This window comes from Mustelus asterias, assembly GCF_964213995.1.
Source record: "Mustelus asterias chromosome 26 unlocalized genomic scaffold, sMusAst1.hap1.1 SUPER_26_unloc_17, whole genome shotgun sequence".
NCBI classification, from domain to species: domain Eukaryota; kingdom Metazoa; phylum Chordata; class Chondrichthyes; order Carcharhiniformes; family Triakidae; genus Mustelus; species Mustelus asterias.
In genome coordinates, this window is record NW_027590084.1 from 182,667 (window position 1) to 254,755 (window position 72,089).

The following is a 72,089-nucleotide window of genomic DNA, read 5'->3' on the forward strand; positions in this document are numbered from 1 at the left end:
CTTAAATCCTGCTGATTTTAACAATCTCTGACACCGTCTGTCAAGCGGTCTGAGTACATCAGTCCCATGCCTCATCATTCGTTTCTAGGATTTTGGAGTTGCTAATTCCAGACAGAAAGTTATCCAGACAAACAATCCTCTGGAACTGGTGCTCGCAGACTTTGGAAATGACACAAGCTAATATAATACATATATATGTTTATTTTTATTGATATTATCCATAGTTGTAAAACCTCCGCATTTATTGTGAATACGTGTGAGGTTGTAAAGAAAAAATACGCCCACCCCGCGAGGACTGAGTTCGACGGAGATTAGTCTTTCCAGTGAAGAGAGTTTGCTGTGTGGTACTTACAGCATCCCAAGCCCTTTCTCTTCCCTTCCGCGATGATGGACGGCGATAGTTACTCACAGGTTGGTGAAGAAACAAGCTGCTGACACCTGCTTTCTCTCACTGTAGATCTCATTCGGGATTGTAGCAAAACAGATGAACTTTTGGGATTAATTTAGAAACTAGAATATTCTGATTTTAATTTATCTATAGGATGTTGGACATTTCAAAAACTTTCCTTAAAACGCCGATTTTTCATTTGTAAACCGGACGCTGCTTTCGATTCCCTCGCATCATCCCCTCTCTTACAAACTCCCTTTCACAGTGCTTATGCTTCTTAAAGTTCTCTCGTCTTGATTTCTCCTAATTGCCCAATTACTTTTTCTCCTTTCCCACTCCATTTTTGTTTTCCAAATTACTTTCTCTTTTCCGTTTGATATAAAATCAATGTAATTGAGTCATAGAGGTCTACAGCACAGGAAATGCCCTTCGGCCCATCTCTTCTAGGCTGGTCAAAAACAATCACCCAACTATTCTGAACCCATTCGCCAGCACTTGGCTCACAGCTTTATAAGCAATGGCATTTCAAGGCTACATATCAATACTTCTTAAAAGTAGCGAGGTTTTGCGCCACCACCACAGCGAGTACTGAGTCCCAGCTCCTGCTATGTGCAATGGACTTTCCTCACGTCCGTTCCAATCCTCCTGTCCCTTACCTTAAATCCATTGCCCCAGGTCATGTATTCACTCCACCAAGGGGAAAGGTTCCTTCCTGTCTAATCTGTCCATGTCACTCATAATTATTTACATCTCAACCATGCAACCCTCTGCTTCAACTGAAACAATACCATTCTACCAAATCTCACTCTCTCATGACGAATAATCCTCAGACAACGCAACACCTGGGTAAATTTCCTTTAAACCCTTTCCAATGCTATCACACCCATCAATAATGTGGATTCCAGAACTGCATACAATACTCTAGCTATGGCCTCGCCAAGGATTTATACAGTTCCAGTATAACAATCCTGCTCTTAAACTCTGTGCAACGGCTAATAAAAGAAAAACACATGCCGTTATGTTCACATCATCTACCTGCCCTGCAACCATAAATGACCTGTGTACACGCACACCGTGGTCCCTCTGATCTTTGGTAGTCACTGCCTTTCGTTCTCAGGTTCCTTGCCTTGCTTGTCCTGCCCAAGATCATCACCTGAGATGTCATGGAGCCCATCCGATGCACCTGCTGCGACTTGGAGTGCGCTTCCATCATTATTAAAAGCAGAGAAGCCTCAAAAAGACGAGCAAAGTCCACATGCAACCACACACATGCCAGGCGCCTCCCTTGGATTTAGGGACGCTTGAGGTGGCAGCTTTTGATTTTGCTGCCAGAAGTCTGCGATTTCAGAATCAACACTGGGCCACCAGGCGAATCTCCCAGCCAGCATTTTCATTTTTATACTCCCGGGCGGCCATTAAGTTGTTCCATTAATATTTGGCTTTGATCTCGGGTTACAACATTTTCCTGGGAACCCCAACGAATGATCCCATTCTCAACACTAAGCTGGGCTTCCTTAATAAGCTAGGGTTTCATTTCTTCGGAGGTTCCAAGCTGGAATTCAGTTTGTAATATTGTGTGCCTTATTTTGGATAAGGCTGGGTGCTTTTGAGTCGGGGCTTTAATCTGCTTTGCTGATTTTAGCAAGGTCTCCAAAAGGTTCAGTGTCATCACAACATCTTCGAGTGTTGCTAAAGGAGTCAGGCGTGTGACTCGAACTGTCCACATTCGCTGCCCTGATTCCATGGAGGTGTTCCAGAATCTATTCATAGTCAGTCAATATCAATGTGCAGCATTGTATCCGAGTGGTGGTGATTGGGGGATTTGCTTTGCCCTCTTTGATGAAGCGCAGTATGGGATGGGCAACTATTAACAAAATCAATAACAGTAGATGTAGTGCTGAAACTTATCCACACCAAATGTGGCCACCAAATCTCCCTTCTGAATTTGAAAGTGTCATCGCTCTGCATCCTGAAGGATCTGGGAGGTATACATGACGGGATTCTCCATCCCGTCTTGCCAGCAATGTGATAGCACTGCACGCACCCCGGACGGGGAAGAATCACGAGTTAAAATAAGGTCTTTCTCAGAGTCGGAATGAGCCATTGCATTAGTGAGAGTAATTGACGATTTACTATAGAAATATCCTTTCTGCGTCACTCCCGAGGAAAATCGGAAGCATTTGCATACTAGTGTATATAAGGGGGCATCATGGAAGCGACATTCAGAATAAATTTTCTGTTATAACAAATTGACTCCATAAGGATTTTAACTCTGTGGCGTTCCTAGGGGTTCGCGCTTCCTTGATGACTTTTTCTTCATCCACAGCTCATGTAATCACTTATCATCATGTCAAATGTGGAGAACGTCTTGCCACCTGTTATCTTGTTTACACATTTTGATCCAGGTCATGGGGTATTTATAGTGTTTGGAGACCCAGTTGACTGTCGGTTTATTGTCACCACACAGACAGATTGAATTTTCAGGCCGAAGAACAGGGACAATGGGCACAATCCATTCTGCACATTGCACAGGACTGATTGTACCAACCTTTCAAGATTTCGTAGTTCCGTTTCCACCTTCTCCAGGTTTGGCTCTGAAATAGCTATATGGAGCATTCGGGTTTACGTTGATCTTGGCCTTGGCCCCTTTTATAATTACCTCGATGTTCCTGAAACTAACTCCAGGGTATCTTCTGAAAACATTGTATCCCACTCCGAACCTGAAGACTTCCAGTTTAGCCGAATATGCTTGAGCAAGTCTTTCCCGATCCTGCTTGGTCCATGCCCCATACAACAGCGAGCTGAATGCTGTCTAAAAGTGACTGCAGCCACTGTGATTTGTTGGTTGAATTCTCATTGAGAAATATAATGTTGGATATCTTCCCGTACCTTGCAGTCAGAAAGTCCAGATCGCAATATCTCGCTGTGTTAACAGTAAATCTCCTCAGTTGGTTTTCCTGTGAATTATTTTCAGCGTGTTTCAACTTCATTTTCATTATTTCATAGGACGTGTGCGTGGCTGAAGGAGCCAGCATTTGGTGCCTAACAATGACCCTGATCTGAAAGACTGGCTTGGCCATTTCAGAGAGAGTTTGAGAGTCAACCAGTTTGACCAGTGTCCGGAATCGCATGAAAGCCTGCTTTGCAAAGTGGACAGGAATCAATCCATTAAATGCATTAATAAACTAGGTTGTTTTTTTTTGGACTCCAAAGATATGTTCATGGTCCGCATTACTGAGAATAACTTTCAGTTGAGGGTTGTATTCATTGGATTTAAATACACCAACCACGATGGATTTTAAATCACATCTGGGAGCCCCAGCCGAGATCTCTGGAAAGCTAATACACTGAAACTCCCGAAACAGTGCCGACTAACCAGTACCTGGTTAGCAGAGTTATAACCGAATATCCCACGTTCCAACTTTCCTGGACCTAGTGCAAAGAAGACTTTGAGCGCTTTCCCTCGAGGGAATATTGCTCCCTCCCTGTCGCAACAGTCGTCCACCGACCAATGTTGTTGAAAGTGATTCGCCGGTCAGTCTGCAATTGATGTTTGTGGGAGTCTATAATTTTAGTTGGAATACAATACGATATGAGCATATGTACGCGGGGGCAGGGGATCGGGGGCTGGATGGGGGGGTGTTTTTGCCGGGTTGGGGGGGGGGGGCGGTGGAGGGGGATAAGAATGTCATTCGCTATGTTTAGCGGATAGATCCCTCCATTTCATTTTTTCATTCCTGAATCTGTCTCTGTCCCTGTCCCTGTCATTGTCTGTCTCACCACGTGTCTGCCTAACCCTTTCTCTCTCACTCTCCTTCATCTATCTACCTATTCCATCTATCCCTTTTTCCCTGTCTCATGTTTCAGTTGTGCAGGATATTTAATTTTGTTTCAAAACGTTTGGGTTCATCGATTTTGCATATGTAACGATTTGTTTATAGAAATATAGAAACATAGAAAAACCTACAGCACAAAACAGGCCCTTCTGCCCCACAAGTTGTGCCGAACACATCCCTACCTTTTAGGCCTACCTATAACCCTCCATCCTGTTAAGTCCCATATACTCACCAGGAGTCTCTTCAAAGACCCGATTGAGTTTGCCTCCAGCACCACTGACGGCAGCCGATTGCACTCGCCCACCACCCTCTGTGTGAAAAACTTCCCCTTAACATTTCCCCTGTACCTACCACCCAGCACCTTAAACCTGTGTACTCTCATATCAGTCATTTCCACCCTGGGAAAAAACCTCTGAGAATCCACCCGATCAATGCCTCTCATCTTATATACCTCTATTACGTCTCTTCTCATCCTACGTCTCTCCAAGGAGAAAAGACCGAGCTCCCTCAGCCTATCCTCATAAGGCATGCCACTCAATCCAGTCAACATCCTTGTAAATTTCCTCTGCACCTTTTCAATCTTTTCCACATCCTTCCTGTAATGAGGCGACCAGAACTGAGCACAGTACTCCAAGTGGTGCCTGACGAGGGTCTTATAAAGCTGCATCATTATCCCCGGACTCCTAAACTCAATCCCTCGATTGATAAAGGCCAGCACACCATACGCCTTCTTAACCACCTCCTCCAACTGCGGGACCGATTTTAGAGTCCTATGGACCCGGACCCCAAGGTCCTTCTGATCCTCTACAGCACGAAGAGTCTTTCCCTTAATATTGTACTCCTTCAGCCCATTTGACCTGCCAAAATGGAACACTACGCACTTATCTGGGTTGCAGTCCATCTGCCACTTCTCCGCCTAGTCTTGCATCCTATCTATGTCCCTCTGTGACTTCTGACATCCCTCCAGACTATCCACAACCCCACCAACCTTCGTGTCGTCGGCAAACTTACCAACCCATCCCTCCACTTCCTCATCCAGGTCATTTATGAAAATGACAAACAGCAAGGGTCCCAGAACAGATCCCTGGGCACACCACTGGTGACCGACCTCCATTTAGAAAAAGACCCATCTATACCCACTCTCTGCCTCCTTTGGGCAAGCCAGTTCTGGATCCACAGGGCAGCGGCCCGTTGGATCCCATGCCCTCTCACTTTTCCTAGAAGCCTTGAATGGGGGACCTAATTGAACGCCTTGCTAAAATCCAGATCAGCCACATCTACCGCTTTCCCTTCGTCAATGTGTTTAGTCACATTTTCGAGGAACTCCACCAGGCTCGTCAGGCAGGATCTGCCTTTGACAAAGCCATGCTGAGTATTCTTGAGCATACTAAGCCTCTCTAAATGCTCATAAGTCCTGTTCCTCAGGATCTTCTCCATCAGCTTACCAACCACTGAGGTTAGACTCACCGGTCGGTATTTTCCTGGGCTATCCCTATTCCACTCCTTGAAAATAGGAACCACATCCGCAATCTATTTTTTTTCTCTAATTTTTTTAAGTATTGGCGGCCTTGCCGAGCGGCCGGGGGACAACCCCAACCGCCGCCATTTTGTGTCCATCACTTCTCGGTGATGGCGGCGCCCCTCATAATGGCCTCAAAACACCGTGTGAGGGGAAGATTGACTCCAAAATCGGAACAAGATAACATTTATACATTATAGTCAGTGACAACAATAAATAAACCCCCTCAATTTAAACATGGTTTTCCTCATGAAGATGCTCCGAGCCGACGTTCGCCCTGACTAACAGACGCCCACCCACCATTGTGATTGAAAGGCGAGCCGCCCAATCAGCTTGCCGCATGCCGCTTAATAACTGACGGTGGTTTATTTTATTTTTATTCTTCCATGCGTTCTGGCTGAGCCAGCATTCATTGTCCATGCCTGACAGTATTTTAGAGTCAACCAAATTGCTGTGGTTCTGGAGTCACGTGTAGCCAAGGCAGGTAATGATGGTAGATTTCGTTCCCTGTCGGGCATCAGTGAACCAGATGGGTTTTTATGAAAATCGATAATGGTTTCATGGTCATCAGCAGACTTTCAATTGCATATTTTTATTGAATTGAAATTTCTCCAGGTGCCATAGTGGGATTCGAACCTCGAGTCCCAGAAAATTACTCCGGCTCTCTGGATTATTAATCTGGCGACAATACCACGACGCCACAGCCTCACAATTGATCAATCGCAAAAAAAGGCTTAGATTTTCTCAGTGAGAGGTTGGTGCCAGGTATAAAATGTTGCAGGCAATTGCCTCAGATTTTAAGTTCACAATATGGAGACGTAAATTCGACTGAGACTAAGAAATCTGTTACCCATATCGAATTGGAAAAATGTATTATAATCTGACACTTAGTTCCCAGTAGATTAGACCTTTCTGTTCAGAGGACGCTGATGCACGTTTGAACTTCCATGCAAAAGATGATGTGACTCCCATGGTGGTTGAGGAAATGACATGGACCAAAGAGAAAGGTAGAAATCTGAAGCTAATGATTCCCTCAACTATCCTGTAGCTTTGAGTAGCAGAGATTTTTCAGCTGATGGAGGGTGGTAGGTGGGAGTCAGCAGAAGATGTCCTTCCCTGTCTTTGCACGAATGCCGTGAGAAATCATAATTTTTGGAGTCACTATTGGGGATTTCCCACCAGAATGCATCCAGAATGTGTGCCAGACAGCTGTCAGCTCTGCTGGATCTGCAATGCCAGTGGGACTGGACATAACAGGGATGGTGACGACGAATGACCCTGACACATTGCTCACGAGTCAGATTCAGCGTGCGATTGAATTGCAGGTAGAACATGCCAATGAAACCTTGACTTGTTCTGGCGTCTGCTCTCTCCCTGCTATTATCGTGACAAAACAAACCGAATGATAGTCGAGGTGCGGTTAAAATGTAACCCCATTGCAGCATGAACAGAATCAGATGTCGATTAGACTGGAAAAACACAGCAGATATCATTCCCCAAAGCACATTATTAAACCAACTGGATCTTTATCAGAATACACGTGTTTTGTATTCATAAACACCGATGGTAATTCTTGATAGCAAAAGAAAATCCACAAAGCAGAGTAAAATCTAACAGGTTTATTTGGAATCACGAGCTTTCGGAGCGCTGCTCCGTCATCAGGTGACTCACCTCATGAAAGAGCAGCGCTCCTGATGAAGGAGCAGCGCTCCGAAAGCTTGTGATTCCAAATAGACCTGTTGGACTTTAACCAGCTGTTGTGAAACTTCTTACCATGCCCACTCTAGTTCAACACCGGCATCTCCACATCACAGCTTTTTTATAAATAAGGGAAAGTATTCCCAGTCTCTAACATCCCAGATTGAATGTGGAGGCAGGGCTCTAGAATGAACACTGCACTATTCTGACCGATGTTTATTTTACCGAAAGAGAAGCTGCACTCAGTCTTGGACTAGTCGCTATCTCATTTAAAGAATAAACTAGATTTAGTACTTGGAGCTAAAGGGATCAAGGGATATGGGGGAATTGGGGAATTAGGATATTGAATTTGAAGATCAGCCATGATTATAAAGAATGGCGGAGCAGGCTCAAAGTGTGCAATGGCCTACTGTTGAGTCTAGTGTTTAAGTCACTATGGACACTGCAGATTCAGGTAGACATTCGAGGGATGTCCAATATCAACAATCGTGAGGTAAACCATTTTGTCCTTCTTCTGATACGGCTGCTGCCGTTGCATTTCTTGATATCACACGATCCGTCCATTACAACCGAGACCTAAAGGACGTCCAGTAAGATCTCAGTGACCAATATATCCATTCCTCCAGGTGAATCATCGAAGCTTTCGGCAGAACATCACTTACATTTGATCAATGATAGGCTTCTGAAATAGTGGATTCAGCCTCACTAGAGCAATTTCATTCGTTATCTGAAAAGGAAAGATATTGCGGGATCTGAGCAGAAGGTGGGCTAATGACACTGGGTGCATTTTTCATTCAGAGGCCTGAACACGCATAATAAGAATAAACTCATTCCGTGTCTTAAAAGTTGTGTGGTCCTGCGAATCTCTGATAGGAAGGAGGACCAATATCCGGCCAGACCAATAAGTGTTAAGAAGCATCTTAAAGGGGTATCGGGTGGCAGAGAGCGTTAGGAAAAAAAAACAGAGTTAGGCCTAAGCAGCTACTGACATTTCTGCAATGTTGAATGGATGATTCTCATGCATGCTCAAGAGGCCAGTTTTGGAGCAATGCAGATAAGTTATAGGATTTAAAGGAAGTTACAGACATATGGATGTCTATGGAGGACCAGTGTGTCTGTCTCTCCCTGTGTCTGTGTCTCTGTCTCTGTCTGTCTGTCTGCCTGTCTCTCTCTCTCTTTCTTTCCCCCCCCCCCCCCCCTCTCTCTCAGACTCACTTACATGACCTGATTTGTTTCCTCTGATGTGAGGAGAGAGAAGCACCCATCTTATCTGCGGCACGGTAGCACAGTGGTTAGCCATGCTGCTTCACAGCTCCAGAGTCCTGGGTTCAATTCCCGGCTTGGGTCACTGTCTGTGTAGAGTTTGCACATTCCCCTCGTGTCTACGTGGGCTTCCTCCGGGTGCTCCGGCTTCCTCCCACAGTCCGCACATGTGTGGGTTAGGTTGATTGGCCATGCTAAAATTGCCTCTTAGTGTCCTGCGATGCGTACGTTGGAGGGATTAGCGGGTAAATGTATGTATGGGGGTAGGGCCTGGGTGGGATTGTGATCGGTGCAGACTCGATGGGCGAAATGGCCTCTTTCTGCAATGTAGGGTTTCTATGATTATCTCGTCTCCCTCACTTAGCTGAGATTCCTCCCGGTATTTTTCAGGAAATCTCCTCTTCACCCTCCTCAAACTATTTGCATCTTCCGAATATTCAATGCCAGTGTTACTCACAATATCTCAATTGACACATACTCGATGAGAGATATCACATTGTAATAAGAAACGTGTTTTGGCATTCTAAGCCTCTTTTATTAAATCCACATTGGACATGAATTTAGCAATAATTTTCAGTTCTCCTACCACCTTCCTAAATGTTTATTGATGCATCAGCCGCTGTTGTCCTCCTTTAAAACAATGTCCTCATTGTTCCACAGGAGCAGGCTGAGGGTAAAGGAGATTGTGTCTGCATTTTATTTATTTTTCAGTTAAATTTAGCTTACAAATCGGAGGTTTTTTTCAAAACAGGAAGTAGGCCCAGGAGCAGCCTGGGGAAGGTTTAAAAAGGGCTAATTTAAAAAGGTGGTTTTTTTTCAAAACAGGAAGTAGGCCAGGAGCAGCCTGGGGAAGGTTTAAAAAGGGCTAATTTAAAAAGGAGGTTTTTTTTCAAAACAGGAAGTAGGCCCAGGAACAGCCTGGGGAAGGTTTAAAAAGGGCTAATTTAAAAAGGAGGTTTTTTTTCAAAACAGGAAGTAGGCCCAGGAGCAGCCTGGGGAGGTTTTTTTGGAGGGTTGAAAAGCAGGCCGCACTTTTGAGCGGGCAGCGTCTGGAGCGGGCAGTGGAGTGAGCAGGGAGCAGAGTGTGAGCTGTAAGGGCTTTGGCTCACAGGGCTTCGGCGAAGGCAAGGAAGGTTGTTTGTTTTTCTTCTGTTACACCCCCTTTTTTGTTTTATCTCCCAAAAACTAAAAAGGACATGGCTGGTATGAGTGGGAGGCCAGTATACTGCATTCGGTGTGGGATGTGGGAGTTCCTGGAGACAACTTGCCTCCCGGAAGTCCATATCTGTGCCAGATGCGTGGAACTGCAACTCCTGAAGGATCGTGTAAGGGAGCTGGAGCTGAGGCTCGATGAACTCAGTTTAGTTAGGGAAAATGAGAGATTAATAGATAAAAGTTATAGTCAGGTAGTGACACCAGTATCTCGGAAGGAAGACACGTGTGTCACAGTTAGGAGGGGTAAGAGTCAGAAGGGTGATGTGCCAGAAAGTACCCCAGTGGCAGTCTCCCATGAAAGAAACGGATGGGCAACCGATGGGAGAAGGGATGGGAGTGAGCAGTCTGTGGAGGGATCCCCTGTGGTTGTCCCCCTCCAAAATAGGTATATTGTTTTGGATTCTGTGGAGGGGGATGACCCTCCAGGGGTAAGCCACGAGGACCAGATCGCCTCCACGGAGACAGGCTCAGGGGTCCGGAAGGGAAAGAAGGTGTTTAGGAGAGCGATAGTTGTGGGGGCACGCAATGGTTAGAGGCACGGACAGGCGGTTCTGTGGGAGTGAATGAGAATCCACGATGGCAGTCTGCCTCCCTGGTGCCGGGGTACTGGATGTCTCCGAGAGGGTAGGAAGCATATTTAAAAAGGAAGGTAGTCAAACGGATGTGATTATACACATTGGTGAAAATGATGTAGGTAGGAAGAGCAGGGCGGGTCATTCGAGAGAAATTCAGGGAGTTGGGTGCTAGGCTAAAAAGTAAGGCCTCCAGGGTAGCAATCTCTGGACTGCTCCCGGTGTCTAGTGCAAGTGAGGCTCGGAACAGGGAGATTCTACAGTTGAACGCGTGGCTAAATGACTGGTCCAAGAGGGAGGGTTTTAAATTCATAGATAACTGGGAAATCTTCAAGTCAGGATGGCAACTGTACAGAAAGGATGGGTTACACCTTAACTGGAAAGGAGCAAATATCCTGGCTGGGAGTTTTGCGAGAGTGTTTCGGCAGGATTTAAACTAGTGTGGCAGGGGGGTGGGGATCAAAACAGTAGGTCAGTAAATACTGAGGCTGGGGTTGAGCTGGGGACCAGGGCAAGGCTCGCTAAGAAGAGGAGCACTCTGGAGGAGGATGACCTGAGTGGGCCTGGAGGTCTGGAGTGCATCTGCGTCAATGCGAGGAGCGTACCGGGTAAAACAGACGATCTTAGGGCCTTAATGCTTATTCGGAATTTGGATGTGGTTGCGGTGACGGAAACTTGGTTAAAAGAAGGACAGGACTGGCAGCTGAATATTCCGGGGTATAAGTGTTTTAGGCGAGACAGAGGAGGGGCTAAAAAAGGTGGGGGAGTAGCGATATTATTTAAGGAGCATATTACCGCGTTGCAGAGGGTAGACAACTTAGGGGGATCATGTACTGAGTCGCTGTGGGTGGAACTCAGAAACAGGAAGGGTGCAGTCACTATGCTGGGGGTGTACTACAGACCACCCAACAGCCCACGGGAAGTGGAGGAAAGGATATGTCAGGAGATTCTGGATAGGTGCAAAAAAAATAGGATTGTTGTAGTGGGGTACTTTAATTTCCCTGGCACAGACTGGAAAGTGCTTAGAGCTGGGGGTCCGGACGGGGAGGAATTTGCAAAATGCGTACTGGAAGGTTCTTTGGAACAGTATGTAGATAGCCCGACTAGAGAGGGGGCTATACTGGACCTAGTTCTGGGAAATGAGCCCGGTCAGGTCGGCAAAATTTCGGTAGGGGAACATGTGGCAAATAGTGACCACAACTCTATTAACATTAGGATAGTAATGGACAAGGATGAGTGCTGTCCTACGGGCAGGGTGCTAAATTGGGGGAAGGCTAACTATATCCGGATTAGGCAGGAATTGGTGAATGTTGATTGGGAGAGGATGTTCGAGGGTAAGTCCGCGTCTGGCATGTGGGAGTCTTTTAAGGAACTATTGATACGACTGCAGGATAGGCATGTGCCTGTAAAAAGGAAAGATAGGAACGGTAGGATTCGAGAGCCGTGGATAACCACGGAAATTGAGGATCTGATTAAAATGAAAAGGGAGGCTTACGTTACGTCCAGGCAACAGAAAACAGATGGAGCTCTGGAGGAATACAGAGAGTAGGAAAGAACTCAAACGGGGAGTTAGAAGGGCAAAAAGAGGTCACGAGATGTTCTTGACAGGCAGGATTAAGGAGAATCCTAAGGCATTCTATTCATACGTTAGGAACAAAAGAGTTGCCAGGGAGAAAATCGGACCTCTCCGGGACAAACGAGGGGAATTATGCTTAGAACCCAAGGGAATAGGGGAGATCCTAAATGAATACTTTGCATCAGTATTCACGAAGGAGAGGGGCGTGTTAACCGGGAGTGTCTCGGAGGGAGGTGTTGAACCGTTAGAGAAAATCTCCATTACAAGAGAGGAAGTGTTAGGTTTTTTAGGGAACATTAAAACTGACAAAGCCCCAGGGCCTGATGGCATCTATCCTCGACTGCTCAGGGAGACGAGAGATGAAATTGCTGGGCCTCTGATGGAAATCTTTGTCGCTTCTTTGGACACGGGTGAGGTCCCTGAGGATTGGAGGATAGCGAATGTGGTCCCGTTGTTTAAGAAGGGTAGCAGGGATAACCCAGGAAATTATAGGCCGGTGAGCTTGACGTCCGTGGTAGGGAAGTTGTTGGAGAGGATTCTTAGAGACAGGATGTATGTGCATTTAGAACGGAAAAATCTCATTAGCGACAGACAGCATGGTTTTGTACGATGGAGGTCGTGCCTTACAAATTTGTTGGAGTTTTTTGAGGAAGTGACAAAAACGGTTGATGAAGGAAGGGCCATGGATCTGGTCTATATGGATTTCAGTAAGGTATTTGACAAAGTCCCACATGGCAGGTTGGTTAAGAAGGTTAAGGCTCATGGGATACAAGGAGAAGTGGCTAGATGGGTGGAGAACTGGCTTGGCCATAGGAGACAGAGGGTAGTGGTCGAAGGGTCTTTTTCCGGCTGGAGGTCTGTGACTAGTGGTGTTCAGCAGGGCTCTGTACTGGGACCTCTGCTATTTGTGATATATATAAATGATTTGGAAGAAGGTGTAACTGGTGTAATCAGCAAGTTTGCGGATGACACAAAGATGGCTGGACTTGCGGATAGCGAAGAGCATTGTCGGGCAATACAGCAGGATATAGATAGGCTGGAAAATTGGGCGGAGAGGTGGCAGATGGTGTTTAATCCGGATGAATGTGAAGTGATGCATTTTGGAAGGAATAATGTAGGGAGGAGTTATACAATAAATGGCAGAGTCATCAGGAGTATAGAAACACAGAGGGACCTAGGTGTGCAAGTCCACGAATCCTTGAAGGTGGCAACACAGGTGGAGAAGAAGGCATGTGGTATGCTTGCCTTTACAGGACGGGGTATTGAGTAGAAAAGCTGGAGTCTGATGATGCAGCTGTATAGAACGCTGGTTAGTCCACATTTGGAGTACAGCGTCCAGTTCTGGTCGCCGCACTACCAGAAGGACGTGGAGGCATTAGAGAGAGTGCAGAGAAGGTTTACGAGGATGTTGCCTGGTATGGAGGGTCTTAGCTATGAGGAGAGATTGGGTAAACTGGGCTTGTTCTCCCTGGAAAGACGGAGAATGAGGGGAGATCTAATAGAGGTGTTCAAGATTATGAAGGGTATAGATAGGGTGAACAGTGGGAAGCTTTTTCCCAGGTCGGAGGTAACGATCACGAGGGGTCACGGGCTCAAGGTGAGAGGGGCGAAGTATAACTCAGATATCAGAGGGACGTTTTTTACACAGAGGGTGGTGGGGGCCTGGAATGCGCTGCCAAGTAGGGTGGTGGAGGCAGGCACGCTGACATCGTTTAAGACTTACCTGGATAATCACATGAGCAGCCTGGGAATGGAGGGATACAAACGATTGGTCTAGTTGGAACAAGGAGCGGCACAGGCTTGGAGGGCCGAAGGTCCTGTTTCCTGTGCTGTACTGTTCTTTGTCCTTTGTCCTTTATTGTCAAAATTATCCAGAGGATAGGGTTGAAGGAATTCCATTTAATTTCTTTGCACTTAGGGATGCACAAAATGACTCAACTTAATTCTATCCATTTGAATTAGGTTTTGGTCATGAGCTAAAATGACCATTGAAAATGATTCAGCAGCAATTAGTCAATCAACGTTCTGAGAGCACATTCTTGGGCTATGAACCATATTTTCGGGAAAGTTTGCAGAGAGCAGGAGAATTGGCTCGACACCATTTAAAAGTGGCACAGCATGTGATGAAACAGGAAGAGCATAATAAGTCAAAATTTTGTAGTTTTGTTAGTGTGGATAATGTTTGACAATTGCAACCAGTGGTCGGTGAAACGTTAAAAGCAATTTATAGTGGGCACTGTCAAATTGAAAGAAAATTGAGTGTGGTGAATTGTTTGATAAGAACGCCAGATGCATGGAAAAGTAACAGAGGGCGTCATGTGAATATGCTTAAAATATATTTTTATAGGGAAGGAAAGCAGTGGTCGGATTTTTCAATGATTACAACTAAGAGTGAATAATCAAATCGAAATGGATCGGAACTTTACATTCCTCGAATTACTGATCAATTACTGAGACTGAATAACTTGCCAGGCCAACTCAGGTGGCTTTTAAGCATCAACCACAAGAGCTGCTGCCTTTGCGTGGGGCACGCACACTATTCACGATTTCAGTTTCCATTCATGCACAGCTGCACAATGTGATCCTGCAGCACACTCACTGTATTGTTATCAATTCATGCACAGCTGCACAATGTGATCCTGCAGCACACTCACTGTATTGTCATCAATTCATTTTCTTAAAACGTGAACTGGAAAAAAAAGCAACAGAATTTGTAATTTCTACCTCATCGACAAAACGCCGCCCGATGATTCTATGATCGATTCCTGACTCTTCTCTTCCATTCTCAGCATTTCGAGGTGCACTCGAGTCATTGGTTTGTCGAACAATATCTCCAGGATGATCAACAATTCCCATGGCGCCTTTGATTATTTTCGCACGCGCATCATGTTTATTTTGAATGCCGTCTTAATTTAATCAATATCATCCCATTTGTTCAATCTTTCCTTGCGATGCCACCTTCATAATCTGTGCTCCTGAAATTCTATTTCTTTTTAAACGGGGAGAGGGAATCTCTTGTTAGGCAACAAAGTCAAGAAGCTGCCGTGCCCGATCGAAGTGCACTAGAATGCCAGTTGGACCACAATCTACGAAACATCCTGACAGATGTGCATTAATTGGGCTCCTGCTAAAAACAACAGGACTGACCATATGAACGTCGAATGCTCCGTTAGTCGCCCGACATCTTTATGAGGAACACATCTCTGAAGTCGTTTGAATGGTAATCAATATCACAAATATCTCAAGCCACGGCTTCACTATGTAATACTATTAAATGACTTACTGAAAACTATGGTGTTGATCCTAACTGGAATTAAGAAACAGTTTAGTGGTCACAGGTAGAAGCGCAAGTTAAGTGGATTAGCAATGATAAATTGTCCCTCAGTGTGAAAGAATGTGTAGGTTATATGGATTAACGGGGAACATGTATAAGGTTACTGGAAGATGTCAGGCAGGGAGCATGGGTAAGGTGCTCTGTCAGAGTTTCAGTGCAGGATGGATGGGCCAATTGACCTGCTTCCGCGTTGTCTCGATGATGTGACTATAATAGAGGAACCTGCATGGAGATGGAATTTAGGAACATTACAAGGATCCAGATTTCCTTCATTGGTCACAACGGTAATTCTGCACCCTATCATCACAATGAAAAGATTAACTTGTACTCATCTTTCACTTTCCATTTTCTAACAATTTCCTAAAGCCGATAGAGATGGATCACTTGTCCCTTTATTCCATTGTTCTGTCTGTACAAAACCCATACGTGCCTGTTGAGAGCAGTTTTCTGATCGACAACTTTTCTGATCTTCAATCCAAGGAGAAAGCAACTTGCATTTTGTGCGCTATTACCACTCACCGAGTTGCAAATAATCCTTTACTTCCTGCTAAAATCCAGCACTTACTCTCAGGGTCAAATGTGGTGACTTATTAATAAGTCATTTTCAGTACGTTTTCGCTTCTTTCACTGACAGTTAATTTAATGGTAAATGGAATCCTGTCTCAGAAAAGTGTGCTCTCCAGTTGCACCAGCCCCGACATCCTGGCCATGTCTGCTGCTGAACTATTATTCATCATCACGGCTATCATATTGTATTGGCTAAATAATTATAATTTTGCTAGACCCTATCTGAACATCGCACTCATATTGTAATGCCATTTTTCTGCAGCCACCGAGTACTTCCTCCGATTGACTGTCGTTTTTTCTTCGATCGATTTGAAGCTATATTGACAGAATGCGAAGTCAAAATATTGCACTTAGGAAACTGTGGCTGTGATTATAGCCAAAACATGCATTCTGCTCTGTTTGAAAAATGCCTCCTTCTAATTTGCAGTTGAACCCAGATAAATAATTGATAATTTACCGTGGTTCTTTGCTGTGAAACCAGTCTATGCTTCTCAGCCAGTCTGGGTGGTATTTGGCTGATTTGAGAGAATTGCAACACGGCTGTTGGATTTTCATCGATTGTATTGCTTAATGCTCTGACAGTGAGACCCATTTTAGGCACATTCGACTCTGTAAATGCCTAAGAGGTCAATGCAAGGTAGAACAATACAGTGACCCAGAGATAGATAGCATACGCCTGCTGCAACATTACACTGCGCCATATCAGGCAACTTCATCCAATAAGTTGCGATTGGTTATTGAGTTCTTAGATTATATTGTTACTGGAAAAATATGGTGAAGCGTCATGCTTCTGAGCATATCCTTCAAAGCTTCCCGTATATGTTGGCCAACTTACTTTGCTGCACAAATGCCTTCACTTATGGGGTGACTCAGTCCAAGTGCAGAGAGCAGATTAAGGATGGGGAGGGGGGGGGGGCGGGTAATATCCGATTCGTTAAATTAAATGAGTCATTAATAATGTCGGAGAAAAGAAATAGCACCGTGTGAAAGCTGGTCCCATCATTACCACTCGAAAGATTAATGTAAATTATTGATATCCATCTTTTTTATTACACCAGAAATATATAGGAGTTGACGATAACTTCCTGAACAATGTGTGCTCTTGTGGGCCAAGACAGTAATATGGAATTGATCCCGCTTGCTGGATAATAAGGGAATAAAAATACCTCCAGTTTCTCGACTCACAGATCTTCGCATGATCTCTGAAATCAACACCATTTCTTCCAAAATCCACACTGCTGCAGATTCTATGAAAATTATTCCATGGTTCCCATTGCATTCGATTTAACGCCAGCTTGATCTTTTATAATAGACTGCTCCAGGGTCCGTCCTCTTCCTCGTGTTATCTAACATTTTGAGAGGCTATTTCTCCTCAATTGTGTTGACATAATTTCATTTTAATTAGCACCACATTCCAAATATAATCAACATTAGTGCCTCTATACTTTCAACGGCCACATTTCCAAGTTCCCTTGGCACTGCCAAGAGTCGAATATACTGTTATCTGAACAGTTAGGTCTTCTATTCCAAGGACTTCTACGCTCTTTCTAACAGTGGTTTACACATTCTGGGAGGGTTCAAATTTTAACAAATACAACGTTTATGCTCTTTGTAACCCCATGTTGTACTGGCCCTGTTTACTTTTCGATGCAACCAAACTGAGTGACTTTTACTCCCTACCTGACGTTTGAAACAAGAGTGCAGAGTGAAGGTACGCTTTATCTAACACCACATTTGACTGGTCCTTGGAATGATCGGTGGGAGAATGTAATATCTCATCTATTACACAAACTCTGCATCACAAACAACAACACACAAACACAAAGGCACAGGCAGATATCAACTCGCTCACGACAAGATAACTGGCAATCCAGATTCGCTTGTGTAAAACATCACCATTATCTAAAATATCCTGTATTTGAGTTTTTTTGTTCCGGATTTGGGGATTATATGGGCTCAGAGCTTGATATTTTTCAAAGTACCACAACAGAGTTTGAAGCATAGTGTATTGCAGTGAGGCGAGCACGCCTCTGCGAGCTCTCAGCAGTGGCTTGGATTGGCTTGAAGGCTTATGGTATAAGCTGAAAGATGGAGAGGAAATGCCCACTGGCGCACATTCGATTCACAGACTTAAGCATCCAAGGCACTTCCACAGTAGGTTGTAAAGCAATGATCTCCAATTGCTACATAGAGAGGGAAGAGTGATGAATCGGGTGACAGGCAAAACAAGTGGCCCTTCCCTTAACATCTTGATAGAATTGTAACATAATTACTTCAATGTTGCGCAGTCAGGATTTTGAAACTGCTTCTACAACACAGTGCAGAGGTGATTACAAAACATCGACTGCTGAACCTAAATAAGCAGCTTTATCACCACCCGCTCAAGTGTTTCATGCCTGACCCGTCATTTAATGTAATCAAGGATGGTCAATATCTTACCTTTATCATTTCCCCATCTCCCTCTGTTCACCGATCTATCAAATGTTTGCGCAGTTCCACCTTAAATACTGCGAATGATCCGGTCTCCACTATATGTTGAGGCAGAGAATTCCAGAAATTCGCCAATCTCTGTGCGAAGAAATGTTTATGTTACTCAGTTTTAAATGACCAACCATTTATCTTGTCGTCATATCCCCTTGTTCGAGGTCTCCCACCATTGACGGTATCGCACCATCTACTCTGTCAATCACCCTCAGAATGTTATGTGATTGAATAATGTCACCCTTCACTCTTCCAATCTCCAAGGAATACAGGCACACTATTTATTCGCTCTTGAAAGGGAACAGTCTTATCCCAGGGAATAGCGTAGTTAATTCCATTAGCGTGCTTCCAATATGACTATCACTTTTAGTGTATGCGGACCAAAGCTGTATGCAGTGTTCCAGATGAGGTCTCATCAGCACCCTGTACAATTTCAACAATATCACTCTTTGTTTAATCTTCAACCATTTTCCAATGAAGGCCTAAATAACTCTTACCTTGCATTCTTAAATACTTTTTGGAACTGACTGCTCGTTCATTTTTGTAATTCATGCACTAGATTGCCAAGACACCTTTGCACATCACTCACCTGCAGCCCCTCTCCATTTTGATACCACTCTGCCTTTTGATTCCCCCTGCCAATATGCCAATATACATGACATTATCCCTCCCCACATTAAACTCCGTTTGCCAGAATTTCGCTCATCACTCGATCTATCTATATCCCGTTGCTGAATCACAATATCCTCATCGAAACCTAGATATGGACACAGACTGGTAAATGCTTCGGATGGAGTCGTATTCAACCTTGACATTGAGCTCTGAATATGAACATAGTTATGAATTTTTTTCTAAAATAATGTTGGTTAATAAAAGAATAAACTGCAAAGTATGCTTCATGGCTGAACAAGACTTCAAATCCTTTGACATGAATGTGGAGAAAGATATGTATAGATGTTCGGAGCAATAGGGCGAATGTATTGGCAAGGAAGGAAAGCAGCAAATCCAACTGTTAAATTATTCTATCTGCTTCAGAGACGAAGATAAAGAGTATGAAATATCCTCAGACTGTTTGGGACTAATGGGGGGCAGGCGTGGTGTTCCTGGGCGGCACGCTGTCTTTTCAGAAAACTGTCGTACAGAGGGAAATCCGGGGTTATCATAGCATTCCTGGATAAACATTGTATAGTAAGCAGTTTCAAGCAGCACTGAGTGTGGCTTAATTGTGCAGCGAGTGGTGCTCGCTGAACCTATCCTGTTTCAACCACTCAACAGCCATAGACATTAACATCTGCATCACTTGGAGTGAATGAGCTGAAGATGGGGCTGCCTCTGGGGAGAACAAGTTGTCTGAAAGTGAATACGATGTATTGTAGGATGCTGTTCGCCCCTGATTACATTCCAACTCTGTGTCTGTATCTCATTGTCAGGCTGATCGGTTTTCCATTCCTCAGGGCCAGAAATGATAATGGAACCGAATTTTGTGGAACGATCAGATTAGGTCTGACCATGGACATAATTTGAAATGTATTGATTAATTCCCTTCCATTTCACACCATTCCTGGCATGCCTCGGGACCCTGATCAACTTACCTTGCAAACTGTGTTTGCAATGATCATATTCAGTCGTTGATGTATATTTTGTGATTTAAATCTGCTAAATGTGTATGTTCATTTGAAACATGCAATTTAAATTTGGAAAGTGCATTTGTTGACTTGTAAATATTTTGTATTATAACGCGTTAGTGTTGTTGTCCAGTTCTTGTGATTAATAATTTTGAATTTAGCACATGAATTATCAGCGTTTTTATTGTCACTGTAAAATTGCTGTTGACAAAGGAAAAGCTAAAAAAATGAATTTTTAAAAATAAATTCCAAGAGGAACTTTCAGCTGAATCTAACAATTTAAATACGATTGTGACCCTGGTCCATATTCGTCCTTGGGCGCCTGTCGATGCGCAGTTTGCACATTCTTCCTGAGTCTGCACGGATTTCCCAGTGGTGGCCCGGTTTCATAGAATCTTAGAATCACTGCAGTACAGAAGGAGGCCATTCGGCCCATCATGTCTGCACTTACCGCAATCCGACCCAGGCTCTATCACCATAACGCCATGCATTTGCCCTAGCTAATCCCCCTGATCCGAAGGGGCAATTCAGCATCGACAATCCACATTACCCGCACATCTTTGGAGTGTGGGAGGAAACCGGAGCACCAGGAGAAAACCCATGCAAACACCGGGAGAATGTGTGAACTCCACACAGACAGTGACAGAAGCCGGAAATCGATTCCAAGTCCTGCTGCTGTGAGACCACTGTGCCGCCACATACTCCACATAGGTCATTGTATATTCAATTAATCAATGCAAATTCAATGTTAAATTTGAGAAACAGTTCAGTCGAGCGATTATTTACATTTATTTATTTAATCCTTAATGAACGTGGATGTCACTTCTAATATCAGCATTTGTTTCCCACCGTGATTCCTGCACAACTGAGTGGTTCACCAGGTCATTTCGGTGGAGTGTTCAGCGGAAACAAATCTCGCTGTCTGGAGTCACAAATACTTAATATGCGATGATGAGAACATGCGGCACTCATTTAAAAGCATCAGTGAACGAGATGTCATTTTGAAGCAACATTAAGGCTGCCACCATTACTGAGGCAAGCTAGACACTCTTGTTTGATGAACGTAAACGAGGCACCGTGGTGTACCTGAACTCACGTCCCCAATAAATAGAGCTAGATATCTGCAAAACTGACTCACTCACATTGTCACTCAACACAGTCTTCCACAGCTCACTATCGGATGAACAATCCTTCCGAGACTTGCATTGTGTCAGCGGGCATACAGAATGAGAACAGTGTATCCGTAACTGATTGCAGGTCATTCCAGTGTTCAGCTTGTGTATTCGTAACTAGAAACGCAACACGATTAAAGTATTTGCGCTCCGAGAGTGCAATGAGCCAGGTAAGACCTGAATGTTGAACAATGTTTGTCCAGTTCCGAATTTCCCATTAATCAATTGATCTTCTCAAACCTGCAGTGTTCAGCATTGATGCGTTTGTATTAATTGAATCAGTTATTTGGTCACTATGCAATCCAGATGCATCACCATGCTCACCTTTACTGTCATTACAAGTACCGATTCATGATTGACCACATTAATAAAACATAGTTTTGTACATTTTCTCTTTCATTCGGAGGAATTCATGTTATTCTTATTGTTTAATGAAAAAGCCATACTTTCCTTTTTGCCAGTGTTAAACTTTAATTTGTTCAATGCCTGGGTTACTTGATACGTACAGAAGGAAATTTTATGTTGCAAGTGTAATAATGCTAATTTTCAATGACAGGAATTAATGTTATTTAGCCTAGGACATAAATATTTTTGCTCTTCAGTATTTGGGTTGAGTTAGCAATATCAATTCTAAGCCATTCGCCCAAAAACATTTCTTGCGTGACCCAATTCGTTTTCCTGAATTTCCTCACGATCATAAATCTCAATCCACTAATGCAATCCATGTGTTTTCCAACATAATATGCTCTGACCGCAAAATAATCGAGTTTCCAGAGGGTGCCAAGGCTAAAACAAAAAATCAACTGAACAATATTTGAAGAGCTCATGAAATAACGGAAGAAGGGAATAATAGTAAAGAATTTTGCAGATTCTCTCTATGTAGTCCTCTATTATTCACATCAATCTGTGGACAGATTTCAGGCCCAAGAAGGTATCCCAGGAGCCTCAGCGGGCACAATTTTAAATTAAATGCCAAGTATGTGATAGTAAACAACAGGACCACTTGCATGCCAAATTGATATACTGCAGTTGTGAGACTTAACTGTGCAATTCGACAACTGACGCATGTTATCTTAGCTCTGCAAATCTGGCACATCAAATCGGGATTTCTGCTCGACACGCTGGAGGAGGATCCACAAATATCCCTATGCCCACCAATGGGGGAAATCAGCACATTGGTGCTGAAGGAAAGGCTGAATCATTTGCAAAAATGTTCAGCTAAACGTGCCATTGAATGACACTAACCCACATTTCCGCCCTCCTCCAAGAACTTTCCGCAATCATTTCCAATGTCTGCCACAATCATGAAGTTAAAGGTTTATTTATTTGTCACAAGTCTTACACTCACATTTCGATTAAGTTACTGTGACATTTCTGGAGTCGCCACAGTCTGGCACCTGTTCGGGACAATTCACCTAACCAGCACATCTTCCAGAACGTGGGAGGAAACCGGAGCACCCAGACGAAACCCACGCAGACACGGGGAGAACGAGCAGACTCCGCACAGACAGTAACCCAAGCAGGAAATCGAACCCGGGTCCCTGGTGCAGCAATGCTAACCACTATGCTACTGTGCCGCCCATTCGCTCAAAATCTTTAATTAATTAAAACAAACTTTCCCTGGCGTGTTTTCTTTCTCTTTTTCGCTACCTCAAGTCATCATTTTGTCAATCATTGCCTGAGACCTTTTCATAATCTTTCAGAAATATTACCTCGCCACCCGCCCCCGCTCCCCGCCCCCACCCTCAAGCTCCCAACTCCTTTTCCCTGAGAGGATCATACTTGTTGAAATTTTCATACTGAACTTCTGACCATTAAAATGAACTCCACATCAGCTCCAAATATTCAGAAATTGCGTGATTTTCCACATTCTAAAAGAATAAGAGGTAATTGAGTGGAGTTACTGGTTTCTCAAAGGAAACAGAACATGGTGTAACGATTCAAAAATTCGGTCAACTTCTGTGGAGACAGAGAAAGTCAGTTAACCTCGTGAGATTGACTCTTCTTCGGAGGTGAAAAAGAGTAAAAAATGCTTGGATTCTAAAGTAGGAGAGGGGTGCAGAAGGCAAAGCAGAACAAAAAAAATAAAACTGTGAAGGCTGGGTGACAAATTTACTGAAAATCTACTTTTATTCCACAAGCACGGCCTCAACTTGCATTTCTTTAGCCAAGTCAGCACACATATTTCTCACACATGTCCACATTTCAATCCTTGGACTGCTCAAATGCCATTGTGAAGCAAAACACAAACTTGAGTAATATTGATTCGGGTCCGGTTAAATACTTTGCAGCCTTGTGCATTTGACAATTTATTCAACTACTTCAGGTCCTAAACTCGCTGCTTCGTCTAAATTGTGTTTTTCTTTTAGCCAAAACTCGCACAGATTTGTTCCAAACTTCAGACAATGCCATCGCCACTAAAGTACGCACTGTTAAATAAAGTAAATGTGCTAGAGTAAAGCAAATTTCATGCAAATTCTGAGAATCTGAATATGATCGTAATTTAAGCACCGGTAATAGATTTCCAATTTTTCACTAAAACTTTCAAGGTCGCAATCGAGTGACTTGGCTGTTGCTGTGGGTGCGATCTTATGAAGGGAGATGAAGCAGACACAGAGAGGACGTTGGGTACGCTCTTTATAAATTAAACAAGCATAAGAACATATTTTGACGGTAGAAAAAGGATACACATGGATTGTTGGCAGGGTTTGAATAGTTTGAGGTATAAATCATAGAATCAAAGAATCAATACAGTGCAGAAAACTTTGTGGAAACAGAAACTCAAATCCTTGTGTGATTCATGAATACACACTATCATTTTTGTCATGAATTTGTGAATGGACATATCAGTGGAGGTTCTCAATGTTATATCCCCGGAAAATATATACTATGCAATTGTTAAATGAGCTTTTGAAAGTGAAATATAATGATAGTAACCCGTGGTCTCCAAGTGACTGAAGCCTTCATGTCCTGGGTTTTGATGTTCCTCAAATAAGCCGTATTGGCTGCCATGTAAAAATGCTGAAAAAATAATGTTTGTTTAATGTACTGTAATTGATGTAGCGAATTACACAACTATTTATCCCTCTGGAATTATTAATAGTGTATAAGTAACGGGACGTATTTTGAGAAAATGATTCCGTGTTCTGCCAGTGAGCAAACACACACAGAAGGGACATCAAATGGAGGAAGCAATAATTCTAAGGATTCGATATGTTTTTTACTATATCATCGCGGCTTTATGTATACCCGGTAAGCTGAAATTGTTTTCAGTCAGTGTTAAACTCTGTTTATACATCTTCACTTTATTCCATTGATAAGACATAAATCCTTCCTTCTGTGAGTTCGGTATAGATAATGCATTATTTTCCATCTCTCCGGCTGCAAATGTGAACTCTTCCAGTATTCTGTATTGACTTCACCAATGGCTGTTGTGTTCTCCGATCTGCACTGCATCCCGCTGCAGTAACATATCTGTTTTCAAATTCTCTGATCACGCAAATGCTGGAAATCTGAAATAAGATGAATAGTTAATGCAGGTTAAATTCAGCAAAACGAGGAGCATCTGACAGAGAAAAACGGTTATTCGCCAAAAAAATGCAATTGCTGCATTCATGCAGACATCCCGCAGACTGATCATTAATACATGAACATGCATTTATTTTATTGAGATAGTTGGAAGTTTACCTCTCCGATCCCCACGCAGATACGTGGAGAAGGTGCAAGCGTCACATAAACACTCACCGGACGTCAGATTTGAACCTTTGTCTTTGGCGCTGTGAGACAGCAGTGGTAACAATTGTGCTACCCAAATGTGACTTCATTCTGATATTTTCCTGACCCATTTTCTCTGATATTGTTTAGAACGTGATGCTTGACTGATTTCTTTTATTCGTGCATTAAATACGGCCGTCGCCTGTTGGGCCAGTAATTGATCGCCCATCGCTCAAGGCAATGCTGCAGATCAGATACAGGACACACCAAATAAGGACACCAAAGGTCCTTCCCTCTAATACATTCGTGAACCCGTTATAGAACATTACTAGGGTTCAAACTTACTCACCCAGAGCATTTTAGCTTTTACTTAGGGTCATCTGAGCCCGAAACTTCAGCTCTTTTCTCTCTTTGCAGATGCTGCAAGACCTGCTGAGTTTTACAGCATTTTCGCTTTTTGCCCTCAGAGCATCACCCTGGGTCTCTGGATTACTAGTCCATTGACAACAATACGATGCCACTGACTCCCCATGTAATGAGACATAATTGTCCGCAGTCCATTTTAACACACAATACTGTAGTGTGTTGATTTCGTTTATCAATTTTACAGCAGCATGATAGTTTGGAAGCAGTCAATGTTCAGTTACACTCTATTTTAGTCTGGTGTCGATGTGGACTTTGTTCACATCCGCTGTTGGATTAGTCCCTCTTGTAGCATTTTGTTGCATAACGTCATGAAGAAGGAAAAAAAAACATGATTGAAATATTCAGAAAATGTGGCTGGATCTGTGAAGATCCAGACAGAACGATTCAGCTCAAAGCCGTTTTCTTCAGAAATTCCAGAAGAGAGATTGATGGTGGACGTTGTGCAAGAGGAAGTAAGGAGGGCAGTAAAAATCGAACTGCGGGGGTGAAGGTAGGGGAGATTAAATGGCAACACGTTTTATGGTACAAAATACAAATGGAAGGGTAAAAGTTACAACAAATAAGTAAGGGATTTACCTAGTGTGGGTGTGAATCGCTGAAGAATGAAAGCCGTGTCGGAAGGCAGGAAAATAGAAAAAGGAAAAAAAAGCAGGCAAATCGGCATAAACAAAATTATGCAGGCATTGCGGCATAAACTATGGTTTGATATAGTTGACATGAATATTGAGTTCAGAGATCTATCAAGTTTGTAATATTAACATATGCTGCTCTACCGCAGCCTTGCACTCAGCCTCAATCGAACAAAGCTGTAGCCCATGAATAGCACACTAAGAAGTCTCACAACACCAGGTTAAAGTCCAACAGGTTTATTTGTTTGCACAAGCTTTCGGGGTCTCGCTCCTTCTTCAGGTGAGTGAAGCTGAAGGAGGAGCGAGACTCCGAAAGCTTGTGCTACCAAATAAACCGATTGCACTTCAACCTGGTGTTGTGAGACTTCATACTGTGCTTACCCCAGTCCAACGCCGGAATCTCCGCATCATGCCGATGGATAGTGACGTTAGTGTGACTGCCAGGTATAGAATTAACCGGCTGGTAACTGGAGATATGGGTCGGTCTTGATGAATTGGCGTGTTCTCAAAACAGTTGCACAATCTAGTCCTTACACCCCCAGAGTAAGGAGTATCAGATTTTGAGCAGCAAATATGATGTACTAACCTGCATAATGTAAACATAGAAATCTATTTGAACTGTGACATTGTTCCTGTCAGTTTGGCATTCGCCAACTGCTTCTGTCCTCTCCTTCGCTCAATACCAACAAATGACTCTGCATTTTTCCCGCAGCACTTACCAGGCTTCATCTAAAACGCAGCAGAAATACATACTATTTGAGTGTGCCACAAGGCAAACATGCTGTCCAAAATTGGAATCAAACACAAAATCTATTGATTATCTTCAGGAAACAATAGCGCGGTAATATCCTCGAATGCATGGCAGCCATTTGGCATACATCCAAATAAGTTGTAAATGTGTCTCTCCTCACAGCCTGAACTGGATCAGGAAGTTTGACCATATGTAACTTTCAGAACACCAAGTGAATGGGGGTATGAGAGTGGATATTACCGGCAATATGATAACTGTGGTGAGAACTAAGAATGAAATATGAGCCTACTGCAATACTCAGATAATGTCCAATTATGCAGAAATAATGAGACTACAATACGCGGAACAGAGTAGGGGAGCGCTGTTCTGTCTTTCCACGTTAATAAATCACAGCATTCAAAATCCGACTGTGGTGTTCATTCTACTATCGTGCTCTACACCATAAATTTTGGCTTAGTGTGGATCCAAATATTAACCTAATTTAGTCCTGAATGTATCAAATGACCCTGTCGCTACTGCTCCCTTGGGAAGAGAATTCTACACACTAATGGCACTCTGAGTGAATATACAATTGTGCATGCGTAGCACAAATGGGAAATAGCATACTTACAACTGAATGTCTATTATGTGGTATCCCACACTAGACCATAATACTATACGAAATAGGAACAGGTGCAGGCTGTTCGAACGCGAGAGCCGACTGCATCATGCATAGAACATAGAACAGTACAGCACAGAACAGGCCCTTCGGCCCACGATGTTGTGCCGAGCTTTATCTGAAACCAAGATCAAGCTATCCCACTCCCTATGATCCTGGTGTGCTCCATGTGCCTATCCAATAACCGCTTAAATGTTCCTAAAGTGTCTGACTCCACTATCACTGCAGGCAGTCCATTCCACACCCCAACCAGTCTCTGCGTAAAGAACCTACCTCTGATATCCTTCCTATATCTCCCACCACGAACTCTATAGTTATGCCCCCTTGTAATAGCTCCATCCACCCAAGTAAATAGTCTTGTGAACGTTCACTCTATCTATCCCCTTCGTTATTTTATAAACCTCTAGTAAGTCTCCCCACAGCCTCCTCCGCTCCAGAGAGAACAGCCCCAGCTCCCTCAACCTCTCCTCATAAGACCTATCCTCCAAACCAGGCAGCATCCTGGTAAATCTCCTCTGCACTCTTTCCAGCGCTTCCACATCCTTCTAATAGTGAGGTGACCAGAACTGCACACAATATTCCAAATGCAATTGGATCGTGGCTGATCCGACTCCACAGGTCCATTTTCCTACCTTTTACCGATTATCTTTGATTCCCTTTTTGATGAAAAGTCGATCTAACTCAGTCTTACGCACGGTCTCACAGTGGTTCGCACAGCTGCTCCACAGCACCAGGGACCCTGGTTCGATTCCCGGCTTGCGTCACCGTCTCTGTGGAGTTCTCCTCGTGACTGCATTGTTTCCGCCGGGTGCTCCGGTTTCCTCCCACATTCTGAAAGGCGTGCTGGTTAAGTGCATTGACCCGAACAGGCGCTGGACTGTGGAGAATTTCACAGTAACTTCATTCCAGTTTTAATGTAAGCCCTACTTGTAACTGATAAATAAATACACTTTGTAATCTTAAATTTACACAAGGGCTCTGCCCCTACTGCTGTCTGGGCAGAGAATTTTAAGGAATCACAATCCTCCAAGAGAAATAATTTATCATCCTCTCATTCTTAAATTGGTTCCCCTTTGTTCCGAAACAATGTCCTGTAGCATTAGACTCTCTCATGAGGTCGATCATCCTCTCAGCATCTACCCTGTCAAGCTCCTTAAAAATTCTGTATATTTGATTGAGATCACCTCTCATTCGTCTAAATTCCAACGAGCAGTGTCCCAACCTGTTTAACGTTTCCTCATAAGACACTCGCTCTCTGCAGTGAATCATTGTAGTTAACCTTACCATAACTGCCTGCATTAAAGTAACATATTTCCTTCAGTAAATGTAATATGGTGCAAGCATGCACTTTGCATTTGGACTGAAAAGCTCCCGCCAGAATATTTAATGTTTGCAACTGTTTCATCTCTCACAATTCAGAACTCTAATTTCTATAGTCCCCACATGTCGAACGTTGCCTTGTAAGTCAAAAGCTCGCGATTGCTATCACTGAGTCCTTCTAAAAATGCAAGTATTCCAAACCTTGGGTAAGAAGCGCAAAGCTCCACACAGAATTCTAGGGTGTGTCACAAAACTTATTTTCAACGCTGAACACGAGTTCCACAATTCTACACTCGGCCCCTTTGAAATGAAGGTTAACATTCTCCGTGTCTTCCTCCTAATGCCCTGGAACTGCACGTTAACATGTAACATTCGCATTGTCACTTCCAATTTCTTCCATGGCCATGCCCTCCAGTGCACCGTTAATTTAATACAACATCACGACTATCTTTCATATTTGCAGTCTTCCAAATCTCGGCGCTGGAGAATCCTTGATTTCTTATCTGCATTCTGTGCTCCGTTTGTTTCGCTGCCAAGACATCCAGATATCCAGCTATGGATATCTATCACTAAAGATCTCACCTTGCCGTCATGTAAGACATTTTACAAAGCATCTAAATGGAGAAGAGAAACGTGGCATCGAGTTATAGGCGTAAGTTGCAGAGATAATAGAGACCGCAATGTTGAAGCATGGATTCCAATAAAAATGGAGGAGCAATGCTGTCCTGCAGGTTGTCTGAAGTTTTCAAGGTGGGGGCTATTACAAACAGATAAAAGTGGTAAAATAAATATTGCATTTGAGCCAAAGGACATTGGCTTTACATTATTGAACTCAGTCTAAGTCCTGTAGCTCTTTTGTCTAACCTCTCTGAATTGTTCTTTATTTCAGCCAACTTAATCACGATGCTAACACTCCAAATCAGGGACTGCGGTCTGTGCAAGAGCACTACTATCTACCTGGTCGCCATGGTCACGGCAGACGTCCTGGTCCTCTCATTTCTTGTTCTGGTAAACCATATACTGGTTCCCCATTTCCCACAGGTGTTTTACCTTAACAGCGTAGCCTATGGCCTCAACTCCATCATGAGTGCCGCTGTGATTGACTGCTCAGTATGGCTAACCGTGTCCTTCACTTTTGACCGTTACGTGGCAATCTGCTGCCAGAAGTTCAGAGGAACTTACTGTACTCCGAAATCTGCAGCTCTGGTGGTTGTGGTGATTTATCTTGCGACATATTTGAGAAGCATCCCAAATTATTTCACAAATATACATTACTATGATCATAAAAACCTGCAAAACGAACAGAGAGACGGTCTCAGCATTGACTCTAAGCAGGCCTGGAGAGCATTTGACTGGATGAACATTATTTTAAATCCCTTAGTTCCTTACTTGGCTGTGGTGCTGCTCAACCTGTTGACAGTCAGGCACGTCCTGGCGGCCAGTCGTGTCCGGCGGGGATTCCGGGGAGATGGTCAGAGTTCTGCGGACCCCGAGATGCAGAATCGGAGGAAAGCCCTGGTGTTGCTCATTGCTGCCTCGGCGAGTTTCATCTTGTTGTGGATGCCGACAATCGGCCTCTTCCTTTTCTCACGGCTCACTGAAAGCTACAGTTTCTCCGACTTCAACCACCCTGTTGCTGTGATTCATGAAAGCGCTGACATGCTCAGTACACTGAACTGCTGTACCAGCACGTGTATGTACGCTCTAACCCAATCCAAATTCAGGGAAGAGCTAAGAAGGACGCTGCGATATGGGAAAAATCTAATTACTAAAACTACTGCTGCACGTGACTGAATATTCAGGCAATGGCGCGAATGTATCATCCCACAGACAAATTATAATTGATGCAACTAATTCACACCTATATTTGTTTCCAAACGATTTTTAAGTAGAAATTGTAGTCCATAGAACCATAGAAAATTACAGCTCAGAAACAGGCCTTTTGGCCCTTCTTGTCTGTGCCGAACCATTTTATGCCTAGTCCCACTGACCTGCACTTGGACCATATCCCTCCACACCCCTCTCATCCATGAACCCGTCCAAGTTTTTCTTAAATGTTAAATGTTTATCCTGAAGTTGTAAAATAGGAAAATAGATCAACACAATTGGTTTAAGCAGAAATTACAATTATAATTGTAATTTCACAGTGAAATAATTACAGTTTATATCTTATTGATATCGATCGAACGTTGAAGTACATTTATGGTCCTGCAATAAAATTGTGATAATTATTGGAGTCTGCAAGCTCATCAATTATTTTAGGACGTACAGTCATACAGAGCTTGTGGTAGTCGGCAGTATTTAGGTAACATGTGGGGACAGAAACGGATGTGCCACTTTCGGTGATGTAGAACGCCACTTCTCTGCTTTCACTTGTTTATTTTTCCGTCACAAGTGGAATGATTTCAGAATGCCAGTGCGCTGGGAATGCTGTACACCGGTGCTGCAGCTGCTATGTTGGATAATCTGTTTTGAATGTCGTCCTGTATAGAGTGTCCGTACTTATGGAAAGTGCCATTATGTTTGATGCGATCATTTGGATGAAAGATGAACAGTCGAGCTTCACTTGAGCACTCAGATGGATTTAAAACCCGAGTGTTAGTATGACTAATGTCCTAAATTACGGAAACGAAAACAGATTAAAGATTAATACATGTCTATTTGACACTATATCTCTTGATGACGTCAGGAGATGTTGAAAGCGCAAGATCAATACAGGTTATCACTTTAATATGAAAAGTGTTCAAATGTTAAGCAACATTGGAGAAAGTAGTTGGACTCATGGAATCTGCAGTGCAGAAGGAGGCCATTTGGCCCATTGAACTTGCACCGACAACTGTCCCACTCAGGTTCCATCCCCATAACCCCTCATATTTACATTCCTATTTCGCCTGACACAAAGGAGCAATTCATCATGGCCAATCAACCGAATCCGCACATTTTTGGACAGTGGGAGGACACCGGAGCACCCGGATGAAATCCTTGCAAGACACGGGGAGAATGTGCAAACTCCACACAGACAGTTACCCGAGGCTGGAATTCAACCCCGGTCCCTGGCGCTGTGAGGCCGTACTGCTAACCTCTGTGCCACTGTGCTGCCCGAAATACATATTTTATATTTTGCCTTCACAAGTTTATCAGATTAGATTTTCAATTGATAATTGTTGCTCAACAGCACTGGAATAACATAGCTCTCCCTTTATTGTCCCCACTTCGATCAAAGGTAATAGAAGAAAATCCTTATCTCTCGTTCTCTCTGGAAACGCTTCAGCAGGTGATGAATATTGCCTCCACTTCTATGTTTCCTTCTCTTACATTTGCAGCAGTGGCAGTTCGTTTTTTTCTGTTTTAATTGTAATTGGCTCGGAATAGTGATTAATTATTCTCTGTTCTCGACCGAAATTTCCCCGTATGCCAACTGTGACTCTTACTTTTCCTTCTCGTTTTTATTTCCTCTTAGCTCGGCTTTCTACAGTTTTTTATATCCCCGGTAAATATGCTTCCTGTCGCCGGGAGATCCCCCTTTATTCGGCCTTCTGCAACAAAATGCCGCCCCTGAGCTCACTTACTGCCCAATTTATCTGCAGGGCAACCGCTGTCGCCCTTATTCCCAAGTTTCTACACTCACATTTCGTTCTCGTTATTCAGAATTACACGACCCCCAGTTTTAGTTCCTGAAATATCCTATACAGACTGAAACTATATATTTCAGATACCATAGAATAAGAGCATCAGACAACACGAAAATTGTTATTAACGCTGTATATGCCAACTCGTTTGCTAACACATGCAGGTTAATGCTTTGCTAGATGCATCAGCACACAGTCTATTTTTTTCTCTCTCTCTCCGGAGCAAATGTGTTTATTGAGTCTTCGTTTGCAGCAGTCTGTGGTCCAAAAAATTAAGTTTCTGAAAGCATGAAATAGATCGGAAACCTCCCGCCACACGGTCAGAAAAACTGCAACAATTCAGCGGAGTAAATTATTTCCCAAGTGAATCAATAGCTTACTGCCTGACCATGTGAACTATACACTGAACTGCGGAGGGTTCCTATCTCAACAATGTAAAAGAAAATTAACAAATTGTTCCCTTTCACAGAAAATGTCCGAGCCGAGATTGAGAATCTCATTCTTCCACATCCCCATTGTGCATGTGAGCGATTAGTGCAGAGATTAAGGTGCATGCAATAGATTTGTGTGATGCAAAGAATGTCATCACTGGACTCGCTTTATTAGTTCTGGATCTGGCTCTTGCAAACTTGTCGTTTGGGGAATCATATTTGCATGTTTTCTCCATCAAGTTGCTGATAGCACACTTTGGAATAATAAAACTTGACACCACAATATACTGAACGTCAATATATATTTCAGGCTTTATGAACATTATTTTGAAATGCTGAGAGAAATGAAAATAATGTCACTTCATTAACTTGAAAAGTTGAAGCGAAAATTTAGCAAACATTACCAAGCGAAGGTTTCAGCATTTATGTGATCCTCCCAGTCTCAAGCTGTTCATTAACTCATCCTCAGTCACTGCGCGTTGGTTCTTGTGTATATCTTGGTGGAGAAAGTTGAGAGTAATGGAGAGTCGTGGGACTGAGAGTAAGGTACAGTCACTCTCCCTCACTCATTTCCTCAATGCTGCAGATGTACACCCACTCTCAGTGACACACAGGCCAACACTCAATGTTACAGAAACATACCGTCACTGCCATTGACTCTCACTGATTCTTACTGCTGCGCGCACAAAATCGCTCAATTTCACTTCAACTCAGTCACGCACTCAGTCACGCACACTCACTGACATCACACACAGGTACTCACTCTGATTGCCACACCACTCACTCTGTCTACCACACACACACACACACACACACACACAATGACTTCCACACACGGTCTCACTCACTGTGGCGCAGGAATTCACAAAAAACAACTCTCACTGCGCAAAAACTCTCACTGCCGCATCGTGGCCAGATCACCATGCCTGCACCCAACGAAACTTTTCTCTCTCTGGGTCCGCCATCACTTCACACATCCCAATTCTCCCGTGACTCACACATCCCAAGCCAGCTGTGACTTTCACATCCCAGGCCAGCTATGGCTTCACACATCCCAGCCTCTCCGCGACTTCCCCAGTTCCCGGTCCATCCCGATAGATCTCCCTTCGGTCCCGCATTAACTTCCTGAGGATCCGCACTGGCGATTTGACCACACCCCTCCACCAATACCGGAACAAATTCAATTGGACGCTGCCTCGGGCCTCAGGAAGTGCGGCCTGATCAAATCAAATCATTCCAGCCGCCAAGATTCTGCAGCTGCTTCAGGCTGCACAGACCTGTCACTCATTCCTCTCAAAACTAGAATCAAAAATAACTAACCTGGGACTGACTATGTGCTGCTGGTTCAATCATAGGCTTCGTCCTCCCTACATTGGCTGCTGATATGCTTTGCAGTGGGCCTAACTATAGCCAAGCAATGGAGAGACCAATGTGTTATTGGATGACAACATTTGGAATTTTAAAAAGCCTGCACATGAAGATTTCAACGGCTAAATTCGATGACGGGGTGACTCGGATCCAAATGTCTGCGGGCCGCAGTCTGCAGCAGTCAGGAGCAGCGGTTTCATTTCCTGTCATTTTTGCGGGCAACGCAAAGTTTTAACCAAATGGTAAGCAGCTGAAGAGCGGCATTATTTGAACACAAATATAAAGTGTGGCAACTCTGCTTTCAGCTATATGACAGAAAACATCGCCATCAAAATACCAAACATACCGCTATCTCAACGCCATGTTCTCTTTCCACGATGTGAGCATAGCTCGCAATGCCTTGAGAGCAGAATGAATGAACTAATTCAGTTGGATTTGTGAAATTAATTTTGCATGGCCACGTTTATGTGGGGCACTCCACTGGGCTCCAATAAATACTGGAGATAGAGTTCCAAATTTGCAGAGATGTGTAAACTATGCAAAACATATATATATATATATATAGTGACGAGTGTTAAAGCCCATTCATTTGCCAATCAGATGTGTTAGTTTTGGAATAAAGCACAGGGATTAGAAGGTTTTCCGAAATATTTTCAGGCTAATACTTCGATTTCCATGCTCGCTGTCCAACTGGACTGGGGACATTTCATGATCTGACGATGGGGCATCAGCTATAACAAGTGGACAAACTATTCACGCGGAGTACATCAGTAAAACAATTCTCGCATCACGTTTCGACAAATAGGTGACCTGGGAGGCGGTGGCGGAGCGGGATTCTCTCTGGATAATATTCCAGAGACCAAGGGTCAAAATCTCCAAATCAAGTTTCAATTCCAGGCGGATTGAAACATTTGCACTCAATAAAAATCTGAAATTATATCTCCAATAGTGAACGGTAAAACCTTTGTCGACTGTCGCAAATTCCCACCTGGTTCAGTCGGGTCTTTTAAGAAAGATAACCTTCTAGCCTGGACTACCCTGCGTCCAACTCAAATGCAGAGCAATCTGATTGATTCTTCAATAATCTGAGATCACCGAGCAAGCCATTCCGTTCAAAGACAACCAGGGCGGCACGGTAGCCCAGTGGTTAGCACTGCTGCTTCAGAGCTCCAGGGACCTGAGTTCGATTCCCGGCTTGGGTCACTGTCTGTGTGGAATTTGCACATTCTCTTCGTGTCTGCGTGGGTTTCCTCCGGGTGCTCCGGTTTCCTCCCTCAGTCCAAAGATGTGCGGGTTACGTTGATTGGCCATGCTAAAATTGCCCCTTACTGTCCTGAGATGCATAGGTTAGAGGGATTAGTGGTTAAAATATGTATGGATATGGGGGTAGGGCCTGGGTGGGATTGTCGGCGGTGCAGACTCGATGGGCCGAATGGCCTCTTTCTGTACTGTAGGGTTTCTATGATGACGTGTGGGCAAATCCCCCAAATGAATTAATGAAAACTAAATAATGCTGAAAAGCAACGAAAATTAAAATGAGAACCTGGAAAATATGTAAGCTGGGTCACTTATCAATAGGACTATATACTATAGAAAACAAGATGTACTGCACCAGTTAAAATCAATCTATTACTGGTCCAAACTGCAGTATAGTTTATAATCACACTTTACAAAGAGAGTGAAGGCATGACAGAAAGTGCAATCAAGGTGCAATGGAACTGCTTCCAGGCATTATGGACTTCAGTTCTGTTGATATCTTGTGGAAGTTGGGCAAATTCGACTTGGAGAATAAAAGATTATCATCCGAATTGTGTACTTTCCAGATTCTGAAAAGCTGAGTTGAGAAACCGTTACCGAATTATTTTCGGTCTTTTTTTTTTTGGAGTGATGGAGTTGTTACGAGGAGTGATGCTGCTCTGGAATCAATGCCGAAGTAACTACAGGGTCAGACTGTTCCGCCTTGGTTTTCCAGGATTTTTTTCATGTGGAGATGCCGGCGTTGGACTGGGGTAAAGTCGCTGAGCAGAGACTGATAGCCAAGTTCCGCACACATGAGGATGGCCTCGACCGAGATCTTGGGTTCATGTCACACTATCTGTAACTCCCACGACTTGCCTGGGGTTGCAAAATCTCACTAACCGTCCTGGCTGGAGACAATACACATCTTTTAAAACTGTGCTTAACCCTCTCTCAACTCACATTGTCCGTACGTTTAAGACTTGATTACCTGTAAATACTCACATTCCAAACATTATTTTGTAAATTGAGTTTGTGTCATTTTATGCCCTGTTTGTGAACAGAACTCCCACTTCCCCGACGAAGGAGCAGCGCTCCGAAAGCTAGTGGCTTTTGCTAACAAATAAACCTGTTGGACTTTAGCCTGGCGCTGTGAGACTTCTTACAGGACTTTTGTTTCCTGCAAAAAACAAACACAGCCCAACAGCACTCACCCATCCGATGTCCATGCCAACTCATGCCACATCTTGCAGTTATACCATGGCCTGTCATGTATTCCATGCGAACTGGTGAAACTCTATTCATCCCAATGCCCTTCATATAAAAACAAAACATCATTGTTGCTCTATTTAATTAATTGTGTTGGTGAGAAACGGACACTCTATAGCTGATATTCTGTGTATTGTCCCCATAGACTGGCATTGAGCTATTGTTTCATATCCAGGGATAGCTCATTCCTCGCACTTGAGAGAAATGTCAGACTGGATGGCAAGTGTTGACAGGCAAGTTCCACTTAGGAGGCAAGTATTTAACGCTACGTTCGCGTATTGAAATTACAATTAATGAACCAACTTGGCAGCTGGATAATGCAGGGTGAAAGAGGCACCTGAGAGGACGACGGCGAAGGTGAGGGAAGGAGAAGCAGCCACGAATAAAGAAAGCGAGGAAGGGAGGAGGTGGGGCAAGAAAACGTAGTTGGGGGAAATATAGAATCAGAACGGGGAAAGCAAGGATCTGAAAGAAACAAGGAAACAATGAGAGGGGATGTTATTAGAGAGATGTAAGTACCAGATATATATATCGGAAGTGAGAAAGCGAGATCGTATTTCCCAGAGCAGAGAAATACTTCGCAGTGAGAATTGAGAGTATTGTTCTAAACGGTCTGTGGAAAAGCTCAAAGGTAGAGGCTGTCCACATTCCTATGTGAAAATCGTTTGGTCTTGAGCTGTCTTCAATGCTTCCAGGCCAATCATCATCAAGAAGATAATGACTGGACAAAATGGCGATTCAGTGAGAGAGTATGGACAGCTGTACTGGCAGTTGGTGGGTCATATCTAGAGACTGGGGCTGCCAGAGACAATGAGACGGAGAGAGAAAGGGAGAGAGAGAGAGAGCGCGAGAGAGATGTCAGAGAGTGAAAGGTGGGAGGGTGGGTGGGTCACATAAAGAGCATTAAGAGAGGGATTAATTTCAGGTAACATTGTAAATGAAAAGAAGAATTTTGCACCAAGCAACAACACAGAATGTCTCTGTACATATATTAGGTCGCTACTGAGTTGTTATCACAGTTGAAATGGTGGAAAGAAATGGATTCAATTAATTTTCCGTAACAACATTCCTCAGTCAGTGTTGACATAATATCTGCACAGCAAGCTTTCAAAATAATGGTCTATGGATGAATATTGGGTAAAAGACACTGGGGAGAACTGTGGAGTTCTTTTTCTACGAGTATCAGTGGGATATGTACACGGGAAGAAATTTGAATCTCATCAGACAAAAATGAGGAAAACTGAGCAAAACTCCAATTGGCACTTCATTAGAATCCTTTTCCACACAAGGAGATGTCAAGATCAGGTATCAGCCGCCCGAGCGAAAAATGGAAATAAATTAAAGAGCAAATTTTGAAAAGGGGCTTTAATAAGTATTTCAAAGTGAATCAAAAAGAAACGCAATGAGTAAAGAGCATATGTTGAATAGATACAATTCGGTGGCTCTTTCAAAGAGCCGACATGGGGACGATGGGCGAAATGGCAGCCTACTTAAAGAATTATTATGACTTTAAGCACGGTGAAAATTTCAGTTTGAAATTCACCGAATCAATCATTAGACAGATATGACTTTGACTATCACCAAAATGACACATAAACCTTGGAGAATGATTTATTATTTGATTGCAGTCACTGGTCTTCTCAATTAATGAACCATTCATTTAACATGCTAATGTTAGGACCCGAATGTCCCTGTGACCATTAACCACGAACGACAGGGCAACAGCATGTAAACAACATCCCTGATCCACTGGTCAAACTGTGACACTGAGGTGGTTAATGGAAAATGAGGAATACTTTCCTGTCGCTCTTTGCGTTCCGACTGCTGCTGCATCGGTCAATGCTGATAAACGAATGAACGCAAGGGATTTGCTTGCGGATCAGTACGTTTCTCAGTAAAGGATCTACTGAAACGTCTCGAGGAACATTTGTAGGCCTTTCGGTCCTTCAAGGCTGTATTATCATACCAACAGAATATAGCTGATATTTGGCTAAAATTAATCAGCCCCGCTTGGCTGGACAGCCGATAATGGCCTGCTCAAATGGAAATGTAACCATGTCAGTTCTAAACTTTGAACAAAAGAAATCGATGTTTTAACGTGCGTCAGTTAACCAGCCTCGGGTATTTTAGTTGCCCATACTTCCCCTCAGTGATACGGTGGTTTAATCATCGAGCACAGTTCAAAACCCCCGCAGGCACTCTCTTTCCTGTGTCTGTAACATACTCGAACATAAAAACCCTCCCTCATTCTGATCATTTTTCTTCTCATCCTTCAAGCCATTTTTCGAAACGAAAATCTTCCAAAAAGATTGTATCCACATTTAACAGAAATTTGTTTTTGTGATTGGCTGGTAGTTTTATTTCCAACATGTTCCTGGCAGGCAGACTGGGGCGTTGTTTTCTCAACGTTAAAAGCGTGATATGTTGTGTCAAGATTCAACTCTGGTCTGCACATGAATTTGCGAGACAACACTGGGAACGCAGTACATGGTTCCAGGCTGCCCCTAACATGGGCACGCCTCACTTCGGCTACTTTGCACAAATACTCTGCTCCTATTGTTGGTTAGCTCACGCATGGAACTGCTCGAAAAATATTTATCAAAATTATAATTTGGCGACTGTCTTAAAATAGTCGAAGAGAAGGGGATAGGATGACCGAGGACATTCCACAGCTTTGTTCACAGCAACCTGTCGGCAAGGCTGCTAATGGCATATTGCTAACACAGATGTCAAGCAATGCACACCAGCACACACAGTGCATTGCTCGCTTGGAGTGTGCAAACAATTCGGTTAAGCAGCACAAGGAGAAGCAATTGCTTACCGAGTCACAACTTTCTTAGGCCGAGGACCCGTCAGATTCTTGGGTAGTGGCATTAATTTATCCTTTTGGATTTTGTTTGGCAGGATGTTAAGAAAATGATGGAGTCTGTGGAGCTGACCAACTTCAAGAAGAGGAAAACGAAATTCCCGCATAATGTTCAGAGACTTTAAAGTGCTACAATTTTCGTCCTTTTGGGGAAGCTTATTTTTTACCGAATCGGGATTCAGTGCCTGCGGATCAGATGGAGGACAATGTTAATTCCTGTTATTTGGATCTCTGGATGATTTTGTCTATGCAATGGCACACTGACACTATGCTTTTTAAGTCATTTGAATGAAACTCGCTGCATTTATCACTGCTGTCCCTGTCTCATTTCGCACTCTGGTCACTGTCAGCATATTAACAGTGAGGGTGGGGTGGGTATTCAAAGGCAGGGTCGCACTGGTATCGTGCAGCTCCAAAATTGTCGTCCTCACAGGATCGTACCTTGCATGGAATGTCCCAGTTTTACCCACCAGGAGCGAACCACTAAAGTTACACATTGTGGAGAGGTTCAAGCTGCGAATTTCTCAGCATGAACTCCAAACTATATGATGTATTATGGCATCAGGGAAAATATTGGAAACGAATGCTTTTGTTACGAGCACAGACAATCCGTTCTCAGCTGTTGAGTGTGTATCTCTATATGTGAACCTCCCCGTGGAAGGCCTACCGGGGAGAGTGATGGCACTGGTTGGAAGCGCAGGATAAAGCCATTGATCGAAAAAAGTAGTTTAATAAATAAAGTAACATAGATTCCGTCAGGGTAAATAAAAGGGTGTCACATTCGCAGGACGAATAGGATATGCGCATGGCAGATACGGCATATTGGCTAAATGTTGGCTCTATTGTTCACAATACCCATTCCAGCTCAGCCGGAGAAGTGCACCTTTGTGTTCCATTCCACCTGTTCTGCAGCGGAAAATTTCGATCCTATATTACATTACATTGCTCAGAATATGACATCAAGTTGTACTGTAAGCTTGCACAAACACCTCAATTCCAAGCCGTTTATCAAAATAACATATCCAGCTTTCAGTCCGAAGAACATCGCTATGCAGGATCCCACTCCAATGTTCACACTGGAACATCCAGTTGTACAGCAGAAGAACATTCCACATTTCCAGCCCACACGAGTGTTCACATTAACATATTCAGCTGTATTGAAGAACAATAGCTCTGTGATCATTTTCATTCCATAGTTCACATTAACGCCCCCAGTTGTGCTATAGAGGAGCACGTATTTGTACAATGAAATCCTGTTTCTTTTTCACATCCAGCTGCAGGACTTATTAAGAACTATGTTTTCCAATCCATTCGATTGATCGGAATAACACATTTCACTGTGTGCAGAAGAACGTTTCTGTCTTACATTGTAGTTTACTGTTAACAGTAGCACATCAATCTGAATTGAATATGATCAACTAGATGGTGTATTCCATTTGACTATGCAGAATAAGGCATCCAACTGTCCTGACATCTGAAATACCTCTGGGCAGTAGTACACAATATTGTTCAGAATAACATATCCAGAAGAAGAACTGCTCCAAGTAAAATGGTTTACAATATAGTTTACAATAGCATATCCAGCTCCTATGAAGAACACCCTTTGTCGCATCCAACTATTTCACAAAGACAAACCCTGGAGTATTGTTGAAGAGCATTTCCAATCCATTCCAATTATTTGCTCATAATAACAGATCCAACTGTACCCCGGAACTATGTCTCTGCCTTCACTTTCAGCCTGACAAATACAATTCCATCAGTATTCGAGAAGAACTTCTGTGTTGCAAGACAACGTTCAGACTGAGGCCTCAAACTGCTCTGTGGAAGGACATCTAAGTTTGCATTCTTGTCCATTGTTCAAAATAACATATCCAGCTGTGCTCCCGAAGATACCTGCAGTCCATTCCAGTTTTCTTCACAATGTGGGAACAAGCATTGCTGCGAAGCAACATCTCGTTTCAATTACAATTTCTTGTCCACGTTGACACAACCGGCTTTTCCATAGGAGACAATGCGTCTGTGAATTGTATCTCTGCTTCTCACAGTAACACAATCTGTTGTAATGCAGATGCCACACTGCCAGGGATCAAACTAAGATTTCGGTTTTTGTGACTGTCTTTGTGGAGTTTGCGAGTTCTCCCTGTGTTTGCATGAGTTTCCTCGGGGTGATCTGGATTCCTCACACAGCCCAAATATGTGCAGTTTCGATGGAATAACCATGCTAAGTTTTCCTTTGAATGTCCAAAGATGTGTAGGTTAGGTGAAGTAGACCTGGTAAATACGCAGGTTTACGGGGTTGCAGTAGGAAGTTGGCCTGAGTAAGTTGCTCTTTTGGAGAGTCGTCGCAGTCTTAATGGGCCGAATAACCTACTTCCTTACTGCAGGAAGTCTATGATCCTATCCTTCTATAAATGTTTTCTCTGTTTTATATCAGTTTATTGGTCAGAGTTACACATCAATCTGTATGCCAGAGTTTTCTGTTCTCCATTCCACTCCATTGGACACAATTACACGTGTGTGTGCGTGTGCTTTTTTTTGTGTGTGTGTGTGTTTCTGTGTGTGTGCGTTTATTGTGTTACGAGGTTGTTCTCTTCACCGACGCTGCCAGTCCTGCAGAGCATATCAAACAGTTCTTTATTTCTGTTTTTCACCATCTGCAGTATGTTGCATTCACTCCACTTCCAACTATCTGCACTAATGAAAATAACCACAGCTTCTCCAGTCTCTGCATGTGGTTGAAGTCCATGTCCTGACTCCTAAGAAAACAACGCCTGTCAATCTTGTGCCCTCGCCTTCTTATAAAAATGGGGTGGGCAGAAATCGACTCAATGTGCCAGTGGGAGATTTAAAGATAAACATTAAAACAAACATCTTGTGTTTGATTTGCAATTCTATGCGTCCATAAATGGAAGTCATGATGTGGAGATGCCGGCGTTGGACTGGGGTGAACACAGTAAGAGTTTTAACAACACCAGGTTAAAGTCCAACAGGTTTATTTGGTAGCAAATACCATTCGCTTTCGGAGCGCTGCTCCTTCGTCAGATGGAGTGGAACATTTTCATACGCGTTTTCAATAACCATACGTATGACTGTGACGTTCTCCATTACTGCATTAATTAACTGGATCAGTTTCGGGCCATGGCCTCCCCGATTCCCAATTACTTCCATCACCGACCCTCACTCAACACATCTATACCGGGTAAAAAAGCTTCGGATTGTCACAGATTAACTGAATCTGTTTGTTTGGTGACTGTAATTAATGGCATTACCCATGGCACTTAACGGTGCCACTGGAAGCTTTCCTTCTTTTATTAATAAGGGATTCATTTCAATGAATTCTCCCATCGTGTCCGCAGATCGACCAGCTCAGGTACTAACAAGGACCAAGTGCTCCAGATAGAGGGAGAAGGGAGATCATAATCTGAAAATAATGGATTGTAATCTTTCAACAACGTACCAGAAACTGACAACGCACGACTGCAATGTTACAGCAATGGATCAGAATGTGAAAACACACGATTGGAATGTCCCAAGAAGGATGACCTGAGTGGGCCTGGGGGTCTGGAGTCTGTGTCAATGCGTCTGCTTCAATGCGAGGAGGGTAACGGTTAAGACAGATGAACTTAGAGCCTTAATACTTATGTGGAATTTGGATGTGGTTGCGGTGATGAAGACTTGGTTAAAAGAGGGACAGGACTGGCAGCTGAATATTCCGGGGTATAAGTGTTTTAGGCGAGACAGAGGAGGGGCTAAAAAAGGTGGGGGAGTAGCGATATTAGTTAGGGAGCATATTACCGCGGTGCAGAGGGGAGACAACTTAGAGGGGTCATGTACTGAGTCACTGTGGGTGGAACTCATAAACAGGAAGGGTGCAGTCACTATGCTGGGGGTGTACTACAGACCACCCAACAGCCCACGGGAAGTGGAGCAAAAGATATGTTAGGAGATTCTGGATAGGTGCAGAAAATATAGAGTTGTTGTAGTGGGGGACTTTACTTTCCCTGGTATAGACTGGAAAGTGCTTAGAGCTGGGGTTCCGGACGGGGAGGAATTTGTAAAATGCATACTGGAAGGTTCTTTGGAACATTATGTAGATAGCCCGACTAGAGAGGGGGTTATACTGGACCTAGTTCTGGGAAATGAGCTCGGTCAGGTCGTCAAAGTTTCGGTAGGGGAACCTGTGGCCAATAGTGACCACAACCTCTGTTAACTTTAGGATAGTAATGGACAAGGATGAGTGCTGTCCTACGGGCAGGGTGCTAAATTGGGGGAAGGCTAACTATAGCCGGATTAGGCAGGAATTGGTGGACGTTGATTGGGAGAGGATGTTCGAGGGTAAGTCCGCGTCTGGCATGTGGGAGCCTTTTAAGGAACAATTGATAAGGCTGCAGGATAGGCATGTGCCTGTCAAAAGGAAAGAAAGAAAAGGTAGGGTTCGAGAGCAATGGATAACCAGGGAAATTGAGGATCTGATTAAAATGAAAAGGGAGGCATACGTTAATTCCAGGCAACAGAAAACAGATGGAGCTCTGGAGGAATACAGAGAGAGTAGGAAAGAACTCAAACGGGGAGTTAGAAGGGCAAAAAGAGGTCACGAGGTGTTCTTGGCAGGCAGGATTAAGGAGAATCCTAAGGCATTCTATTCATACATTAGGAACAAAAGAGTTGTCAGGGAGAAAATCGGACCTGTCAGGGACAAAGGAGGGGAATTATGCTTAGAACTCAAGGGAATAGGGGAGATCCTAAATGAATACTTTGCATCGGTATTCACGAAGGAGAGGGACGCGTTAACCGGGAGTGACTCAGAGCGAGGTGTTGACCGGTGAGAGAAAATCTCCATTAAAAGGAAGGAAGTGTTAGGTTTTTTAGGGAACATTAAAACTGACAAAGCCCCAGGGCCTGATGGCATCTATCCTCGACTGCTCAGGGAGATGAGAGATGAAATTGCTGGGCCTCTGACGGAAAACCTTGTCGCTTCTTTGGACACAGGTGAGGTCCCTGAGGATTGGAGGATAGCGAATGTGGTTCCGTTGTTTAAGAAGGGTAGCAGGGATAACCCGGGAAATTAGAGCTTGACGTCCGTGGTAAGGAAGTTGTTGGAGAGGATTCTTAGAGACAGGATGTGTGTGCATTTAGAACGGAACAATCTGATTAGTGACAGACCGCATGGTTTTGTAAGAGGGAGGTCGTACCTTACAAATTTGGTGGAGTTTTTTGAAGAAGTGACAAAAACGGCTCAGGAAGGAAGGGCCATGGATGTCGTCTATATGGATTTCAGGAAGGCATTTGACAAAGTCACACGTGGCAGATTGCTTCAGAAGGTTAAGGCTCATGGGATACAAGGAGAAGTGGCTAGATGGGTGGAGAACTGGCTTGGCCATCGGAGACAGAGGGTAGCGTCCGAACGGTCTTTTTCCGGCTGGAGGTCTGTGACCAGTGGTGTTCCGTCGGGCTCTGTACTGGGACCTCTGCTATTTGTGATATATATAAATTATTTGGAAGAAGGTGTAACTGGTGTTATCAGCAAGTTTGCGGATGACACGAAGATGGCTGGACTTGCGGATAGCGATGAGCATTGTCGGGCAATACAGCAGGATATAAATAGGCTGGAAAATTGGGCGGAGAGGTGGCAGATAGAATTTAATCTGGATGAATGCGAGGTGATGCATTTTGGAAGAAATAATGCAAAGAGGAGTTTTACAACAAATGGCAGAGTCATCAAGAGTATCGAAACACAGAGGGACCAAGGTGTGCAAGTCCACAAATCCTTGAAGGTGGCAACACAGGTGGAGAAGGTGGTGAAGAAGGCATATGGTATGCTTGCCTTTATAGGACGGGGTATAGAGTATAAAAGTCTGATGATGCAGCTATATAGAACGCTGGTTAGGCCACATTTGGAGTACTGCGTCCAGTTCTGGTCGCCACACTACCAGAAGGACGTGGAGGCGTTAGAGAGAGTGCACAGAAGGTTTACCAGGATGTTGCCTGCTATGGAGGGTCTTAGCTATGAGGAGAGATTGGGTAAACTGGGCTTGTTCTCCCTGGAAAGACGGAGAATGAGTGGAGATCTAATAGAGGTGTACAAGATTATGAAGGGGATAGATAGGGTGAACGGTGGGAAGATTTTTCCCAGATCAGAAGTGACGAGCACGAGGGGTCACGGGCTCAAGGTGAGAGGGGCGAAGTATATCTCAGATAACATAGAAACCCTACAGTGCAGAAGGAGGCCATTCGGCCCATCGAGTCTGCACCGACCACAATCCCACCCAGGCCCTACCCCCACATATTTTACCCGCTAATCCCTCTAACCTACGCATCCCAGGACTCTAAGGGACATTTTTTTTTAACCTGGCCAATCAACCTAACCCGCACATCTTTGGACTGTGGGAGGAAACCGGAGTACCCGGGGGAAACCCACGCAGACACGAGGAGAATGTGCAAACTCCACACAGACAGTGACCCGAGCCGGGAATCGAACCCGGGACCCTGGAGCTGTGAAGCAGCAGTGCTAACCACTGTGCTCCCGAGGGATGTTTTTTACACAGAGAGTGGTGGGGGCCTGGAATGTGCTGTCGAGTAGGGTGGTGGAGGCAGGCACGCCAACATCGTTTAAGACTTACCTGGGAATGGAGGGATACAAACGATAGGTCTGATTGGACAAAGGAGTGGCACAGGCTTGGAGGGCAGAAGGGCCTGTTTTCTGTGCTGTTTTGTTCTTTGTTCTTTGTTTGTTCAAACGGCAAGAGTTTATCGTCTTACCTTTGGTATGCTTCTACATATTACGATGGGTTATTATTAAAACATCGGTTAGAATATGCACTTTTCATTATTCAGTACGTGTACTATTCCTTCCTTGCTATTGTTGGGGTACCTGGTATGTCTATCCATCAAGCTACTTGCTCCATATGCAATTTTCAGCGATGCTAAAATTGTTGTCATTTGCTCTGTCCACGTGCTGCTTTTTTCCGCCTCTGCAAAGTGGAAGTTTCCAATTGTTCTTAATTCGAGGTGGCATTGTGGCACAGTGGTTAGCACCGCTGTCTCACAGCGCCAGGGACACGGGTTTGACTCCTGGATTTGGTCACTGTCTGCACGTTCCCCCCATGTCTGAGTGGATTTCCTCCGGGTGCTGTGGTTTCATCCTCCAGTCTGAAAGACGTGATTGTTAGGTACATTGGCTATGCTAAATTCTCCCTCAGTATACCCGGCGCCGGAGTGTGGTAACTAGGGTATTTTCACAGTACATTCATTGCAGTGTTAATGTAAGCCAGTGGTTCCCAAACATTTTTTCACTGGGCCGCACGTTTGGAATAAAAATTTCCTCGCGCAACACCAAATTTTTTATTGATAAGAAAAACATTCAGAAACAAAAAAAAACTCCTCGCAGTGCTTGATTCATAACATAGAACATAACTACTTTATAATATGATCATGGGACATCCAGAATGTATAAAACAATGCAGCTACATAAAAACATGATTCATTCCCAAAATATTCTTATAGACGAGCCTCTTACATATGTAACCTTAAGTAAGCATGCAAACTCAATGAGAGGTGTGAGCTTGTTTTTGTCAGGTTATCTCATATAGATATGGTCTAATTTGAGACAAACAAACTCTCATCTCTTCATCAACACAAAGAAGCCTTTCTCTTTACTGGTCTTTGATATTTGTCAGAGCTGAAAATCCCTGTTCACAACAATATGTCGTGGAGAACTGCAGAATAATAGCTCATGCTCTTGAAGAGATGCATGGATACTGTTTCTGGTTGTATGTCCGAAAAGAGTCCAGTGGCATACTCCTGTGTTTCATTTTCAAGGTGCGATCATTCGAAATACAGGTCATTTCCTCCTCCTCATCCAATGTCAGACCGGAACAGTTGGAATTCGCAAAGGGGTCTTTAACCCAGTCGAATTTTTCTGTCGACAATGATGGGAAGTAATGATCAATCTTTTCTACCAGTGTTGCAAGATGCTCCTGTATGAGGCCGTACAATTCATTGCTCGTTTTAAAACTTTTTACTAGTGGGAACATTTCGAGGTTATGTCGCACCGCTCTTCTGAGCCAGAGCTGAAGCTTTTTTTTGAATGCAGTTAGTTTGCCTGTAGTTGTGAGGATATTGTCATAGCGGCCTTGCATACTGGCACTGAGCACATTCAACCGGGAAAAGATATCGGCCAAAGATGCCAGATTTGCACACCAGTCATTGTCATCCAGTTGGTGGTACAATGGGTTCTCTTCTTGTTCCAAATACTCTCTTAATTCGTTCTTCAGTTCCAACACCCGATTTAAAACTTTTCCGGGGGACATCCAGCGAACCTCCGATTGCAGAAATAGGAATTGATGTTTTTATTCCATGTCTTTGCAGAGTTGAGCAAATAACCGCACCTTTAGTGGTTTTGCTTTGATGAAGTTCACAATGCGCACAGTCTGATCTCGAACCAACTTCAAATCAGCTACAAGGTGATTAATGCCTCTCTGTATAAAAAACAGTGAGTTGATATTACATCTGGATTTTTCTGTTTGATGAGTGCCCCCAAGCCTCTCACATTCCCTTTCATACATGGCGCTCCATCCGTACAAATTCCAATTCAAGATTCCCATGAAATCTCAACTTTTTCCAAACACTCAGGCAAGGTTTGGAAAATATCTTGTCCTCTGGTATGTTTTTCAAGTTCCTTGCAAAATAGAAACTGTGTGACTATTTCGTCATTGTGAATGAATCTGATATAGGCAAGCAACTGTGCTTTTCCACTAATGTCGGTCGATTCATCAACTTGAATGGCAAATTTAGAATTCTTCATACTTTCGGAAACACGCTTCTCAACATTAGTTGACCTATCAACTATTCTTCTGCGAATTGTATCGCCAGACAAAGGAATTTCCATAACTTCTCGCTCAGCATCAAAACCAAACAAAGTTTTCACAATCAAGCTGCAGGTTGGCTGAATCAATTTTTCAGCTCGTGTATGTGGTTTTGTCTGTTGAGCAATCAATTCAGCCACTTGGTAAGATATAATCTGCATCTTATCTGAGACTGTCATTCGTTTTTCGAAATTTGATCGTTGGCATGTCTGCTGCTCCAAAAGCCTTTCAAAATATTGAACATCCTTGCTTGCCAGATTTCCATGTTTTGACAACAGATGTCTTTTCATCTTGCTTGGGAAAGCTTCTCACCACAGATCAAACACATAGGCCGAGGTACGTTTCCATCTCCAGTCCATGTGAAACCGAGACTCATATAGCTATCCATATATTGTCGACAAACATTCTTTTTTGGAGGTTTGCTTGGGCCTGCTACTGATGTAGAATTAAACGACTCTTCTTCAGCACTCTGTTCGAACAGCGATTCTGGATCACAACGTGGACACGGATCGTCCTCAGCATCATTGATGCTTTTACTCTCACTTTGGAAAAATATCTGTCGATGTTTAAATGTTTCTTTGATTGTCCTTGTATCTTCCCGCCACACTTGCCATCGCCGCACCAATGTGGCCCGCCGCACCCTTTGGGGACCACTGATATAGACTAAGGATATTCAATGTCAGCTGGCAATTTGAACTGCCCCATTTTCATCACTTTCCTTCCACAAATGTGAATCGGATGCCATAACGTCATGTCTTCTGACCCCGCATGATATTGAACACAACGATCAAATCTCAACTAAAGCATCTCCAATTAAAACAGTCCCGAATTTTCCAGCAGATCTGTAAGTGAATTTCATTACCCCTATAATGATGCTTATGAATTTTTACTGCTTTCAAATCAGTTCACGTAAATTTGAATAAATTAGTGCATGGAATGTGCAGCGTGTCTGAGGCGGAAAGGTTGGACAAACTGTGCCTACATCTGTTGGAGGTTAAATGTGTAGCAGGCGATTTGGTTTAAACACAAAATATTTTCAGGGGTTTCGACAGTATGGATGTGGATAGGGTATTTCGCGAAAGGGAGGAGCAAGAACTAGGGTTCACTGTTACTATTAAAGGTCTTCCATTAAGACAGAGGTGAATATATTGTTGTCCTCTCTCAGGGGAACGTTGGTCTTCGAAACAACATTTCTCCAAAGCAGATGGAACCGCGGCTTTTGAATTATGGTACGGTAGAGATGGATAGATTCTTGGTAAGCAAGTGGCGATACGCTGTTTGCATATGTGAGATTATTTCCCTGGACTGCGTCAAAAGAATTTGTATACATTTTTTCCCCTCGTGTACCATGGTTAAAACTGTCAAAACCATCCAGATGTGTTCTCATGGACGGCCGATGAAACAGGTACAAACTCATTTACTTTTGTATTCAATGCACTTTGAAATAAACAGTTGGAATTTTGTGTGCTGTTCTGGTCACCTCACTGTAAGGGTGGATGTGATTGCACTGGAGGGGTACAGGAGAGATTCAACAGGATTTTTCCTGGGATGGTTCATCTGAACTATAAGGTGAGACCAGATGCTTTTGGATGTTCTTTTTTATAGTGTATAGAAGTCTGAGGGAAGATTGAGGTGCATAGGGTTATGAGGGGCATGGAGAAGATGAATTGGAAGCAGCTGTTCCCCTTGGGTTGAGGGGCCAAACACGAGGCGGCATAGTGCTATGGTATGGTGGAGCAGATTCACAGGGGATTTCAGAGAACATTCCTTTCACAGAGTGGATAGTGGAAATCTGCAATGCACTGTCTGGGAAGGTAGTGGAAACTGAAAATGTTGCAAACTTTAAAAACTATTTGGAAGAGCACTTAATACATTATAACACTGAAAGGATATGCGACAATCGCTGGACAATGGGATTAGTGCGATTGTCGTCGTAGTTACTGTCGGTGCAGACTCGGTGAGCCGAAGGGTATTCTCTGTGTTGGACGATTCTATGACTCTATGACAATATCATTTTCTAGTCATTTGCTGTAACTACTATCAATTTTTTTTGTCATGTACTGGAGCAGAAATGCCTCGATACAACAAAGTAATACAATCTATCCACCTGAATAAGATAATGATTTGATTTCCTGCAACGTGCACAACTTATCTAGAAGGAAAGTTCAGCTGCTAAATTTTTGATACCTCTCTTAAACTGCCTATCAGTATGTTCAGTCTTCATTAATGTCCTCACAGTTACTTCCCTGTCTATCTTAATATCATTCGCAAATTTAGAAATCATAAATTTGTAGTTCATTCCTTGATAGAGAAAGAACAGCAGCACAGATCATCGTTATGTAAGCCTTTCAAAACTGGATAGAGAAACTCACCAGGAATACCAATCAGTGTGAGCATAGGATAATAAAGGTATTGAATAACATAAAGTGCGTACTCGATCCGCCCATTCAACCAGCAGTGTCAGCTGAAGCTACTCTAACAAACCCCTTTCCAACGTTGTAACATTCGAATCTATTGTTCTGAGACCCTGATCCATTGCTGTATCATTCCAAACTATTGTTCCCAGATTCCCATCCATTGTTCTATCATTCCAATCGATTGTTCTCAGACTCTCACCCATTGCTGAGCAGTTCTAAATTATTGCTCTCAGATACAGATCAATTATTGTAATGTTTCAAACTATTGTTCCAATCCCTCCAATAACTCTCAGTTGAGCTACTGTTCCCTGTTGACGGTGTTACCAGTTCATAACTTATAGAAGTGACTCCCGTATTATTGAAATAATGATGCCCTCCCATCAGACCTAATTATCACGAATCCATAGAGAATTAAATTCATTTCTGTTACAAAACAAACTGCTTCCAGTAACCTGTTTTGATTTTTGGATTCCGCGGCTTCAATACCAATGATAGTCAGTTGACTGTCTGCGATGAGTTTAATATTATTTAATATAGTTATGAATAACGAACGTTTTGACTGTAGCAAATTACCTGCTTTGCTGAGACAATTCGACAGCTGACAGCTGATCACTGATCCGAGCGGAGCACCGAGCGAATGGCACGGAATACGCACTCTCTTTTTTCTCCCTACATTCCCTCGGCACATCATGGTCACCACTTTGATATTTGAAAGTCAAAACGGTATATTCCCTGTATCAGATTGGAAAGCCAACCACATTCGGGATCAGCGTATTTGAATCATCGCATCATCCTGCCATCATCTGCCACACTCCCCGCCCCCCCCCCCCCCCCTCCCCCGACCCCCGGTCCCCCCGCCCCCCGCCCCCCGTCCCCTCTCCCACGGAAAATCACAATTCACTTTCCCCTTGCCCTATCCGATGTCGCCACTCAGGCTGAATCTGTGTCTGGTTGCTCGCAAACTTAAACGCAGGCATTCATTCACAAAGCTCATCTAAAAATGGGGTGTGGGGCTTCTTTTTGGGGGTGGAGGGCAGATAGTAAGTGAGTTGATCGAGTGGAAGTAAGATGACCGAGACTGAAAATGCATGTGCATTAACCCAAACCAGTGGAAATGTTCGACGTAGAGGAAAACGAGAGGGGCGATTAATTCTAGGGCACAATGGCAAAAAGTTTGAGGGACAATCTGAGGTGCGTTGAGACCAGGATCCCTGAGCAAGATAACTGATGAGACTTCAAATCAGTAACAAAAAAACAGAGTCGATTGCTTCGCCATGCATCAAGTGAAATTCAATGTTTAAATAACAAACCGTTTGTGGAATTAACAATAATTACTGTTGGAAAAAATGCAATACGTTATAAAATACAGGTCTCATGAATTGAGAAAAGAAGGTAAAAAGTTCACTCAACATTGTGTTTTAATTTATAATTCAGAGATCATATTTTGTCAATTTCTGTTCGTTAAATAATAAGTATCATTCAGTTACTTATCGATTTTGTGAAGTAGGGTATGGGACTGTGTTGTTGTGACTTTGTTCTTTATCGGATTCGCCGGACGTTTACCGGCCCGCCCGCCACGGAATCGGAGCGGAAGAGGGGTGGACAATGGAAATGTCCGTTGACTTCGGGCGGTAGTTTAAGGTTTCGGGAGTCCCTTGTGCCATCACACATTATAAGTTGTCTGTTTGTGGTAACAGACTGTGGCTGTGGATCTTACTGCATGTAGTGCCAAAAGATTATTTGTTTCAAATGTGGTCGCGACAATATAAGAAGGATGCGATTGCACTGCAACAGGTTTCAAGTTGAACGTGATCAGGAGACTTTGCACTCTCAAGTGTTGCGAGCTTATCTGGATTGTTTTCCTTTGAGCAGAGAAGGCTGGGAGGAACATCATCGAGGTGCACAGAATTATGGGTGGCATAGATAGAGTAAATAGGAAGGAATGTTTCCCATAGTAGCCGGACCATGACCGGGGGGATAAATTATGGGAATGGCCAGGGGATTTCAATCGCAATCGAGGAAAAACATTTTCACCCTGAGGATGTTCAAAGTCTGGGACTCAATGTTGCACAGGGCGGTGAAGGGGGAATCCGCACTACATTTCATAAACATATAGGTGAGTACTTCAAATGCAATAGCTGTACAAGAGGAGACGACACTGGAGGTTAAGACTCCCAAGGCAGTGAGGGAATTGGTGACCAGCAGGCAGAGGAAGAGTCTGAGGCAGTGCAGGATTGTCCTGTGGCCATTCTCCTGAAAAACAACGATACCGTGTTGGATACCGTTGAAGGGAACGACCTTTCAGGGGAAAGCAGCAACATCAAATTCGTTGCACCACGGTTGGTTCTGCTGAAAAGGGGAGGAGAATAAAAGTGTGAGAATGCAATCGTTATGGGGGATTCAATTGTAAGGGGAAAAGACAGGCGTTTTTGTGGCCGCAACCAAGACTTCAGGATGATATTTTGCCTCTCTTGTGCTAGGGCTAAGGATGCCTTGGGGCGGTTCCAGCACGTTGTAGAGTGGGAAGGTGAACAATCAGTGTTCCTGGTACACATTAGTACCAATTAGATAGGATAAAATAGGATGAGGTACTAAATGCAAATTATATGGAGTTACGAAGTAAGTTTTAAAATTCCGGACTTCAAAGCCTGTGATCTCAGGATTAATACCAGTTCCACGTGCTTGTCAGAGTAGAAATGACAGGATATATAGGATGAATACATGGCTGCAGCGATAGTGAGAGGGAGAATGTTTCAGATTGCTGTGGAAATTGCAGCAGTTCTGGTGGAGGTGGGACCTTTACGAACAGGACAGATTATACCTGGGCAGGGTCAGGAACGATATCCAAGGGGGAGTATTGGCTAGAGGGGTTGGGGAAAATTTAGTCTAATATTTATGGGAATGCGAACTATGCATGGAGTCAGATGAGGGGAAATCAATCACAAAAAAGACAGAAGAGGAGTGAGAATAGCATATGCAGAGAAAGTAAGGGCAAATTCAAGCAGTTCTTCAATGAGAAATAGTGCAAACAACAACAGTAATGTGAAAAAGACGAGCCTAAATGTGCTGTGTCTTAATGTCGGAGCATTCACAATACCGTGATTAAGTATTGCACCAATAGATGTATACTGGTAGGCTGTATTCGGGATTTCGGAGAGATGCTTACAGGGTGATGGGAACTGAACATCGAGGGGTATTCAGTATTTTGGAACGTAAAAAGGTGAAGGCGTTGGATTTGCTTTGCTAATTAAAGTGGAAATAAACACCACGCTGAGGAAGGATATTAATTCCGTTAATGTGAAAGATATATGGATAGAGCTAAGAAAAAATAAGTGGGCGAAAAAGCTTAGGAAGTATTGTATATTAGCCCCCAAAATGTTGTGGTGATGTTGGGACTGACATTAAACGGGCAATGACAGATATATCCACAAACGGAACATTTGTTATTATGAGTCATGTTAATCTGCATATAGATTGGGCTAATCAAATTTGTCACAATACCGTACAAGAGGCATAAATGGAGTATATACGGGATGCTTTCTGGACCAATATGTTGAGGAGCCAACTAAAGAACAGACCATCCAAGACTGTGCATTGTAGAATTATAAAGGAACAGTTGGTAACCTAGTTGTGAGAGAACAGTTGGTGATAAGCGACCACAACATGACAGATATTTTCAATAAGATCAAGAGTGACCTAGTTGATGCTGAGAATATGCTCCTAAATCATACGCTTTAAAAATGAACTGCAATGATTAAAGGCACGAGTTGGCAATGATAGATTAGGAAGCCTGACTTATACCGGTGACGGTGATAGGCAATGACAAACATTCAAGGAGAACACTTGTAAACTGCAACAATTGCGAATTACTCTCTGGCGAAAAATAAAATTGGAGAGGCGGCCAAACGATGGCTTCCAAGGGAAACTGGGAGAGGCAGACATATTGGTAAGAAAAACAGCAGACCCTGCAGGGCAGCCCTCTCCCTGGAGATCACATGGTCTGGAATGGGGGGGGTGGGGTTGAGTTAATAGGTTGTACTGAACAAAGCATCGTAGCTGTGGGGGACAGCTCGGTGGATAGGATATTGGTATGTAGATAGGCTGGAAAATTGGGCGGGAATCCTGGATTCAGGATTCAATCTGGACCGGGGAGCGGCGCGGGCTTGGAGGGCCGAAGGGCCTGTTCCTGTGCTGTATTGTTCTTTGTTCTTTGTTCTTTGTATTGTGAACAGATACAATTCAACAAATACCGACGAAAGGACTGGTTAAGAACTGTGAAATAGAGTACGAGTGTGAGCTTGTCAGGTAACGTTTTATCAAACTGTATATATTTATACAAGTTTATGAGCAGAAAAATTTCGGGGAAGACAATTGTAGGTCCCTTACAGATAGAATCAGGGGAATTTATAATGAGAAACAAAGAAATAGACGACAACCTGAATCCATACGTTTGTTCTGTCTTCACAAAGGAGGGCACACATAGAGTATCAGAAACGTTTGGGAGCACACGGTTTAGTGAAAGGGAGCAATTGAAGGAGATCAGTTTGAGTAGAGATAGAGTTCGAAAACGTGGAGATGATGAGAGAAGCCAGTGGTTTTTGTTTATTTGGACTTTCAGAAGGCTTTCGACGAAATATCACATAAGAGTGTGTAGAGTGTGTTCTCACACCTCCTCAGACCATCACATCTTTATTGTCTTTCCTTCCCAGTATCAAATCTGCGATTCTGATACATTTTTATTTATGTAATAGACGATTCAATAGCTTCATTGTCTCATTTCCCCACTTCTGCAACTAGCTCCATGGCCACCCCCACACCATCACTGCCATTTCTCCATCAACTAGCATCCATCCCAGGTACAAATCTCTGTAATACCCTTTCTCAAGCTCTTCAAAAAAAGAAAAAAAAGTTAACATTGATTTGTTAGTTATAAATAGGCTTACATACACACTGTAACCCCTATCTGATCATTAGCACTTCCCAATTATATATCTATTCAAGTGGTGAGGATACCTTGTAGTGAGGGTTGCGCAAAGAGTTTACAAAGGCATATAGACAGGGTAAGTGAATCGTTAAAACCCAGGAGGTTGTACTGAAATGTAGGAAAATGTAATGTTATACACTTTGTTAGAAAGATTATAGTAACTGAATATTAATCAAACGAGGAAAGACTGCAGATACCTGCAGCAGGGAGAGATTCAGAATATTGGTACATAAATTATAAAAAGCTCGCATGCAGTAATAGGGAAGGCAAGCATAATGAAGTGAAGTGCTAGGTGGAACAAGGCCATAAAGAGACTTAAAACGACATATTGGAATGCTACTGTCGTAATTCAGCCAAACGCGAGTTCAGCGTCACCAACATTTTTTTTGTGTATCAAAGTTAATTGTTCCTCCTGCAGCTTATAGTCAGACAGCTCTCACCTCGGCATCTACAAGCCTGCTCCTGGTAAAGGTACATGTTTCAAAAACCCGCTGGATGCACCCCACTTTGCGAGCCTCAGTTCTCTCAATAAGGAAGCTCCGACTCTAGGAAGCGCACAGAAATATATACTGATGATCTGCTGGGGTCCTTGAGGTCTCGGTAACATCCTGCTCAGGTTCCACTTCAGCCTGGAGGCCCACTTCTTCAGCGCTCATTTCAGAGTCCATGCCATTACTATCCAGAGTGGGAACTCGGAGTAACCTTTAAGCTGTGGACAGTCATTGGCAAGGCCTATCTCCATGGCCAGTGGTGGGATGCCTCGCGCATGGAGAACCTGACCATGAGGTGGCCTCTGTGCTTCTTCCGGTTGGTATTCTGAACTTTGGCCTTTTAGGATACTGATCGTTTTTTCACCCAAACGATTGCAGGGATACATGCGGGGCCCTGCTGAAAGTTCCTTAAATGAATCAGGTCAACCGTTGCGTAAGTTATTTTGGACCTTTTCGAATCAAAGTTTCTTTTTCAATTCTCCTTCTGGGACAATATTCTATCCACCACGTTTGTGAATTGGAAGTCCATACTTTCACGAACCGACATTCCATTAATAGCGACGTTGGAGCCACACATGTTGTTGTGTACGGTGCGGTGCGGTACAATTAGAAGAGGTCCAGTAAGGCGTTATGTTCGATGACTATAAAATATTCACCTAAGACGCATTGGTGGCACTTATTCATACCAAAAACGACCACCAGCTTTTCCTTCCCAATTTGAGGATATCATCATTCTGCATCCAACAGGTCCAGGAGCCACACACGATGGGCGACTCCATCTGTCTTTTCAGCAATTGACATCCCTGCACCAACTCTGTATGGGGAGAGGTGACAAGATAAATTAGAATCAAACTTTTCGGGTCAAAAAGGGCCCGTATGTTAATGACAGTAACTGGCGTTTAACTATAGATGAAGCCACTGCCTGCGGAGATTCCAAGGACCATCTGTGATATATTCGGAATAAGGTATGCAAGTTGGCAGCATCGAAGCCAAATTCAGGATACATTTTCTGTAATAATTTACTTACTCCAAAAAGTATTGAATTCCGTGCTGTTAGTTGGGTTGATGTTTCCTTGATGGCTTTTAATTTATCCTCCACTGGATGTAACCACCTTCCATCTACTTGGCTGCCTAAATAGGTTACTTCAGCTGTTTGGAAAACGCATTTCTTCCCCATCGAGCGTACTCCCGCTCTGGATATCCTGCAATACTTCTTCTAGGTTCGGCAGTTGTTCCTCTTCTAATTCCCCCGTGACCTAAAAATCATCTAAGGAAACTGCTGCTTTGTCTCGCCCATGAAGGGTGTTCACTAGTATCCTTCGGAAGATGACACACGCTGATGGGACCCACGCACATACTGTTGAGATCCCGAAGGGTAAACGGGTATATTCGTTCAGTCCTTTTTGTGTGTTGAAAGTCACAGATATTTCAGGGTAACTCGTCCAATTCAAGTTGAGGATAGGCGTGGTTCATGTCCAAATTGCAGGACAGCTTGCCACCCGTTAACGTGGCGTACAATTCTTCAATCTTGGGCATGGAGTACAAGAACGAGTTTGGATACCCGATTGACAGTTATTTAATTAAGACGAACTGAAGAGCAGTAGGATGGGCAAAGCCCATTCTGTAATTTGCACAGGTCTTATTGTACCCAAGACTTCAAGGCGCGTTCGTTCAGTTTCCACGTTCTCTCGCCTGGATTTTGGGATTGGTTTAGATCTGAAATACCCCAGGTGGAGTATTAGTGTCAACGTAGATCTTGGCCCTGACTCTTTCTATTTTCCCCAGGCCCTCCTGAAAAGCTCCAGGGTATCTCCTGATATCATCGTACAGTCCCCACATGCCTCGCCTGCAGATCTTCAGCAGGTTAGACAACTGTAATCTGCAGGACCCAATTGTACCTCAGGCAGGCTTTGTCCATTCCCCCGGACACCAATGAATGGCAGCCGATCTGATTGCTGTCTAGATGTCACTGCGGCCACTGTGGTGCCTTTTATTTGTAAATCTTCCCGCGTGTAGGTGTTTAGCTGGTCCTTCAAAACTTCCAAACTCAGGCATTGGATCCGCGATTGGAAGTGCTTACAGGTCTGTTCTCTGATAATGGAGACTGCGACGCCAGTATCCACCTTCATCTTCAAGAGATGACCATTTACGTAACTCAACCATTCCCAGTTGTTATAATACGATTTAGTTGTAGTGTCCCTGTCTCTGTAAAAGGGGATACCTGTAAGTTAAATACAGAGAATAGCTTTGGCTTTCTTCTTAGGCAGCACATTTTTATTTCCCATTTCTGAAACATCACCGTGGTTTTGCACTTCGACAACGCTTGCAGCAGTGATTCAGCTATCAAGTGCAACGCTTTGGAGCATGTTCTTTAATACTCTTCGTGCTGGCATTGACTACCTAGTGATGCCTTTAGATTCCGATAATGAATGGGTATTTTTCATCCCTGATTGACACAAGTGCTCTGCATTGAGTACTGTTTGCATGTGATGCCTACCCCCGGCTCAAAGATATAGCTGGCTGATGCCCCTTGTAACTACTGATCCCCTTGTGTGGCATGTTCAATTGACAAGGCTACCTCAATGGACTTTATAAAGTCCACATTGGATTCTGCCAAGAGCGACCTTTGAGTGGTTAGGTCTTTTATGTCAAATGCAAATCTGTCCCACAACATTTCATTCAGAGATGATCCAATTCCGCAGTGTTCAACAAGTTTCTGCCACCTGGCCAAGAACTCAGTGGCAGATTCCACAGGGGATCCCCAAGCAATATTGAAGCAATATCTCTGGAATATTGAAGGGGAGTTCAGGTTGTCGTGGATTTTCATCAGGCCGACGAGTTCATTATTTTTTTTGATTTGGGGCATCAGGAGAGATTCGGCGTATTACTAAACTGAAAGTCGGGGCCCGGCATGCTGTTAGCAATGTCAAGTTTTCTTTTCTTGTCTCCTTCAATGTTGTTAGCACGGACGAAATAATGCATGCAGTGTATTGGACCCAGTCTTCCCCCAATGGTGTGATAGGGTTCAAGTTTCCCGAAAAGATGCATAATTATTTTTTCTGACCAGATAAATTCTTGATGTTTAGAGTTTGTCTGCAAGGAATGCTGGAGGAAAATGCATTGTTTTCTCCTCGACACCAATGTAATACTTCAGCCAAATGCCGTCCCCAACACCTTTTATTGTGCCCCAAAGGAAAAGACCGCTCCCACAGTTTACAGCCATGTAATCCTCAACTCGTGACCTACAAATCCGATCTGGGCACAGCTACAGGCTAAAAATCCCCGGCTGGCTGTTCCTCATTGGGCGAGTCTCCACTCACTCGATACGGCATCTGGTACTCCACAAACCGCACGCTTAGACTTATTGATGAGTACTGTCGTTGTCACAACAGGCATATTGTTGTTTCTGTGTTTTACTTTACGCTGTATCCGGGCAGCATCAATGGAGTACAGTGAAAATATTCACCCAGTGAACATTTCAAGTGATCTCGCGAGGCAAATATTTTCATTGCGAGATTCAGATCTGAAAGTTCAGCTCAGGTGAACGTGGGGTGCAGTCGAATCAAGTACTCAACCTTTTTTGATCTAATATCAAAATTTAAACGCATACAACCCATCACAATCCACCTGCATTCAACACATCACATTTCAGTTGCATACAGCACATCACATTTCAAGAGTATGCAACATATCAGCGTGGACCTCCAGAAAACGCAACATTGTTCAACTGCATGCAACCGATCGCAGTCCCCCCTCTCCTCAGCTTTAAAGAAGAGGAAAATTATCTCGAAACTTTAACCATGTATCTCTTCTCACAGATGTTGCCGCAGATGCTGTTCTTTCCCCAGTCTTTCAGGTTCTCATTACAGATAGTAATAAGCTTGATAACATTCTTAATTTCAAAGAAATAATGATTTTTTTCTGAAACACTCCTCACCATCAAAGGATAATTGTATCCACCAGATTCAAAATAATAATTTGTAGTACTTACACGGAACGAAAATTAATCTTAAACCCACAAACCCGCTGAACATTTATTTTACAATTTATTTCGGAAACCCCGTGTAACAAAGGTGCGTTTTGTGTGTGGTTTCGTGATTCATATTTCATGTTCGCTGGTTGCTATTATTCCTGGTGAAGAATGCAGTTCATTACATGGGTGTCATGTCCATAGTATTAACTGGAAAAGCAAGCTACATTGAACCAATTGTAGGTCTTACGAGTAAAAATGGTGGTGGGGGTTGGGGGGGGGGGAGGGGCGGGGGGGACAGGGGGGTACAGCTTCTGTGAAAAACGGATCTTACACCTGTAGACCCGTCACGAATACGAAATCTTCTGTAACCGTTTCGTGCTCTGGTCCAGGAAAATCGGACAACACTCTTTCGATTCCTAAACAATGTGAAGTGATCCTATTGAAACTTAGTACATTTTTGCTATGTATGCTGGATGCATACAGAGCGTCCCCTTGTTCATGAGTCCAAAATAATCTGTCAGAGCCTCAGAATAAGGGTCAGGCCATTTAAGAATGTGGTACAGACAATGTTTCTTTTTCGCTGAGATAGTGGTGCGTCATTCAAACGTCCTATTCAAATCATAAAAAGGTTAGAAATCTAAATCAAATGGACATCTCTGAATATGGAATGAGTGGGGAAACGTCGAAGATGTACTGCATGATCTGCCACGACCTCCCTGAGTGGGATCTAAATCTCGACTGCCGAATTCCTTGCTTCAGCTTCAATGTTCCTTTGTTCTGAATGTTTACTTTAATTTTAATTACGAGGCCAGTAAAATATTTTTATTTTTTTCAGTGGTATTATTTTAACACGTTTTCAACGTGATAAACCAATGTATAATTACAACAATTAGTAAAATCAACAGGCATAACACTTGCTGCAGGTGATGGGTCTCTTTTGCCCATTGTTCGTGTTGGCGTAACCTTTGCCATTTTTAACTTTACTGGGGCATGATTAATTTGGACACATATTGAGACACACAATGAGATAAAAACAACTGCACAACAAAGCACTCAGAGATTGCTGTTGTTCCACAATTTGATCTATACCAGAATCAGTCCATTCCAGGCACCAAAAAGGGTGAGAACTATTTAATAAAGGTCATTCTAGTGGTACAAGTCCCAACATGTGGAAAAACGAGTTCGGAGGTAAATTGAAGCAACTTTGAATCACCCCCGTGCCGGATTTCTTTCTTTTGCCTTTGTTCACTGGTGATGTAGCAAACAATTGGAAACACGGAACGGTGTGTGTTATATGCAACTTTTCAGAAAACACACATTGTAAATAGATAAGTAGTTTGTAAGGAAAATTTGGACAAACGACGATCTGAAGACTTCCCCATGGCACAAATGCTGCACTAATTCAGAGTTGTGGGCGTGTATTTTTCTTGATTACTGAAACCATTCATATAGGCAGATACAAACTAGATTTACTAAGTTCGCCAGATGCTACTTTTTTCTTCATTATTCTACTTTATTCCTTCATGGAATGTTGGCGTCCATGGCAACATTTAAAGGTCAACAACATTGCTGTAGACTTGGTAAGGACAGCATGTTTCCTTACTTACCGAAAGGGTACTGTTGAAACACATTGCTTTCATGGTCCTAATTTGATTTTTAATTCCAGATTATTATTTAATTCAAATGTCATCATTTACCATGGTGGGATTGGAAGAACGGTTCCCAGAGCATTACTGTCCCAGAGCCTCCCAGGGCGGCACGGTAGCACAGTGGGTAGCACTGCTGCTCCTCAGCTCCGGGGACCTTGGTTCGATTCGCGGCTTGGATTACTGTCTGTGTGGAGTTTGCACATTCTCCTGGCGTCTGCGTGAGTTTGCTCCGGTTTCTCCGGTTTCCTCCCACAGTCCAAAGATGTGCGGGTTAGGTTGATTGGCCATGCTAAAATTGCCCTCAGTGTCCTGGGATTCGTAGGTTAGAGGGATTAGTGGGTAAAATATGTAGGGATATGGGGGTAGGGTCTGGGTGGGATTGTGGTCGGTGCAGACTCGATGGGCCGAATGGCCTCTTTCTGTGCTGTAGGGTTTCTAAGATTTCTTTCAAGATAGCCTGGGTCTCTGGATGGCTATTCTAGTGGCAACACTGGTATGCCACTGCATCCGCCGTTTAAATATTTGTTTGCATCTTTTTACTCGAACAAAGGATGGAACTTTGAGTTCTGAGAACATCGCTTTGAAAAATGTCCTTTTTTTCTACTCAGCGATTCTCCTTCTCTATCACTGCATGGAAAAATATTGTATTTTGCCTGCCAGAAATGAAGTAAATTTGCAACTTTCCCTTGTGGGAATATTAATTAGGCTCTCCAGTCAGAATGTGGGTTTGAATAAGAAACTGACCCCGACTCCAACATTTGACTCGTCAGTTGTTTGAACCAGTGAATAATGTTAAATGTGCATTCTTCTCTGATGCATATTCACTGAAGTATTTGCATTTCTGAAAGGCAATCGTGTCACTTAGATATTGCAGCTGCCACTGTGAAGGCCAGGGATGGATTGTGTCTTCTCCTGGCTGGATCTCGCTTGGAACGTTTCATTATATTTAGTTCCGAATGCTTGAAGAAATTTGTAGTCCGTGTTTTCACGAGAATCACTTCATCAGCATTGTGCTGCCGGGAAGTGCTCAGAGACGCAGTCATCTGACTGATCCTTGAATAACTATCTGCAACGAACCGCAAAACCAGCAAGCAACAAACAACAGTTCCTGGTTTTAGTAACGTTGCCACCAAACGTACCTTCCCTTTATGGGGACTATTCACTCCCTGCTCAATGACTGCATGTTTGCGGTGTTCTGCACAGGTAATTTATTTTTCATTCATACTGAAAGTAACTCCTTTAAATATATCATCCCGGAAAATAATTTCCCTTCTATGCATCTAAATGGCAACATCCAATTACCAGGCAGTAGCTTGCCCCTAACCCGTGCCCTGGTTAATGGAAAAGATGACATTTATGGCTTGTGTGTTGTTTCTGAAAGCAAAGATTCTCTATGTGTCTCCATCCATGAATGCTTTGTTCCAGCTTTGTTCCAATGCTTTGAACCAACCACCAACTTTGAGTCTCTGTAACAACATTTCCATTCGGTGACACGACCCATTATTATATAAACACTCCATGATTCTTCCATGCAGTTAATGCGAGGACATACATGTGAAGAACGAACATGTGAATCCAGGGCTGCAATGTCAGTGACATCTGTACCACTCTTTCACTTGTCATGCGAATAATATATTGACATTCATTCTATTAGTGCAGTGTGACGTTTCTGCGTGTGCAGAACAGAACGATCAATCTTACTCAGGTGTCGCTCTCAGTACGAACTGTCCCAAACTTTTCATTTATTTTGATTTTTAGGACATAAAAATGTATTTTCTGACTCTGGCGTGAAGAACCGTGTCTTCGTGAAATTGTACGAAAATATATGGTCTGTACGTCACACCACTCTTAACATTTTATTTATGCTTGCTGAGATATTTGTCGATAATATTCAGAGATCTGTTAACTTTATTCATGCCTATTTAATTTGCGTGCAATTTTGATCTCTAATTCAGCAGTCATTTTTGAAGAATGAGTTAACACCGCCTGTTTGCTCAGTGGCTGTAATTAATCAGTGTATCCATGGAGTCAAGATGTGTCTGCAGAGACATCTCACAACGTATATTAAAGGAATCAGCTCACTGTGATGTTCCATAGAGTCAACGAGAACGTTCATACATGAACTGGACTAACCCGATGAACAGAGATTGCGAAAGAGACTACAATAATGGAAAGAGATCATCAATCAGTGGCAAGAATACTTTTTTCTATTCGGAATATACAAAAAATCTACTATCCAGTTCTCGCTGCTGTTGCTGTACCTGGTGAGTTTCCTCGTTCAATTAATAACATTTTGAATCGTGTTTTGCTCCATTACAACAGTTGTTAAATACATCATGAACATCAAGCTGTTACATGCATTCAGCTAAATGGTTTTACTCTGTGTGATATGTTTAAATCATATTTAATTAATGTACATTCAGACTTGCCAAATTATCTCTTGTGCACAACTGAAAGTTTCTGCCTTCCATTAGCTCCGATTGCCCAAGGCTGCTGAAAGTACACGAATCATCACAACATGTTCCAAGTTCTGTGATGCATAATCGGGCGACTCCTGCTATTGATTAAGTATGGGGAAGGATCACAAAACTGAAAGTTAATATTTGGATCCGCTTGAATCCTTAGCCAGAGGCGACATCGATGTCCATAGGCATAGATTGAGGATGAAACTAATGCCCCACAACATCAGAATTGTACTTTACCCTTTGCTGAGCCACTAATACCAATTCCATTATGCAAAACCCTCGAACAACATCCTTGGCAGGAACAGACTTTCGCAACCCAGCAGCAACCGACATCTGCCAAAAGGTCCGTCCATATTTCTGTTACCAGTGAGGACATCCCTATGCTCTGCTGACTGAACTGAATCCTCCTGAAGAACAGTTTGTGTTCTTCCAAAAACAGTATTGTCAGTTGCTCCACATTCCGTTCACTCATCACTGTTTTTCATGGTGACACACATACCCTGCATGACAGGCATTTTAACATCCCCATTATTGCTCCCCAATCCCACAGGCATGGCTCCTGTTCATCTGTGGAACAACCAACAATAATAGTGCAGTTAAGACATTTATTGTGCTGCAACAGTGACCTCATGTGCATCCGGGATTTTAATTGCTCCACCATTTGCACATGCACGATCAGCTGCCTCGGCGCTATGCCCTCCAAAGCGCTCCCCCTTCCTACATCCACTGCTACATTTAACATTTGGCTCTATGCCGTGCTCATTGAGAACACAATTTGTCACTTACAATTTTTTCTCTGCCGCTGTGTCAAATAAAATAAATTTATCTGTATTGATAATGTTCTTTCTTTGGACGTTAAAATGTAGTTATAAATACCATATGCATATTTCTTGAATATTTTATGTGACAGTCTACCTAACTGCATGTCTGTCTGCCTGTCTCTCTGTCTGCCTAACTGCCTATCTATCTATCTATCTATCTATCTATCTATCTATCTATCTATCTATCTATCTATCTATCTATCTATCTATCTATCTATCTATCTATCTATCTATCTATCCATCTATCCATCTATCCATCTATCTATCTATCTATCTATCTATCTATCTATCTATCTATCTATCTATCTATCTATCTATCTATCTATCTATCTATCTGTCTGTCTATCTATCTGTCTATCTATCTGTCCATCTATCTATCTATCCATCTATCTATCTATCTATCTATCTATCTATCTATCTATCTATCTATCTATCTATCTATCTATCTATCTATCTATCTATCTATCTATCTATCTATCTATCTATCTATCTATCTATCTATCTATCTATCCATCTATCTATCCATCTATCTATCTATCTATCTATCTATCTATCTATCTATCTATCTATCTATCTATCCCTCTGTTGGTCCGTCTGCCCGTCTGTCCTTCCGTCAAACTGTCTGTCTGTCTGTCCGCCTGTCTGTCTATCTATCTACACTACGTATATCTTTCTCAAACTATTATTAATGGTATATAATTGACAATTTTGCCTTGTATCGAATCTGATTTGCTCTGGCTCCGAATCCAAATGCAGGTTTAACGTTCACTTTCCCGTATTTCTCAAATGACACGAATGTTCCTTTTCACGTTGTTTGATGAAACTCAATCTTAATGGTCTGAAGTGTAAGCTTCGTTTATGCATCAATATTCAGCGTTCTATGATCGCGTTTTGTTTGTGAAAAATGATCAAATTACAGGGTGATCTGGCATGACCGATTGAATATCTAAGTTGGTCGAAGAAAGAGCATTCTTCCATTTCCAACTGTCCTTTCTAATAAGCATCTCCATTGAGGCATCTCGATCTTATTCGGCCACAGACGAGGAGGAAGGAATAGGTGGCGCTCGCAGCAGCAGGCGTTCCCTTGTTGTGAAACGAGATAGCGAACAGTAAATATCAAAGAAAGAGTTCACGGGTCATGTGTCAGTTAGTTCACACAACGCAACACGATGCTAAATGTTAAACAAAGAGCAGTGAAGAGAATAATTGCAGGGTAGGTAAAATGTAATTGTAAAATAGAAGCTAAATGCCACCTTTAATCGTATTAACATGGAAGTTATGTGACAGGTGTGGAGAGGTTGAGAAGGGGTCAATTGAAAGAGCCATTGGTTGAGTTAAAATGTGTGACTAACGAGTAAAATGGGTAGTTTGCATGGGTGTTCTGGAAGTACTTATTTACAATGGGACGGAATAAACGACTTTGTTAGAACAGTGCAACAGATGAAAGCATAAGTACGTTCAAAAAGCCAGACTTTTCAAACGACAGCAAGTTGTGAGGGGTGGCGGTTGGGTGGCCGGTGGGGATTCGCTGTTGCGAAAGGGATGGCTAACATTCTGTCCACAATATTTTAGTTTTGACTGGATGCAGCAAGTTCTGAATGACTGCTGGACTAAAAAATGTCAGATAATGTACAATAATGGGCAGTCTGGTGCAGCAGAAAGCAATTTACTGTATGAAACAAAACTCCAGATGAAAAGATCGTGGCATTTAGCATAATAACGGATACAAAGAGAGGACCAATATTGTTTTATTGACGCAAACTGTATTTGGAAAAAGCAATGATTCTGTATTATACAATGAGCTGGGACAAAGGGAGTAGAAGGTAAAACAGATGAAATTCTGCCAGCCTTTATTTCCAAACGGTTTAACATAAACAGCCATATGTTACATTGGACACAAATGGACTAATAGTGCCGCAGGACATTGAAAACATGTTTTGGCAGCAGTAATAAAAACAATCATTGAAGAGAATATCTGTTTTTTATTTCACTGGCAGGAATCTTCACGGTTATTAATTACTATAATAATTGGAAACAACACAATGCCGCAAGTAACAAACTAAATGATTTATTGTTTGAGAAAAAAAAATGTATGCAACCACGTGTTCAACAGCACATCTTTATAGGTCTGCTCCTAACAGGCCTTGCAGCACTGAGGATGTGCGTCCTCGCTTCTGATACTGCAAAGTTCATGCGCTCGCACCATTGATTCCAGACCATTCAAGAGGCCCACGAAGCATCGCCCCTTAAACCGTGAACACTTCCACACTCCATTCTGCCTAATCCCTTCGACTATCCATAGTAAAACGCAAAGTAAAACACCTAATACATAGGCAGTTAAGCAACAACATTGCAGGAGGACCAGCAAGGAAAGTAAGTTTATAACATCAGCCAGTTCAGAGACTCCTGGACATTTGTTGCATGTCAGAACTGTGTCGGGGTTTCTTCAAACAAGAGCCAACGGCACAGGATGCACTGATGGAAGAGATGTACTAACACCACAGGAACTAGGCTCTTGCCCGCGCCATCCTCTACCTGCGCCACCAAAGCCAGGTGTGGCCGTAGCCCCATCACAGGCTGCAGAATATCTGTTGCAGTTGCTAATACATACAAACTGAACCTGCGACCTATTTGTTTGTCGCCAGGGGCTTGGTTCCACTTTCTTGTGTAAGGAATCAACATGCCTCTTCAGTCGACGGCACAGTGAGGACAGCTGTGTCATCTCCACAAATCTCCCTGGTACCTGGTCTGGTCCACCACACAATCTCCTTCCCATGACAAGGTCGTCCACATGATACTTTTTCTAAGGGGCGTGCCTCCATTACCATGTGCTTTAACTTTACATAGCAGTCTGCTATGTGAGACCTTGTCATTAGCCTTCTGCAAGTCTAAAAAAAACAAATCCCCTTGTTCTTCTCGGTCATCTCTACTGGTAACATCCTTAAAAAAAACAATAGATCCGTCAAGCATGATTTTCCTTTGGTAAATCCATGCTGACTTTCTCTGATTACAACACATGGAGTTATGAAATCGTTGATAACAAACTCCAGCATGTTTCCCAGTGCCGACGTTTGGCTCACTGGTCTATAGTTCCATGTTTTCTCTCTCCCTCTCTTTCTGAATAGTGGGCTTATATTAGCGAACCTCCAATCTGTAGGAACCACTCAAGAGCACAAAGAATCTCGGAAAATAAACTTCAATTTCACAATTATTTCCAGGGCCGCGTCCTTAAGTACTCTGGGGTAAATATTATCAGCATCTGGAGATTTATCCACCTTAAATCCCATCAGTTTCCCCAAAACCATTTCTGTACCCATGTTGATATCCTTCACATCCTGACTAAAACACGTTTCTCTCAGCACTTCTGCTATATTATTCATGTTTTCCTTTGTGAAGACTGAAGCAAAGTACAAATTTAATTCACCAGCCATTTCTTTGTTCCCGATTATGAATTTTCGCATTTCGGAATGTATGGGGTCCACATTGTTTTTTGTCAATCTTTTTTTTTTACATACATAGAAACTTTTACAGTCAGTTTTGATGTTGCTCGCTAGTTAATTTTCATACCCTATTTTCCATTCTTAATCAATCCCTTGGTCCTCCTTTGCTGAATTTTGCACTGCTCCAAATCCTCAGGCCTGTTTCATTTTCTTTTCAATGTGTATGCTTCTTTCTTGAATCTGATACTATCATAATTCCCCTGGTAAGCCATAATTGTCCACAATTCCCTGAGCACTCTTGCGCCAAACAGGAATGCACAACTTTTGGATCTATTCGTTTGTAAATGCCTGCCATTGCCTGTCCACTGTCTTTCCTTTCAGTAATATTTTCACGTCATCATGGTCGATTCATGCCTCAAACCATCCTCGTTATTCCGCGCTCAGGTGGGTGGACATCATATACCTATTGAAACAATTACAGTCACCACCACCATTCCACTATGAGACGGCCCCCACTGAATAGAACCCCAACTTCACAGGTTCTCTCCTCGCTGCTTGGAACTATGATTGCATTTGCGCTGCCTTTTCTTAGTGCCACCCTGTCAGCATTATTTTCTTGACCTTCGATCGGCATACATCTCCATCTGTCCACAACTTAATGTAGGCGGCCGAGATAGGCAGGGTTTCCAGCAAGTACAAGGCCGATGCAATACTGTCCAAGATGCGAACAAAGAACAAAAGAAAGTACACCAAAGGAAGAGGCCCTTCGGCCCTGTGCCGACCATGATGCCCCAACTAAACTATAAGTAACCTTTTGCCCTTACTTGATCCGTATTCCTTTATCCAAAGAGAAAATGGTGGAAAATCTCAACAGGTCTGGCAGCATCTGTAAGACAATCAGGACCCTGAACTACCAGTTGTTTGCCAGTTTAAGACACTATCCTCTTCCCATCCCTACGTGTCTGTCCTTGGCCTACTGCAATGTTCCAGTGAAGCTAAACGCAAACGGAAAGAAGATTTGTTTTGACCCTTCACTCCTTATCCCTTTATTCCGTTCCTATTGATGTACCCATCCAGATGCCTCTTAAATGTTGTTAACATGCCGGATTCCACCGCCTCCTTTGGCAGCGCGTTCCAGACACCCACCACACTCTGCATGGAAAACTTCCCCGCACAATTTCCCCCTCACCTTGAACCTGTATCCAGTTGTAATTGACACCTCCACACTGCGAAAACGTCACTGATTATCACAACGGTCTATGACTTCCATCGGGTCTCCCCTCAGCCTCCATCTTTCCAGGGAAAACATTTGTTGTTTATTCAACCTCTCTCCGAAACCAGGCAACATCCTGGGGAACATTCGTGGCACTCTCTCCAAATGTTTAACGTTGTTCTGGTAGTGTGGTGACCAGAACTGCAGGCAGTAATGCAAATGCGGTCTAGCCACGGTTTAATGCAGCTGTAACATGATATCCCAACACTTGCACACAATGCCCTGGCTGATGAAGGCAAGCATGCCACATACCCTCTCAATCAACTTGACTATTTGTGTTTCAACTTTTCAGGAAATGTAGACCTGCACGCCCACATCCTTCTGTGTGTTTATGATCTGAGAGTTCTGGCATTTATCGCATAATTCACACCTAAATTTGAACCTCCAAAATGCACACATAGCATTTCTCCGGATTAAACTCCATCTGCAATTTCTGTGCCCAAGTCTCCAGTCTATCTGTATCCTGTTGTATCCTTTGACAATCCCCAGAAATATCAGCAACTCCACAAATCTTCGTATCATCTAACAACGTAACAATCAGACCACCCACATTTTCCTACAGATCATTTATTTATATTAAAGGAACAGAGGCCCTGATCTCTGCGCAATACCAGTCGTTACAGATCTCCATTCTGCAAAACATCCTTCAATCGCTACTCTCTGTCTTTTAGGGCCAACCCACTTCTGTATTCATTGAGCCAGACCACCCTGGTTCCCATGTGATTTTATTTTCTTGATCAGATTTCAGCTTTGTCCGTAGGATTTACTCAGACAGAACAGGGGGAGTAGGAAAAGTAGTTAAAAACTTTCTTGAACGATATGGGAGCTAGTCTGTCTCTCATAGTAAGAGATGAAAATATTTGCACTCCTTCTGAAATATTGCCTGAGAGAATAATAATCTGGGGATTAAATAGAGAAAGGACTACGGCACCCCTGTGTAATTTAAGGCAAGAAAGTCCAATCAAGGCCGGCAAAGTGATAGTGGAAATGATGTAAAACTCTGCTATTCCAGGAATACAGTTTGTTCTTGGAAATGATATTGTGGGAGTGGTTGTCGTGGAAAAGTAAACCAGGGAACAGAGGAGTTAAAAGAAAAAAATCTTGGATTTTCTTTCGGACAGTGTGGTGACAAGATCCCACTGCCATACACTAAAACAGGAAGACAGAACACAAGAAAACGATGAAAAAGATGAGGTCCACTTCGCTGACACTCCGTTTGATAAGATGGTAACGGCAAAAACCTAAGCAGGTAGAGGATCAGGCAGAGGTGTTCAGATCTGAAAGATTAATGGTGTTGCAACAAAAAGATGAGGCGATAAAGGATTTGTATCATGTAGCCTACATGGAAAAGCAATCGGAGTGCATTCCAGAACGCTATTGCCTTAAGGAAAACATCTGAAGTGGAAATGGAGAGTTTGGCAGGTTAGCACATTTGAGAAATGGGCGGAAATTCTCTGGATTGTGTTGCCTTTAACATGCAAAAACGAAGTATAGCGGGTAGCACACGAATTATCTGAAGGAGGTCATCCAGGAGTGAGGAACACTCAGCCTAAGATAGAGAAGCATTTTTTTCTGGCCTGGATTAAATAAAGATGTAGTTGAATTTTGCCGAATCTGTTATATGTGTCAAATGGTAGGAAAGCCACAAGCAGTGATAAAACGAGCGCCTTGTATGCAAATTCCCACATTTGAAGAAACATTTAAACGACTAAAATTGGATTTTGAAGGTCTTCTCCCTAAATCGAAAAATGCGGATCAGTATTTCCTTACCGTATTGGGTGTGTCTACTAGATTTCCAGAGGCAATTCCATTGCAGAATGTCAAGGAAAGCTTGCTTTCTTTACACATTATTGTTTACTCAGTGTGATTCAGTCAAACCAAGGGTCCAAACTTACTGCCAAATTACTTAAGTAAGCCATGGAAATTTTAGGTATCAGACACTTTACATCGAATGCGTAACATCCTGAATTGCAGGGAACATTGGAAAGGTAGCATCAGACCCTAAACACCAGCTGAAAGGCTGAATGCCAGGATTACACAAATGACTGGGATAAAGGTATCACATTTATATTATTTGCTGTTAGAGATGCGCCAAATGAATCGACTAAGTTTACTCCATTTCAATTGATATTTGGTCATGAACTAAGAGGGTTTTAAAAATTAATTAGG